This window comes from Amblyomma mixtum, chromosome 1 (genome assembly GCF_055824585.1).
Source record: "Amblyomma mixtum isolate Tamu chromosome 1, ASM5582458v1, whole genome shotgun sequence".
Lineage (NCBI taxonomy): Eukaryota > Metazoa > Arthropoda > Arachnida > Ixodida > Ixodidae > Amblyomma > Amblyomma mixtum.
Window position 1 is genome coordinate 75,015,344 of NC_143012.1, and position 72,089 is coordinate 75,087,432.

At 46.2% G+C, this 72,089-nt stretch overlaps 1 long non-coding RNA gene across 2 annotated transcripts; it reads left to right on the plus strand.

Moving 5' to 3' along the window:
- Positions 1–36,303: 36,303 nt before the first annotated feature.
- On the plus strand, positions 36,304–49,006 carry LOC149366797 (uncharacterized). Of its 2 annotated transcripts, none has more exons than XR_016284116.1 (4): positions 36,304–38,540; positions 38,928–39,021; positions 39,565–39,640; positions 48,701–49,006. It is a non-coding gene; the product is annotated as an uncharacterized LOC149366797 (long non-coding RNA). The 2 variants fall into 2 exon arrangements; XR_016284117.1 differs by having other exon boundaries at positions 36,304–37,897.
- The last annotated feature ends 23,083 nt before the right edge of the window (positions 49,007–72,089 follow it).

A 72,089-nucleotide genomic window follows, 5' to 3' on the forward strand; every position in this document is an offset into this window, starting at 1 on the left:
AGAGCGAATTGATCAGTAACTCGAAGTGGGAAGAGTGTTGGTCAAATGTTTTAGGGGAATCCCCCAAGGTGGAGTAGATTTGTAATAAGGGAGTAATTACTCATTGGCATCCACCCAAGCGCAGCCATACGGCTACAAAGGAAAGCTATACAGCTTTCTCAGAAACTTCGTAGTTAAAGAAAAATTCGTCCTGGTCCGGGGTTCGAACCCGGAACCACCGCCACACCGGAGCAGTCGCTCTACCAATTGAGCTAACCGGGACGGCAAGCTTATGGTAGGGCGAGAGCGAATTGATCAGTAACTCGAAGTGGGAAGAGTGTTGGTCAAATGTTTTAGGGGAATCCCCCAAGGTGGAGTAGATTTGTAATAAGGGAGTAATTACTCATTGGCATCCACCCAAGCGCAGCCATACGGCTACAAAGGAAAGCTATACAGCTTTCTCAGAAACTTCGTAGTTAAAGAAAAATTCGTCCTGGTCCGGGGTTCGAACCCGGAACCACCGCCACACCGGAGCAGTCGCTCTACCAATTGAGCTAACCGGGACGGCAAGCTTATGGTAGGGCGAGAGCGAATTGATCAGTAACTCGAAGTGGGAAGAGTGTTGGTCAAATGTTTTAGGGGAATCCCCCAAGGTGGAGTAGATTTGTAATAAGGGAGTAATTACTCATTGGCATCCACCCAAGCGCAGCCATACGGCTACAAAGGAAAGCTATACAGCTTTCTCAGAAACTTCGTAGTTAAAGAAAAATTCGTCCTGGTCCGGGGTTCGAACCCGGAACCACCGCCACACCGGAGCAGTCGCTCTACCAATTGAGCTAACCGGGACGGCAAGCTTATGGTAGGGCGAGAGCGAATTGATCAGTAACTCGAAGTGGGAAGAGTGTTGGTCAAATGTTTTAGGGGAATCCCCCAAGGTGGAGTAGATTTGTAATAAGGGAGTAATTACTCATTGGCATCCACCCAAGCGCAGCCATACGGCTACAAAGGAAAGCTATACAGCTTTCTCAGAAACTTCGTAGTTAAAGAAAAATTCGTCCTGGTCCGGGGTTCGAACCCGGAACCACCGCCACACCGGAGCAGTCGCTCTACCAATTGAGCTAACCGGGACGGCAAGCTTATGGTAGGGCGAGAGCGAATTGATCAGTAACTCGAAGTGGGAAGAGTGTTGGTAAATGTTTTAGGGGAATCCCCCAAGGTGGAGTAGATTTGTAATAAGGGAGTAATTACTCATTGGCATCCACCCAAGCGCAGCCATACGGCTACAAAGGAAAGCTATACAGCTTTCTCAGAAACTTCGTAGTTAAAGAAAAATTCGTCCTGGTCCGGGGTTCGAACCCGGAACCACCGCCACACCGGAGCAGTCGCTCTACCAATTGAGCTAACCGGGACGGCAAGCTTATGGTAGGGCGAGAGCGAATTGATCAGTAACTCGAAGTGGGAAGAGTGTTGGTCAAATGTTTTAGGGGAATCCCCCAAGGTGGAGTAGATTTGTAATAAGGGAGTAATTACTCATTGGCATCCACCCAAGCGCAGCCATACGGCTACAAAGGAAAGCTATACAGCTTTCTCAGAAACTTCGTAGTTAAAGAAAAATTCGACCTGGTCCGGGGTTCGAACCCAAAACCACCGCCACACCGGAGCAGTCGCTCTACCAATTGAGCTAACCGGGACGGCAAGCTTATGGTAGGGCGAGAGCGAATTGATCAGTAACTCGAAGTGGGAAGAGTGTTGGTCAAATGTTTTAGGGGAATCCCCCAAGGTGGAGTAGATTTGTAATAAGGGAGTAATTACTCATTGGCATCCACCCAAGCGCAGCCATACGGCTACAAATTTTTCTTTAACTACGAAGTTTCTGAGAAAGCTGTATAGCTTTCCTTTGTAGCCGTATGGCTGCGCTTGGGTGGATGCCAATGAGTAATTACTCCCTTATTACAAATCTACTCCACCTTGGGGGATTCCCCTAAAACATTTGACCAACACTCTTCCCACTTCGAGTTACTGATCAATTCGCTCTCGCCCTACCATAAGCTTGCCGTCCCGGTTAGCTCAATTGGTAGAGCGACTGCTCCGGTGTGGCGGTGGTTCCGGGTTCGAACCCCGGACCAGGACGAATTTTTCTTTAACTACGAAGTTTCTGAGAAAGCTGTATAGCTTTCCTTTGTAGCCGTATGGCTGCGCTTGGGTGGATGCCAATGAGTAATTACTCCCTTATTACAAATCTACTCCACCTTGGGGGATTCCCCTAAAACATTTGACCAACACTCTTCCCACTTCGAGTTACTGATCAATTCGCTCTCGCCCTACCATAAGCTTGCCGTCCCGGTTAGCTCAATTGGTAGAGCGACTGCTCCGGTGTGGCGGTGGTTCCGGGTTCGAACCCCGGACCAGGACGAATTTTTCTTTAACTACGAAGTTTCTGAGAAAGCTGTATAGCTTTCCTTTGTAGCCGTATGGCTGCGCTTGGGTGGATGCCAATGAGTAATTACTCCCTTATTACAAATCTACTCCACCTTGGGGGATTCCCCTAAAACATTTGACCAACACTCTTCCCACTTCGAGTTACTGATCAATTCGCTCTCGCCCTACCATAAGCTTGCCGTCCCGGTTAGCTCAATTGGTAGAGCGACTGCTCCGGTGTGGCGGTGGTTCCGGGTTCGAACCCCGGACCAGGACGAATTTTTCTTTAACTACGAAGTTTCTGAGAAAGCTGTATAGCTTTCCTTTGTAGCCGTATGGCTGCGCTTGGGTGGATGCCAATGAGTAATTACTCCCTTATTACAAATCTACTCCACCTTGGGGGATTCCCCTAAAACATTTGACCAACACTCTTCCCACTTCGAGTTACTGATCAATTCGCTCTCGCCCTACCATAAGCTTGCCGTCCCGGTTAGCTCAATTGGTAGAGCGACTGCTCCGGTGTGGCGGTGGTTCCGGGTTCGAACCCCGGACCAGGACGAATTTTTCTTTAACTACGAAGTTTCTGAGAAAGCTGTATAGCTTTCCTTTGTAGCCGTATGGCTGCGCTTGGGTGGATGCCAATGAGTAATTACTCCCTTATTACAAATCTACTCCACCTTGGGGGATTCCCCTAAAACATTTGACCAACACTCTTCCCACTTCGAGTTACTGATCAATTCGCTCTCGCCCTACCATAAGCTTGCCGTCCCGGTTAGCTCAATTGGTAGAGCGACTGCTCCGGTGTGGCGGTGGTTCCGGGTTCGAACCCCGGACCAGGACGAATTTTTCTTTAACTACGAAGTTTCTGAGAAAGCTGTATAGCTTTCCTTTGTAGCCGTATGGCTGCGCTTGGGTGGATGCCAATGAGTAATTACTCCCTTATTACAAATCTACTCCACCTTGGGGGATTCCCCTAAAACATTTGACCAACACTCTTCCCACTTCGAGTTACTGATCAATTCGCTCTCGCCCTACCATAAGCTTGCCGTCCCGGTTAGCTCAATTGGTAGAGCGACTGCTCCGGTGTGGCGGTGGTTCCGGGTTCGAACCCCGCACCAGGACGAATTTTTCTTTAACTACGAAGTTTCTGAGAAAGCTGTATAGCTTTCCTTTGTAGCCGTATGGCTGCGCTTGGGTGGATGCCAATGAGTAATTACTCCCTTATTACAAATCTACTCCACCTTGGGGGATTCCCCTAAAACATTTGACCAACACTCTTCCCACTTCGAGTTACTGATCAATTCGCTCTCGCCCTACCATAAGCTTGCCGTCCCGGTTAGCTCAATTGGTAGAGCGACTGCTCCGGTGTGGCGGTGGTTCCGGGTTCGAACCCCGGACCAGGACGAATTTTTCTTTAACTACGAAGTTTCTGAGAAAGCTGTATAGCTTTCCTTTGTAGCCGTATGGCTGCGCTTGGGTGGATGCCAATGAGTAATTACTCCCTTATTACAAATCTACTCCACCTTGGGGGATTCCCCTAAAACATTTGACCAACACTCTTCCCACTTCGAGTTACTGATCAATTCGCTCTCGCCCTACCATAAGCTTGCCGTCCCGGTTAGCTCAATTGGTAGAGCGACTGCTCCGGTGTGGCGGTGGTTCCGGGTTCGAACCCCGGACCAGGACGAATTTTTCTTTAACTACGAAGTTTCTGAGAAAGCTGTATAGCTTTCCTTTGTAGCCGTATGGCTGCGCTTGGGTGGATGCCAATGAGTAATTACTCCCTTATTACAAATCTACTCCACCTTGGGGGATTCCCGTAAAACATTTACCCAACACTCTTCCCACTTCGAGTTACTGATCAATTCGCTCTCGCCCTACCATAAGCTTGCCGTCCCGGTTAGCTCAATTGGTAGAGCGACTGCTCCGGTGTGGCGGTGGTTCCGGGTTCGAACCCCGGACCAGGACGAATTTTTCTTTAACTACGAAGTTTCTGAGAAAGCTGTATAGCTTTCCTTTGTAGCCGTATGGCTGCGCTTGGGTGGATGCCAATGAGTAATTACTCCCTTATTACAAATCTACTCCACCTTGGGGGATTCCCCTAAAACATTTGACCAACACTCTTCCCACTTCGAGTTACTGATCAATTCGCTCTCGCCCTACCATAAGCTTGCCGTCCCGGTTAGCTCAATTGGTAGAGCGACTGCTCCGGTGTGGCGGTGGTTCCGGGTTCGAACCCCGGACCAGGACGAATTTTTCTTTAACTACGAAGTTTCTGAGAAAGCTGTATAGCTTTCCTTTGTAGCCGTATGGCTGCGCTTGGGTGGATGCCAATGAGTAATTACTCCCTTATTACAAATCTACTCCACCTTGGGGGATTCCCCTAAAACATTTGACCAACACTCTTCCCACTTCGAGTTACTGATCAATTCGCTCTCGCCCTACCATAAGCTTGCCGTCCCGGTTAGCTCAATTGGTAGAGCGACTGCTCCGGTGTGGCGGTGGTTCCGGGTTCGAACCCCGGACCAGGACGAATTTTTCTTTAACTACGAAGTTTCTGAGAAAGCTGTATAGCTTTCCTTTGTAGCCGTATGGCTGCGCTTGGGTGGATGCCAATGAGTAATTACTCCCTTATTACAAATCTACTCCACCTTGGGGGATTCCCCTAAAACATTTGACCAACACTCTTCCCACTTCGAGTTACTGATCAATTCGCTCTCGCCCTACCATAAGCTTGCCGTCCCGGTTAGCTCAATTGGTAGAGCGACTGCTCCGGTGTGGCGGTGGTTCCGGGTTCGAACCCCGGACCAGGACGAATTTTTCTTTAACTACGAAGTTTCTGAGAAAGCTGTATAGCTTTCCTTTGTAGCCGTATGGCTGCGCTTGGGTGGATGCCAATGAGTAATTACTCCCTTATTACAAATCTACTCCACCTTGGGGGATTCCCCTAAAACATTTGACCAACACTCTTCCCACTTCGAGTTACTGATCAATTCGCTCTCGCCCTACCATAAGCTTGCCGTCCCGGTTAGCTCAATTGGTAGAGCGACTGCTCCGGTGTGGCGGTGGTTCCGGGTTCGAACCCCGGACCAGGACGAATTTTTCTTTAACTACGAAGTTTCTGAGAAAGCTGTATAGCTTTCCTTTGTAGCCGTATGGCTGCGCTTGGGTGGATGCCAATGAGTAATTACTCCCTTATTACAAATCTACTCCACCTTGGGGGATTCCCGTAAAACATTTGCCCAACACTCTTCCCACTTCGAGTTACTGATCAATTCGCTCTCGCCCTACCATAAGCTTGCCGTCCCGGTTAGCTCAATTGGTAGAGCGACTGCTCCGGTGTGGCGGTGGTTCCGGGTTCGAACCCCGGACCAGGACGAATTTTTCTTTAACTACGAAGTTTCTGAGAAAGCTGTATAGCTTTCCTTTGTAGCCGTATGGCTGCGCTTGGGTGGATGCCAATGAGTAATTACTCCCTTATTACAAATCTACTCCACCTTGGGGGATTCCCCTAAAACATTTGACCAACACTCTTCCCACTTCGAGTTACTGATCAATTCGCTCTCGCCCTACCATAAGCTTGCCGTCCCGGTTAGCTCAATTGGTAGAGCGACTGCTCCGGTGTGGCGGTGGTTCCGGGTTCGAACCCCGGACCAGGACGAATTTTTCTTTAACTACGAAGTTTCTGAGAAAGCTGTATAGCTTTCCTTTGTAGCCGTATGGCTGCGCTTGGGTGGATGCCAATGAGTAATTACTCCCTTATTACAAATCTACTCCACCTTGGGGGATTCCCATAAAACATTTGACCAACACTCTTCCCACTTCGAGTTACTGATCAATTCGCTCTCGCCCTACCATAAGCTTGCCGTCGCGGTTAGCTCAATTGGTAGAGCGACTGCTCCGGTGTGGCGGTGGTTCCGGGTTCGAACCCCGGACCAGGACGAATTTTTCTTTAACTACGAAGTTTCTGAGAAAGCTGTATAGCTTTCCTTTGTAGCCGTATGGCTGCGCTTGGGTGGATGCCAATGAGTAATTACTCCCTTATTACAAATCTACTCCACCTTGGGGGATTCCCCTAAAACATTTGACCAACACTCTTCCCACTTCGAGTTACTGATCAATTCGCTCTCGCCCTACCATAAGCTTGCCGTCCCGGTTAGCTCAATTGGTAGAGCGACTGCTCCGGTGTGGCGGTGGTTCCGGGTTCGAACCCCGGACCAGGACGAATTTTTCTTTAACTACGAAGTTTCTGAGAAAGCTGTATAGCTTTCCTTTGTAGCCGTATGGCTGCGCTTGGGTGGATGCCAATGAGTAATTACTCCCTTATTACAAATCTACTCCACCTTGGGGGATTCCCCTAAAACATTTGACCAACACTCTTCCCACTTCGAGTTACTGATCAATTCGCTCTCGCCCTACCATAAGCTTGCCGTCCCGGTTAGCTCAATTGGTAGAGCGACTGCTCCGGTGTGGCGGTGGTTCCGGGTTCGAACCCCGGACCAGGACGAATTTTTCTTTAACTACGAAGTTTCTGAGAAAGCTGTATAGCTTTCCTTTGTAGCCGTATGGCTGCGCTTGGGTGGATGCCAATGAGTAATTACTCCCTTATTACAAATCTACTCCACCTTGGGGGATTCCCGTAAAACATTTGCCCAACACTCTTCCCACTTCGAGTTACTGATCAATTCGCTCTCGCCCTACCATAAGCTTGCCGTCCCGGTTAGCTCAATTGGTAGAGCGACTGCTCCGGTGTGGCGGTGGTTCCGGGTTCGAACCCCGGACCAGGACGAATTTTTCTTTAACTACGAAGTTTCTGAGAAAGCTGTATAGCTTTCCTTTGTAGCCGTATGGCTGCGCTTGGGTGGATGCCAATGAGTAATTACTCCCTTATTACAAATCTACTCCACCTTGGGGGATTCCCCTAAAACATTTGACCAACACTCTTCCCACTTCGAGTTACTGATCAATTCGCTCTCGCCCTACCATAAGCTTGCCGTCCCGGTTAGCTCAATTGGTAGAGCGACTGCTCCGGTGTGGCGGTGGTTCCGGGTTCGAACCCCGGACCAGGACGAATTTTTCTTTAACTACGAAGTTTCTGAGAAAGCTGTATAGCTTTCCTTTGTAGCCGTATGGCTGCGCTTGGGTGGATGCCAATGAGTAATTACTCCCTTATTACAAATCTACTCCACCTTGGGGGATTCCCATAAAACATTTGACCAACACTCTTCCCACTTCGAGTTACTGATCAATTCGCTCTCGCCCTACCATAAGCTTGCCGTCGCGGTTAGCTCAATTGGTAGAGCGACTGCTCCGGTGTGGCGGTGGTTCCGGGTTCGAACCCCGGACCAGGACGAATTTTTCTTTAACTACGAAGTTTCTGAGAAAGCTGTATAGCTTTCCTTTGTAGCCGTATGGCTGCGCTTGGGTGGATGCCAATGAGTAATTACTCCCTTATTACAAATCTACTCCACCTTGGGGGATTCCCCTAAAACATTTGACCAACACTCTTCCCACTTCGAGTTACTGATCAATTCGCTCTCGCCCTACCATAAGCTTGCCGTCCCGGTTAGCTCAATTGGTAGAGCGACTGCTCCGGTGTGGCGGTGGTTCCGGGTTCGAACCCCGGACCAGGACGAATTTTTCTTTAACTACGAAGTTTCTGAGAAAGCTGTATAGCTTTCCTTTGTAGCCGTATGGCTGCGCTTGGGTGGATGCCAATGAGTAATTACTCCCTTATTACAAATCTACTCCACCTTGGGGGATTCCCCTAAAACATTTGACCAACACTCTTCCCACTTCGAGTTACTGATCAATTCGCTCTCGCCCTACCATAAGCTTGCCGTCCCGGTTAGCTCAATTGGTAGAGCGACTGCTCCGGTGTGGCGGTGGTTCCGGGTTCGAACCCCGGACCAGGACGAATTTTTCTTTAACTACGAAGTTTCTGAGAAAGCTGTATAGCTTTCCTTTGTAGCCGTATGGCTGCGCTTGGGTGGATGCCAATGAGTAATTACTCCCTTATTACAAATCTACTCCACCTTGGGGGATTCCCCTAAAACATTTGACCAACACTCTTCCCACTTAGAGTTACTGATCAATTCGCTCTCGCCCTACCATAAGCTTGCCGTCCCGGTTAGCTCAATTGGTAGAGCGACTGCTCCGGTGTGGCGGTGGTTCCGGGTTCGAACCCCGGACCAGGACGAATTTTTCTTTAACTACGAAGTTTCTGAGAAAGCTGTATAGCTTTCCTTTGTAGCCGTATGGCTGCGCTTGGGTGGATGCCAATGAGTAATTACTCCCTTATTACAAATCTACTCCACCTTGGGGGATTCCCCTAAAACATTTGACCAACACTCTTCCCACTTCGAGTTACTGATCAATTCGCTCTCGCCCTACCATAAGCTTGCCGTCCCGGTTAGCTCAATTGGTAGAGCGACTGCTCCGGTGTGGCGGTGGTTCCGGGTTCGAACCCCGGACCAGGACGAATTTTTCTTTAACTACGAAGTTTCTGAGAAAGCTGTATAGCTTTCCTTTGTAGCCGTATGGCTGCGCTTGGGTGGATGCCAATGAGTAATTACTCCCTTATTACAAATCTACTCCACCTTGGGGGATTCCCCTAAAACATTTGACCAACACTCTTCCCACTTCGAGTTACTGATCAATTCGCTCTCGCCCTACCATAAGCTTGCCGTCCCGGTTAGCTCAATTGGTAGAGCGACTGCTCCGGTGTGGCGGTGGTTCCGGGTTCGAACCCCGGACCAGGACGAATTTTTCTTTAACTACGAAGTTTCTGAGAAAGCTGTATAGCTTTCCTTTGTAGCCGTATGGCTGCGCTTGGGTGGATGCCAATGAGTAATTACTCCCTTATTACAAATCTACTCCACCTTGGGGGATTCCCCTAAAACATTTGACCAACACTCTTCCCACTTCGAGTTACTGATCAATTCGCTCTCGCCCTACCATAAGCTTGCCGTCCCGGTTAGCTCAATTGGTAGAGCGACTGCTCCGGTGTGGCGGTGGTTCCGGGTTCGAACCCCGGACCAGGACGAATTTTTCTTTAACTACGAAGTTTCTGAGAAAGCTGTATAGCTTTCCTTTGTAGCCGTATGGCTGCGCTTGGGTGGATGCCAATGAGTAATTACTCCCTTATTACAAATCTACTCCACCTTGGGGGATTCCCCTAAAACATTTGACCAACACTCTTCCCACTTCGAGTTACTGATCAATTCGCTCTCGCCCTACCATAAGCTTGCCGTCCCGGTTAGCTCAATTGGTAGAGCGACTGCTCCGGTGTGGCGGTGGTTCCGGGTTCGAACCCCGGACCAGGACGAATTTTTCTTTAACTACGAAGTTTCTGAGAAAGCTGTATAGCTTTCCTTTGTAGCCGTATGGCTGCGCTTGGGTGGATGCCAATGAGTAATTACTCCCTTATTACAAATCTACTCCACCTTGGGGGATTCCCCTAAAACATTTGACCAACACTCTTCCCACTTCGAGTTACTGATCAATTCGCTCTCGCCCTACCATAAGCTTGCCGTCCCGGTTAGCTCAATTGGTAGAGCGACTGCTCCGGTGTGGCGGTGGTTCCGGGTTCGAACCCCGGACCAGGACGAATTTTTCTTTAACTACGAAGTTTCTGAGAAAGCTGTATAGCTTTCCTTTGTAGCCGTATGGCTGCGCTTGGGTGGATGCCAATGAGTAATTACTCCCTTATTACAAATCTACTCCACCTTGGGGGATTCCCCTAAAACATTTGACCAACACTCTTCCCACTTTGAGTTACTGATCAATTCGCTCTCGCCCTACCATAAGCTTGCCGTCCCGGTTAGCTCAATTGGTTGAGCGACTGCTCCGGTGTGGCGGTGGTTCCGGGTTCGAACCCCGGACCAGGACGAATTTTTCTTTAACTACGAAGTTTCTGAGAAAGCTGTATAGCTTTCCTTTGTAGCCGTATGGCTGCGCTTGGGTGGATGCCAATGAGTAATTACTCCCTTATTACAAATCTACTCCACCTTGGGGGATTCCCCTAAAACATTTGACCAACACTCTTCCCACTTCGAGTTACTGATCAATTCGCTCTCGCCCTACCATAAGCTTGCCGTCCCGGTTAGCTCAATTGGTAGAGCGACTGCTCCGGTGTGGCGGTGGTTCCGGGTTCGAACCCCGGACCAGGACGAATTTTTCTTTAACTACGAAGTTTCTGAGAAAGCTGTATAGCTTTCCTTTGTAGCCGTATGGCTGCGCTTGGGTGGATGCCAATGAGTAATTACTCCCTTATTACAAATCTACTCCACCTTGGGGGATTCCCCTAAAACATTTGACCAACACTCTTCCCACTTCGAGTTACTGATCAATTCGCTCTCGCCCTACCATAAGCTTGCCGTCCCGGTTAGCTCAATTGGTAGAGCGACTGCTCCGGTGTGGCGGTGGTTCCGGGTTCGAACCCCGGACCAGGACGAATTTTTCTTTAACTACGAAGTTTCTGAGAAAGCTGTATAGCTTTCCTTTGTAGCCCTATGGCTGCGCTTGGGTGGATGCCAATGAGTAATTACTCCCTTATTACAAATCTACTCCACCTTGGGGGATTCCCCTAAAACATTTGACCAACACTCTTCCCACTTCGAGTTACTGATCAATTCGCTCTCGCCCTACCATAAGCTTGCCGTCCCGGTTAGCTCAATTGGTAGAGCGACTGCTCCGGTGTGGCGGTGGTTCCGGGTTCGAACCCCGGACCAGGACGAATTTTTCTTTAACTACGAAGTTTCTGAGAAAGCTGTATAGCTTTCCTTTGTAGCCGTATGGCTGCGCTTGGGTGGATGCCAATGAGTAATTACTCCCTTATTGAAATAATGTAATGCATGGCGCCAACGCCGGAAAAATTTTTTCCGACATGTGGAACTAACGCTTTCCTTTTGAAAGAAACCGGCTCACTTTCATTTTATTCATTTCATTTCATTGTAATACCTTGAAGAACCACTGGGGGTATTGCATAAGGGGTGGGTACAAACAGTCAATTGAACAAGTGTTATGTTGAAAAATGGTTGGTAACAGCTTCGGCGAATGCGGATGGGCATGAGATGGTAGCGATGTCACTTTAGAGGTCGTTCCTGCCTACAGAAACACGGTGAAAAAAAGAAGCGGCACAGGTAACCGTACGGGCACGTGGGCGAAACACTTGGAAAGGATGACGAATGTGGTGCCATATGCCGGCTGGCGGGGCAATGTAAGGAGCGCAGCGCAGCGAACTATGGAAAAATTTGTGGTATAGACACAGGCTACAAATACGACGACGAAGTGAAAGGGGTACTTAACTGGATTCCGCGTCTAAAGATGTCCCACTGATGCCGTACGAATAGGAGGAATGAATGAATCTGGCTGCTCTGTTTTGAAGTGACTCGAGCGCATTGGTAAGGTAAACTTGATGAGGGTTCCAAACTGGCGATGCCTAATCTAACTTTGACCTGACAAGAGATTTATATGCTAGTAGTTTTACCTGTTGTGGGGCGTGGCGAAGGTGACGTTGTAAGATTCTGAGAGTTTTATTAGCCGAGGAAATGATGTTAGTAACGTGTGTAGCCCATGATAAGTTGTTACATAGCGTGACGCCTAAGTATTTGTATGATGAAACGGACTCCGGGTGAACGTTAGCGACTACATATGGGAAAGAAAATAGGTTACGGCGGCGGTGGAAGGACAAACGCTTACATTTATGAGGGTTCAGTTCCATTAGCCAACGGTCGCACCATTCCTGTATGTGGTTTAGGTCATCTTGAAGGTATGTTGGGTCGGCGGCGTTAGTAAATGTGCGATAAACAACGCAATCGTCAGCAAACATGCGAATATTAGAGCACACATTGGTCGGTAAGTAATTAATATAAATTAGGAATAGAAGCGGGCCTAGTACAGAACCTTGAGGGACTCACTTCAATAAACTACCGAGTTTTGTACTAGAAAAACCCGTGACCTGTTCTTTTTCGCAGCTTTCGTTCGTTTTTTGCGTCGTTCACCACGCAGGGCAGCCTTGAAAACTTCAGCTGCGCCCAGGCAACGAATCTTTGTTAACATTAGCGTTCAACCTTCTGAAAACATATAGGTTAGTCTGTGCACAAATGGCACCTACACTAGTCTCGCCTCTGACTCGACGTTGATTCCGCTCGGAGCTTTTGAACTTGTGTCTAACCCCTTTTTACTAGGCGCTCAGCAACACATGCCACTGTGCTAATGAAGTCGCGTGAATCATTGAATCATTGAATTGAATCATTGAAGTGAATCACTGAAGTCGCAAAACCACTTGTCGCGCCATGCAGGTCATCGTAGACGACAGGAGATGCAACAGGAAGCTCTTAGCATCTCCGCAGCTTTCCATGTGTACTATGTTGAAAATAGAACTGAATACGAATGCAAATACTATGACGAAAGTTTGAAGTGCGGCGGAAAAGATGCATCAGGGCATGTGAACGGCTGGTAAACCCAAAGTAATATGGATGTACTGTGTATCTCGAGATATTTATCTAGGACTTATTGACCGACCGGCAGCACAAAAGTTCCTTTTTAAAGCACTAAAACTCTGTTCACTAGTCGTCGACTTCCTTAGATACCACTCGTTAAAAGAAAGGAGGAAAGCCCTAAAAAGTAGCTGGAAGTCTTATCGACAAAGGCATCGTCAAAACGCGAAGATTTTCTTGCACAATAAGAAGCGAAATGCTTGTAATCCAATGAATAATGATGCCGAACTTTGTTTAAGGCCAAAATATAGGGTGTTTCAACTAAGATTTTATACCATTTTCACAAAAAGGGCTTTTTGAATTGCATAGCATTTTCAGCGCTGCAGTACATCAGAATTCCACTAAGAGTTGCTAACTAGCAGGTTGGTCAATTAATATCGGGTACTTAACTTTTGTAGTATTATTGTTACGCTCCTCCATTATTGAGAGACCTGTAGCCTGCCGTGGGTAATACAAGTCACAATTTTTTTAAATTTCGAAAACGAAGCAACCCCCGGCGCTGTGGCCCAACTTATTTCGGCTATTTCGACAAGGTACGTGCACTGGGGACATTGCTTTGCCTGCAAGCTTCTCGAAAGCGCATGTCTTTAGGTGCTATTGAGCCCCAGTTTGTTGGGCCACAGCGCCGAGGGTGACCATGTCTCGGAAATTCAAAAAATAGATATGGATACCATTTACCATTGGCTACACGCGTCTCAATATTTGAATAGGATAGCAGTAATAGTTCAAAAGTGAACTATTCTGTATAGTTAACCATCCTGCTAGTTAGCACTTCTTAGCTGTATTCTGATCGACTACACCACTGACAATACTATGCCGAAAAAAGCGCTCTTCTTACTGAAAAGGCCTATTTTTAAAAAATGTGTATAGTATTCGTTGAGACACACTGTATATGTGACGAATACATGCGTCATTTATTGTGCCTACTCTGGGACTAAATAAGTGACACCAAAGTGGAAAAAAAATTTGCCTTTTGTAGGTTTCGGAAGAATAAACATTTTTTCTGTGCTCGCATGGTGTCACTGAAGAATATTTATTTTCTTTGGCATGGTTTTCTTTTATTTTGCTCAAAAGTCTTATTCTAGTTTCCGGCTGACCTTGTAGTTATCGCTCGATTGAGCGAAGACTAGAAAAAGAATGTTGCATTTCACGTTACCTATGTTCTTCGCACCGGAGCACAGATCTTGTCGGGAAAGAGTTTTTCCCAGCTTTTTCTAATCGAATATATTGCGCTTCTATTCTTGACAATGCGCTGTGATATCAGAACAGGGAGGCCTCACGGCATCAGAGGTATTTTCCTTCATGGGGAGGGATGGAAGTACTACATGATTAGACGTCGATTTTTTTAGGAGTGTGTTGTGAATTTCCTTCAAGACGTATCACCATTCGAAGTATCGTGCAATTTATTTCTGTTTCGAAGGTACACATCAAGCTTAAAATCGAAAAAAAAAATACCACCGCTGGTTTGAAAATAGTCGCGGACGATGTGCTACCACGCTTACTGTTTCAAGAAATAATATTTACTGCCTTTAGAAGATGACATACAAAACAGCTTTTTTGCGTGATGAAGGATACGAAACTCACCTCAAACAAAGAAATCACTGCAATTTGCAGAACACTTTAAGAATAACCTGCAAGTTCGCTGTGTTCACAACGGTGTACATAACGTGTTGAACGGCTGACAGAACATGAAATTCATCTTAAGTCCAGGATACCAACGCAAGAAACAAAAACACAGATGCCAGGGGCGACAAACAAATAATATAGCTTTTTTTACCCTAGGTAGAGCGCTTCGGCTTTAAGCTCACGAGTTCAAGATTGAGCACTGCTGTCAAAATAACCTGAAAGATTTAATGGTGCTGACCCGTATTTCCGGTAGTCCGAGCAATAAAATGTGCAAGTACAAAGAAAAATTACTTATTTTTGAAGCAACTGGTGTCACAAGTGCTGAAACAGAAGCGAGGAACATTGCACTGAAGGAACGCTCTGACGCATGTCCCGACAGGGAGCTGCAGTGCAGTCGTTCTAATACATTATGCAGGCGATACAGAACCAGTTGCTCTGACGAATCATCCTGACTCGCCAGAGCTACTTTGAAATCGCTTCCAGTGTTCCGTCTTAATTTCTTTCGTGACTCCAGTGTTGCGTCATCTTGGTTTGGTTTATTGGGGTTGAACAACCCAAAAGGCGACTCAGGCTATGTGGGACGCCTTAGTGCAGGGCTCCGGAAATTTCGACCACCTGGGTTTCCTTAACGTGCACTGACATCGCACAGTACACGGGCCTCTAGAATTTCGCCTCCATCGAAATTCGGCCCCCATGGCCGGGATCAAACCCGCGTCTTTTGGGTCACCAGCCTTGCGATGTAACCACTGAGCCACCGCACGGGGCCACAATTTACACTGGCTGTTTTTATCTCTTCAGTGAAGCAGTTTACGGCGCTCGCGCTAGAACATCACGCGAGAACGGCTATAAAAAGTGAAGGCACAGGATACTACCACTTGCTTTCACGCCATCAGTCGGCCTTAAACACTCACTCGCAAACCCATAATCTACGCTGCGGTGCATGAATTCGTTGTGTTGGTATAATTTCAGCCCTGAGCTTTCGATACTTGCACGCTTTAAGGTATCAGGAGTGTAGATGTGGCTACTGGATTCCAAGCACTGATGCATGCGGCAACTCTTCGCTTGCCGCCTAGAAAAAAACTAAGCAATTTCCCCTCTCCTTAGTTGTCTCCTTCCTCCATGTCGTGAATCATTGTAGATTACGCATAGGAGAACGTGCAGCTAATTCGAGACCTATGTCTATGTGAGGCGACATGTCCTTCCATTGGTTCCCTAATGTCATTGGGGCACCGTCAAGTTATTCTTGTTAGTTTGGCATTTTTTCTCCATAAATTTCAATAAAAAGGTGTCAATTTAACAGCGCAATGGTTGCGTCAACTCGCGTGCCCCTGAAAAATGCACTCTCAGCTGTATAGTGCAGCTGAAAGGAGAGATGGCGCCACATTTTCGGTAAAGTGCAGAGACACCTTGGCGGCTGCACGCGAGAAATGATTCGGGTCCGCATACAAATTTCCTGCCATGTGAACGCATTCCATGGGACCTTGACAATGTGCAGTGTTGATGTACCCGATTTTTTATATTATATTTCCATGAGGTGACGACGATAGCGCAGCAAGCAGGAAGACACCGAAAAGTTACAACATGAAACTATTTTGGTTACTCTTTCGTACATACGACTGAATAACTCAGCTGCCCATTTCAACCCGTTTCGTTTTACCATTACCTCGTTTTTGTACTAAGCGTGAGACACCCCTGCAAAACCTTACGAGACTGAATGTTCACACGGGCGACGTCTCATGCATCGTGTGCTCTGAGGCCTCACGAACTGAGCCACTATTAGCGTCACGGTCGCTTCGGGCGTATACAAAAAAAGGCAGCTGTACAAACCACTCCAATATAACAGTATAACTCCAGTCTCAAAACACCTTTTTTACTGGAGGGACGTAATTAATGGCCGCTTTTTTAACTCTCTTTCTCCTCAGATATTTTTCTTTCTGGGCAAACCACGAAGAATCTGGTGAAAATAAAGCACATATAGATAAATGCAGGTTTTAATGGGACTCGTAAGCAAGGTTATTAGAAACCAGTACGGGTAGTAACAGGCAGTTCTGTGAACAGCTTATGTTACTTTAAAAAAAATGAATAGTAGAGACTGTTTGCCACGTCACACATTACAGAATGAAAAAAAAAAAACAACGTTAAGTTTGCGTTTTTCCTTCTTTAAATCTGGCACGTATATTTTTGCTGTAATATGCATTCGCAAGCGATTGCTTCGTTAAAAGTAATGGAATGCTGTTTCACTACTAGTGGGACATGCACAAATTATTACCAAAAAATAGTCGCTGAATAGCAGATATCACGGAACCTCTCAAATCGTCATGAGCTAAAATTCGCAGCGCGTTGACCCCATCCCCCGTCCGCTGCTAATGCGTAACATCCCCACTGGCTGGTACACCAGCACCATTCATCATACAGAGCGAGAAACTGCGTCCCGCATAGAAGCAGCTTTTTCTTAGCATCACCGCCGAGAGCAGAGCAGAGAATTAAATCTCGAGTCGTCAGAGGAGAATTTAAGCCCGACAAAGACCCCGGTGGTGTTCTTGAAAGTTTCGACGTCAAAAATCTGGTCGGCGCAAAGGCAGCCTTGTTAAACACCCGTACTCTCTGTTTGAACTAGCAGAATACTTCAATCAAAGTTGAGCTCACTGGAGTCCCATTAGAAACTTTACCGCCCATATTGCGCAGTGAAATCCACTGAAGCACCAGTTGCTGTAATTTGGGTAAACGTTGCCTTAATGCTTTCTGGTGGACTTGCACTATTATCTTAAGACATACAGGACGCACTGAGCCAGGGGGACCTGTTTTTGCTTTTTACAGCGTGTTAGCAGAACACTATACCGATGTGTAGTCGACAGACCTCCAAGGTTCGTTCACGATATTGTCACGAACAAGACGAAGCTGGCAGTGGTGCGGGACGGTGCACAGTGGCTACGCCGGCGGCCATTAAAGTCGTTTCTTTCCCATCGTTCATGACGCCTCAATCTACGCCTTTCAGCGACGTAACAATATAAGCTACAAATGAACAGAAAAAGCATACGTCATCGCCCCTGTCCGCGATCAAAAAACTTAGTCCTGAATTTTTGGTGATCAAAGCGGCGTCGAACATAGCCTCGCGAGAGGACAGAGTATTGATATAAGAGACATGTGGTCCGTTCACGGCGCTGGCGACGCTACATATGTCGAGGCAAGAGTTTTCGCTCTCTACCAAACTCCAAGCAGCGTACGTATGCGTGCTAGCCCTTACAAGTACTTTTGAGACAGTCTGTCGACTGTCCATCTCTCCTCTGTCTACAAAGTATATAGACTCGATACACGAATCACACAGACTAGTGTATAGGCAACAGAAGTCCTTTAGACAGGCTAGAGGCAGTCTATAGGCAATACAAATATTTTAGGCAGTCTAGAGACAATCTATAGCCTTGTGGTCATACGCTCTTTGTAGAGGGTTTGGTTCATGGAGTTTAACGCCCCAAAAGACTCAGGTTATTAGATACGCCCTAGTGAAGTGCTCCGGAAACTTTGACCACCTGGGGTTCTTTGATGTGCACTGACATCGCACAATACACGGGCCTCAAAATTTCGCCTCCATCGAAATTCAACCGCCACGGCCGGGATCGAACCCATGTCTTTCGGGTCAGCAGCCGAGCACCGTAACCACTGAGCCGTCGCGGTGGTACGCTCTTTGAAGACTTTCCCTATAAAAATGGTTTATGGACAGTCAGTAGACATCTTCTGGATTCTATTGCTTTAGTATATATAGTTCGTTTTCTCTATTCATAGTTTATACACTGTCTATCGACAAAAGTATAAGCCTTTGTAGACTTTTGTCTATACACAGTTCATTGACTATGAATAGACAAAACGAATTATCTATAAGAAGGGAATAGAGTCTAGAAGAAGTCCACTGACTGTCCATACATCATTTTTATTAGGGAAGGAAGCGTGACGGCCGCTAGAACGACGAACGCTGTCAGTAATCGGCTGCGTGGGTCACAGAAAAAAACGTTTTCTCACTTACCTAGTGTTCGGTGCGAATTTCGGAGCAACTTTTTGGTTACGAAGTATTACAATTCCAGGAGGGCCCGGACAGCTCGCATAAACGTTGAAAGCACAGAAACGTAAACATCACCTATTATTCCTATTATTCTAAAAAATATATGGCAAGGCGTATTAATCCAAGCTCCGAAAGACTGGTCATCGTCCTATCAATGATAATGGAATGGTTTACGGAATATATTTATACGAGAACACTCCTGAAATGTGTAAAAGTGAAATATTTTGTTTTGTCTCGGGATCCAAATGTTTCCATGAAACTATCTTCGTGCAAGGAACTATTCACAGAGCACACTATCAAAAAGGTAGCAAAGTGACATGAGTCACTGAGATATATGAATCATTCTGGACGCTGCGCCATTAAGTCAAACCTCATTTAAGCAGTTGCTTGCAGCACTGCTGCCCTCTCACTAGAATGTGGAGCTATGCAATTTGTCTGAAATGTTTTTTAACGAACTTTATATAGCTTATCTTCCTGTTAACCACTAGGGGGAGGAAAAGGTCATGTTGACGGCTGCCGTGCAATACTAATTTAAAACATTTACAAAAGAAAACTGCTCATAACGAAGCAGCTAAAGCAAATTCATGGTATCTCCCAGCAGTGGTAGTACCAACAAAGTAGAAGTCATAGCCGGGACATCAATATTATGAACAACGACCCCATTGTATCCGTTCGACAGACATCCACATTGGTCCCTAAAAAGCATTCGTTCACGCTGGCTTTTTGGCTTTTCGTCAGATAAGGTGTCCTATTAGGAATAAATTCCAGTAGTAAATCTGTGCCATTTCTCATCATTCAATTTTTTCTGGTCAAGAAGGGCCACCACTATCAGATCAAGATTATTTTATTCCGCAAAAAGGGAAAATGTTTGCTAGTTCAACACTGTGCCCATCGTGAGGTGAACAACTTTCAGGTGCTCGCAAATCTTTCACAAAGTCTACGAGGGTTTCCAGGCCTGCGGTTAGTTGCGTCACCACTCTAGAGCCTCACCTGGCGGATGAGAGGAGTGATCAGCTCTACCACAAATGCGCAAGAAGCTATGCCACAGCCGACCACATAGGCGTACATGTAATCATAAAACGGCATGTCAACCGACAACAGAAGACTTGTCCGGGCCCACCGGAGCTCGGCTTGCAGCTTTCGCAGCGGTGATACCATGCTCTTCCAAGGCCAAAATCAGCCGGCGGTGCTGGTTTCTGCATGAGAACGCAATAAGTTCAGCCCAACAAACTCTGCCCTAAGTTGTTTAGTGACGGAACATGTGCACGTGTGCGCAAAATATGCCGTGAGGGCCGCTTCATGCAAACTGTACCGACACACCCTTATTGTGACGTTCCGTTAGCGGTGCATACAGAAACATGGGAACGAGTCCGTGTGATACGAGAAGTGTGCAGGAATAGAAATCCGCACAGAAAATCAGGTATGATTGGCCATTTGACGCGGTGGAATTAGAATACCGGGTATAATGAGAAACATGGAGGATAACAAAAACGGCTCAGCTTAAGCTAAGAATCACGCAGCGAGCTATGGTTTGGCTTATTGTTTATGAGGGTTTAACTTTCTAAAGCAACCCAGGCTGTGATGAACGCCGTAGTGAAAGAGTCTAGAAATTTCGACTGCCTGGGGTTCTGTAACGTGCACTGACATCTCACAGTGCATGGGCCTCCGGAATTTCGCCTCCATCAAAATTCGACCGCTGGGGCCGGGGTCGAAATAGCGTCTTTCGATTTAGGAGCCGAGCGCCAGAAGCGCTTAACCTGCACTGCGGCTCCGTCGAAGTATAGAGAGGAAAATGATAGGTGCAAGGGTATGAGACCGGAAGCGGAGAGAGGGGGGTGAGAGACAAAACGCGCGTTAATGATATACTAGGCGAAATCAAAAGGAAGAAATGGGCTTGGGCAGGGCAGGTGATGCGAAAGCAAGATAAGCGCTGGAACTTGAACACTATGTAATTTATTCCAACGCAAGGCAATTGTATCAGGGCGTGACAGAAAGTTAGAAGGGCGTAAGAGATAAGAAGTTTGCGGCGATACGGTGGCGCTACTGGCACAGGACAGGGTTAATCGTAAGGACTTGGGAGAGGCCTTTGCCCTTAAGTGGGCGCAGTCAGGCTGATGATGATGACGAATAACTAAAAATAAAACCTGTAAAGACAGAAGAAGTTGAGGACAAAGGCCGAAGTCGTCATCTGCCACTCCATAAACTTTTGGTCACTCATTCTCTTTGTCGGCTGACCCTTAAGTTCAATTTTAATCTTGTCCGTAAGTTTCGGAATAGTTTCCTTATGTTTCCTTCGGCCTTCGGCATCAACTTGATATGTTGAGCGTGGATGCATACAGACAAAATCATTTTTACGAATTTTCGTATCTTTTTTATGCTCAGCCCGTAAGACTCATCGTTTTCCGGGGGCTTCCGATGTGAGATGATCATGAACACCAAAAATATTCTTAATCATCTTTGCCAAAGTATCGTTCTGGTCGGTAGTAGTCGTTAAGCGTTCCATTTACGGTTCCCTATATTCTGAGTGTCGATTTCACTGTTTTAACCAGCGGCCGTCGGCAAGGGAGCTCTGAAATGGCAATGTTGGAAGGAAAAATATCGAGCTGCTTCAGCAACACGTCCGGTTGTACCGTTCGGCCTCTTGGGCGTACGGACGGGATAATGCCCAGTGTTCAGACTTAGGTAAAGGAGTTGTCACCTGCTTAGACGGAATATTGCTGGGAAGAAACAGGTGGATACACCACCGCGGTGGATATTTTTTGGCTCCTTAAGATGAACCGCACTTGCGCGACATTTCGGAGAAGCGTTGACGAAATATGCTGCAATTGTGCTGTTGCAATGTATAAATATTGCACCGTAATAAAATTCAGTGAGCTTGAAAAACATCACGAGGGCTTGTAACTTCTCTTCATTAGGCCCCTATCTTGGTTGGCCTGTGACTAAACAAATTTTATTTTAATAATTTTTCTTTTCTCGATGCGAATGCTCACTAGAATCAAGTTATTCAAACGTTACGTCGGGTCTATATTGTACTGAAATTCCTATCCTTATCACGACGCTACCAGTACCTATAACAGCAACACGAAAAAGGAAAAAAAAATTTATGCCTATGTTGAACCAGCTTGGAAAGGGAAGCAGTAAAAGATATTGAAAACAGGAGGTTTCTGCAATTCTTTCCTTCACTTCAGCGATTAACAGTGCATAATGTGCTCAAAAATAAATCATGTCTTGGTTTTTCTTGTTGCTTTACTTTGGGAACAAGTATCCTTTAATAAACTGTGGTTTCGATTATCATTTCAACCTAACGTCAAAAACATATTGTGGAACGTATTCTTACCTAGTGAAAAGCTGGCCATGCGCTTCTGACCAGGGTAGATCGGGAATAAATATCTCTTCCCCAACCACAAATCGGCTCCTCAGTGCGAGGGCTCTCAGCCGCTTGTTGCACAAGATGAGACCCGCATGAGTTCCTGACTGAATTCTCGGAAGACACTCATGCCACACATCCTCAGTAGTGCAGTTTCGGCCACAGCGGTTTAGTGATCTAGTGATATAGTTCACATATAGTGATATAGGTCATATACAGTGATATAGGTCACATTCCAGGGCTTTTTGTGAATGTAATTGGCAAAGAAGGTATGGACGCATGGCCTTATCTTCTCAGCGTCGAACAACATTGCCAGCTCGTTGATGTCTCTAACCTTGCCCGAGTACTCTGGAACACTTCACGAAGCAGTGATGACAGTTTCGGTGAAATTCAAAAGAAAGGAAACACCGATCATCCACACAATCATCAAGACTCTCGTGAAAGTAGTCCGTGAATTCAGGCACGGAGGAGGACTGCGACCGAGGTATGAGCTCGCCAAAAACAAAACGGCAGCGGATAAACTTAAAGGCTCGTTCGGATGAAACCGCTGTTGAAGGCTCATTAATAGTAGGAAGAGAACAGCAAACGGCGCCACCAAGGCTGAGAGCTGGAAAAATGAGCTCCAATTACGCACGAACGAAGGGCGTAAGGGGCCGCCACGACTCACCATCATACAGAGGGAGACTGGTGGGTAGGTAGCGTAGGCGTATTGAAAACAGTGATATGGACAGCTCGGACCACGTCCGAAAAGGATAAAATCGACGCGCCTGTCCAAAAGCAGAGAATGACTGTCCAACTTAAAGTTGCATCGCTCAACCAGCGTGTTGTTTAAAGTTTCATAGGCGTCTTTAGCAGATAACTCTTTGTCTCCTTGTAATTTTATGCATGATTCGACAGGCCTGTCAAACACTGCGTACTCAAATTTTCTGTGCTTGGGATATATGCCAGCAGGCAATCGTGGTTTGTAAAAGGCTTCTTTCGGACTGAAAATTATTTTGCGCAATTCGCAAGACTTGTGCCCTTCGGAGGGCGCGTTGATCTCTCCGTCGGTGACCGTAATTACCTGGCATGAATGACCAGAAACTTTCTCTAGCACGTCCGTGTGGTTCTCAACGGAAAATACCCAGTGAACATTCGAGTGGTACTTTTTGAATCGCGCAATCTCATGATATATACGAGTCGGAAGTTCCCTGTTCCAAAGTATGAACACTAAGCCTGGCCTCGGAAACTGGACAGGCTGAGTTACGTATTCAGAAAACTCTTCGTAGCACTTGCCGCCTTCCATGCATGTCCACAGCGTGACTGGTACGGGGATGACTGAAATGTGCTTCCTGATGCGCTGAGTATCTTCGCGACCACTCAGTAAAGCCACACGGTATGATGGCGAGCTCACAGTCTTCATAACGTCCAGCATCAATGGACCAATCTCTGACTTTATCACGACCGCCGAAAGGCAGAGGAAAAAGGCAACCTTGCCATAAACGTGCAATACGGATGCCATTCATGCGGTTGCGGCTCACGACGTGCCCAGAGGGACTGAAAACGTCGATCGTATCCAGAAGCAAAAGATAGCAGCGTTTGCTACCATGAACTTCCTTCAAAAACCGGATCATAAAGCACTGCTAGAAAACTAAAACCGCCTAACAGGATCCATGCTATGTGAGGTAGCGCAAAATGGGACAAGGGACAAAGCAACAGGAGACAGCAAAGCCTACCAGGAAAGGCAGATCGGTACTGACGGCTACCTCATGGAAAGATGCATGCCGCAGAGGAGGGTCTGTGGCGTCTGAACAAGGACCAGTCTCATGGATGTTAACAATACCCTCGCATTGTGTCTTATCGCGTTTAACGGACCGTAGATCACTTTCTGTATGCTTTCGTCACAGTTAGGCTCTTTCCAGCTCCCCTAAGCACGGAGTTGTCAATAACGGCTTCGCTTACGAAACTATTACCGAGACAAAACCATCTTTTCGATCCACCACTGAAGGTGTTCGCGTGTCATATTTCTTGAGGCTGCCAGCAGTCCAAGAAATCAATTGCGCAATCTGGCTATCGTTGAAAGAGAGCAAAAAATGCAAACGGTTCTGTTTCGCTGTTCAAACAAAGATAACGTTAGCAGAAAAACGTGTACTCGAACATGTGGTGCTAAGACGATTCTCATTTCTCTAAGTGGAGCGAAGAAACTTCAAAAGCCAGTCTCGATCAGCGCGTTGAGTAGTTTCAGGGCAAGCATCTATTTTTTGTCCTCTAAATAAAATAGCATAAAACTCTTGATGTCCCCTTAAGTAGGCACAAGTCGCCAAGGGTGGAGACGGTACTCGCTATGATTAACCACATAATTATGTCCTTTTCCTGCGTGCCGGACAGAAATGCGAAAATGGCGCTGCTGAGGAGCCACTTCTTCAGTTCATTCTATTACTAAAACACGTCAGCTGTAGCCCTTCAGGTTGCGGCTATACGTGCTTCTCATTCGAAAGAAAAAAGAGCGAAATAATGTAATGAACGGCGCCAACGCCGGCATCGGAAACATTTTTTTCTACATGTGGAACTAATGCTTTCCATTTAAATGAAAACGAATCACATCTTAAAACACATCGTGTTTTGTACTAGAAAAACCTGTGACGTGTTGTTTTTCGCAGCTTTCATTTGTTCTTTGCGCCGTTCACCACGTAGTGCGGCCTTGACATCATCAGCTGAGCCCAGAAAACGACACTAAGGTCACATTTGCGTGTAATCTTCTGAACACATATGGGCTACTCTGTGCTCAAATGGCACCCACACTAGTCTCGCCTCTGACCCTACGTGGATTCTGCTCGGAACTTTGAATTTGTGTATAAGCCCTTTTTACCAGGCGCTCAGGAAGACATGCCACTTTGCTAATTAGCTGGCTGATAATATCAATTCGGAGAACCATCAGACGTGTACCATCGAAGTCATATTAGTTAGCAACTGTCTCTATAAGACACATTTAGCATATGCAGAGCTTCCTATGTGTACTATGTTGGAAGTAGAACTAAATACGAATGCAAATAGTAGAGAGAGAGAGAGAGAGACTCTTTAATGAAGAGCAGAGAATTTAGCCGGCGCTTAAAAATCGCTGGCATGCTACTCTGCGTAGGGAGGGGAATTTGGGAGATAAAGACAGAAGGAGAGCAGAGCAGAAGAGGTAAAAAAAAAACGAAGATAAAATGCGGCCATGAAATGGGTACTAAGGATGCAATGGCGAGAATTGATGTAACCTATGGAATGATGGAGTGCATAGTCCGTCAAATGGGCTGACGAAGTTCACTGCATGAAGAATGCATGAAGGTGACGTGCAAGTGAGTTTAAAGCTTATCAAGATGTCCAATGTCTTTTAAATATGTGAATAGAAAAGTCATTGCAAGTCTCTATTGCCTAAGGCAGGCTAAGGGACCTAAAACTTTGTCCATTGTAAGGGGCACTGAGCAGAGCTTCTGCATGCAATGTTCATAGTACGCACGCTCGTTGGCATATGCAGGGCACTCAAGCAAGATATGCTCCACAGTTTCTATCGCGGCACAGTTGTCACAGTGCGGACTGTCCATTTGTCTAAAACGGTATCGTAAGCCGTTTGTATATGCAGCATTAAGACGAAGTCGATGATAAAGTGTTTCCAGATGTCGAGGAATTCTGGGTGAGAGTCTTGATCTAAGATGTGGGTCGATTGAGTGAAGAAATTGGTACTGATATGTCGGCAAACTCCAAAGCCGATACATTTCTTCGGAAGCAAAACTTTTGGCCACCTGGGACGCATCAGATTTCGTAAAAAAAGTTCTAATGTATCTCAGATGTTGGTGGCCCTTACGGGCCGCTTCATCTGCTTTTTCATTAGCCTGAATGCCACAGTGAGCAGGTACCCGCTGAAATGTTACGCAGTGACCTGCGGCAATAGCTAAATGATGTAGATATCCGATGTCCAGGGAAACTGGCTGGTGATTCGTTTTCTTCAGCAGGTTGGCCAGGATCTGAAGAGATGCTTTCGAATCGGTGAAGATAACCCAACGGTCGGCGGTTCGGCGCAGGATGTAAGAAACAGCTTCCTTAATGCCGTGAAGCTCAGCTGTCGTAGAGGATGTCCTCCGCTGCAGCCGGTAAGAAAGGGCATGGCCTATTGAGGGCACATAAAGGCCACATGAAGAGGTTTCTTTAGTAGTTGAACCATCGGTGAAGATACGGGTGTGCTGCCTATATTCCTCTGTTAAGTAGGCGAGAGTAGTTTGCAGAAGAGCTGCCTGTGGCATGCGGCTCTTTGCATTCACACCTGGAACAAACTTCTTCACCTTTAGAGGAGAGAGTGTCCATGGAGGAAAGGTCAGAGGTAGTAGTTTCTGTGGCTGATTAATAGTAGGGATGGGCAGGAGCTGCACTGCCTGGCCAAAGCTAGAGGTGCTGTGAGTTAGGTGGACACGGTGCAGGAAGTGCTTCTTCCCTTGAAGAACATGGCGGAGATGGGTACGCATAGTTTCCTGGGCGGCAATCACCTCTAGTGGGAGACATCCTGCCTCCGCTACTGTTCCTGATGCAGAGGAACCCTTTGGGAGGCCAAGGCATATTCGCAGGCAGTTGTTCCGTGCGGCAACGAGAGACTTATTGCTTGATGTAGATAATCTTTGAAACACTGGTAGACAGTAGCGCAAGGTTCCTTCAACGTAGGCTTTTTCAAGCAGAAGCATTGATCGGCAGTTGCTACCCCACCTTGTTCCCGCCATGAACCTAAACACTTGCGATGCTGCAGTGATCCTCTCGCGGAGTTTTTTGATCTGAGGTGTCCATGACAGATTATAGTCGATTACAACACCCAGGAATCGCTGAGATTGTACATATGGTAGCGATCGTCCGCCTAGGAGCAGCGGATATCGGGTCATCGTTTTTCTTGTAAACGCCATTGCAACACTCTTTTCTGGCGAGAGACGAAGACCTCTGGAAGCCAGGTACTACGAAATGTGCAATAGCGCTCTCTTTAGACGTTGCTGGGTGATATAGCGCGAACGTGATGCGGTCCAGATGCAGATATCATCAGCATAAATTGTTATACCGACCCCTCGCGGAAGGTTTCTTCTTATGTGTATAAGGGCAATATTGAACAGGAGAGGGCTGAGCACCGCTCCCTGTGGTACGCCCCTCTCTACTGCGTGAAAGCGTGTTGGACCGTTTGGAGTGGTCATAAAAATTTGCCGTTCTTTCAAATAATGCCCAATCCATTTGTATAGCTTTCCTCCAAGGCCAAGACTGGCAAAGGCGGCGAGTATTGCATGGTGAAAGACAGAGTCAAAGGCGGCCTTGATGTCTAGGAAAACGGCTGTCGGGATGTACCCAGCATGAAGGTACTCCTCAATTGATGAGACGAGGGAGATGATATTGTCAGTCGCAGACCTGTTTTGACGGAACCCGTTCATTTCTTGGGGGAACTCATTTCGGCTTTCTAGGAACCAAGTTATGCGTTTGCAGATCATGCGCTCCATGAGCTTACCTACGCAGCTCAGTAGGGCAATGGGCCGGAATGATGCGTAGCTTGTTGGCTGCTTACAGGGTTTCAAAACAGGCACAATTTTCGCCAGCTTCCATTCCGTGGGGACCTCACCAGTCATCCAGGAAGAATTGTAATACTCCAGGAGTCGAAGACGGGAGGTGTGGGGTAGCTTTGAAATGGCTTCATAGGTCACTTCATCATGACCCGGAGATGTGTGTCTATTTGTCTCCGCGATAGCTGTGGATAGTTCTTCCATGGTGAAAGGCAGGTCTAACGCTGGCACTGCCGCCTTTGGGATGCATGATTGACCATTTGCGGAGAGTGTCGAATGCCCTGACCCTGCCGACAGTAGCCTGCAGTATTATTCTGAGACTTCTTTTATAGATTTTTGTTCGTGAAGGGAGAGTGCAGCGAAGGGGTGGAGTTGTTGAGGTGGCGTGCGCATACCTCTAACTATCCGCCAAATATTGGTTACTGGTTGGCGCACATCCAGCGTTGAACAAATGTCACGCCACTTTTGCCGACTGAGTTTATCCATATAGCGTCGAATGTGACGTTGTGCCCGTCGGCATGCACGTAGGTCATCGAGGCTTTTTGTGCGCAGAGCTTTCCTTTCAGCTCGCCGGCGTATAGCGCAGAGCCTTTGAAATGTGTCATCATTTGAAGGTAGGCTATCATTTTTAGTTGTAATTTGTGTACTCGCTCTCAGGCAATACGCCATTGTTGATGCTAATTCCTCATTGCGAGTTGCCGCAGTAATTCATCTGCTTACAGCGCCCTTGTATGCGTCCCAGTCTGTAGATTTTGTAAGGAATTTCTTTGGGTTCCTCTGCGCATGGAAAGCCGATATGAGGATTGGGTAATGGTCGCTTCCGCGTGTCTCCAAATCAGTGCACCAGCCAAAGTTGTGGGCGAATGAACTTGTGACAAATGTCAAGTCGATGCTGCTGGTAGTCGTCGGGCCTCGGAGGTAGGTGATGCTGCCATCATTTAATGGCTGAACCGAATGCTTGGAGAGAAGTTTTGCAAGCTTGGCACCTCGGGCACATGTATGTGAGCTGCCCCAAATTTCATTATGAGCATTGAAGTCCCCGCAAATAATATGCGGTGAGGGCGCCCTTGCTATCAAGTTATCAAGTCTCATAGCATCAAATGGCGTGCCTGGCTCAAGATATACTCCAATCAGAGTGTACTGTTGTCCGGCAATAACTGTGACAGCGCACACGTATTCATTGTCGCTGTGAGGCGGGACATCAACCGATGAGGCCGGGATATCCTTGCGAAAGCCTATCAGCAATCTGCTGACGTTATCTGGTCGTTGTGAATGATGGAAATAGTATCCGTCGAGTCGGAAAGTTTCCTCGACGCGTGATTCACAGATGACTATGAAGGGGAAGCGGTGCGCTCGCACGAGCTGTCGGAAATCTGAGAGTTTAGAGCGTAGCCCGCGAGCGTTCCACTGGAAAATGGTGCATGTACGAAAGATGTTGTGGATTGTCAGCTGCGGCGAAGTTCTCGCTGTAGAAGCCATAATTACTGAAGTGTGGTATTACGCCCCTGCGGAGCGTAGGAGAGCGACACCAACGGCTCCATTGCAAGGACAGCTTCTACTTCTGGGAGTCCTCCTGACGAGGGGTTTGCACGGATAAGAGCCTTGATGGCTGCAAACAGCATCGGAATGAGTAGGCTTGTGATATCTTGTTCAGAGTTTCCGGTTTGCTGCTTGTCGCTGATCTTCCTGTCATGTTGTGGCGCCTTAGGCTCAGAGCGAGCGACGCTGTTTGTCGGGTCTTGTGCAGTGCGCTGCAGCAGCTTTGATGAAGGAGAAGAACCAACGGACTTCCCACGCTTCTTTTTTACTACATCAGCGTAGGTCTTGTCAGGTGCTTTCCCACGCTGTGTTGACTGATTCTCGGAAAGAGCTGCCGTAGTCGTGAAAACCACGTCGGGGTTAGGTGGTGGTTCATGGCGCTTAGGGGGTTTCCCTTGTGTTTGCTCTGCCGTGCGAGCAACTGTGGCTGCTTTCTTTTTATAACACCCTCCGTAGGAAGCAGGGTGAGGGCCACCGCAGTTAGCGCATTTAGGTTGTGCTCTCGAAGTGCATTCTTTGTGCGAGTGGGGGCCAGCACACACTTTGCAGCGCACGGGGCCGTTACAATGTCTTGATATGTGGCCATGCCTCTGACATTTATAGCACTGAGTTGCTGCTCCGACGTATTCAGTTATAGGGTAACTACAGAACCCAAGCGTTACTCTTTTTGGTAGCGGCGCATCTTTTGCGAATTCCAGTACAACTGCGCGACGGCGTACCTCTTTGATCTTTCCACCATCCTCAGGAGTGTAGGCGGTGAGCCTCCTTGCTGAAAGGACACCTTGGTCACGTAGATATTCCTTCAGATCTTCGTCTGTGTAGGTGACAGGTACATCTTGTATTTTGCCATAGCTTGCCATGTAAGAGTATGGGACTCGGGCCTCTACGACCACTCCAGCCAGCTTAGTTACCGTGAGCAGACGGTTGGCGGCGGGAAGCGTCGATACTGTAACCATCAGGCTTCCATCCTTGTGAATGCGATGGCCGAGGACTTTTTCTTGTGCCGATGCTACAACCGCCGAAGCCACAGTGTTGGGGTTGGCTTTCCATAGGCTTCCTCCTTCCTCGGTGGGCCTGAAGACTACAGGAACACCGGTAGCTCTCTTTTTCTTGTACGAGACAACTGTGAACGATGCTTGGTTCATGTCCTCTGGATGATCGGTCAGAGGCTCGTTGCTTGCTTGGTCGTCACGCAGCCTCTTGTTTGCCGGGCCCTGGTCTGTAGCCGCAACTACAGGGGCCGCTGGACCCGCCGCTGCCGCTGCTGCCATCAGTGCAGCATGGAGTTCAGCTGGTGGTGATGTTCCGTGTCGGCGTTGATACGGCGCACAGCGCCGAGGAGGCCGCTTGACGTGCTTTTGCCGGCGGCCAGGGACCCCCAGGTCGTCGCACGTCGAGAACACACGCCACAAAAAAGTGAAAAACCTCTGAAGTGAGAAAATAAAGCCGAAAATTACGGACCGGTGTCAGACAGCCGGCCCACTAATCATCGTCTTCGTCGTCTAGAGCTGCTTTATTTTATAGGATCGACTCTGTTCACGTAAAGATATGCATCCGGGTATATGAACGGTTGGTAAACGAAAGGTAATCTTGATGTACTGTGTATGACGAGACACGCATCTAAGGCTTTTTATCTTTTCATATCGCCTTTTCAAAACTCTAGAACTCTGTTCACTAGCCGTCGATTGTCTTAGACACCGCTCCTGAAAAGGAAGGAAAACAGCCCTAAAAAAAAGCCGGAAGTCTTATCGACGAATTCTTCCTCATAGCGCAAAAAATTTCGTTTGCCTTTAGAAAGTAAATGCTTCCAATCAGATGAATAATGATGTCGAATTTTGTTGAAGGGCAATATACCAGGCGCTTCACCTAAGACTTTACACTACTTAGACAAATAGGTTTTTCGAGTTACAGGACCGATTTCTCCGACACAGTTTGTTCAGCGAAGTAGTACATAAGGATACAGCTAAGACGTGCAAACTTGTAGGCTGGTGAACTTCGACAGCATGCTCAACTTTCCAAGTCTTACCGTTAGAATCCTTATTATTCAGAGGTGTGTAGCCCATTCTAAATGATATAAATATATATTTTATTATTTAGAAAAGGCGGTTACCTTCCGCGCTGTGGCCCATCAAATAATGCCTATTTCGTGCCGAAATATGTGCGCTTTCAGAAGCCTGCAGGGAAAAAATTCCTCTAGTGGAGGTGACTCGCCGAAATAGCCAAATGTAGGGCAGTGAACAGTGGCTTCAAGTATTTGCCACGTGTCCTCTACCCAGCTCAGGTATCTCTAGTGTGTCGAATGGCATTGCTGGGTCTTCTAGAATATGTCATGTTTGTTGGATCACGCAGCCGACCGTAACCGCGTTTTCACAATTCCAAAAAGTGATTTGGATATTATTTTTGGTGCGCTAGATGCCTCTAAGCAATTATGATGTTTAAAATACTTAAAAAGTTAGCTTTTCAATATTGATTAACCAGACTGCTAGTAAGCGGAACACTGCCTCGATGGAATTCCAGAGTTCGCTTAAGTTATTCTCACGAAGAAGACGAAGTTAGCAGTGGTGCGGGAAGGAGCGCTCGAGATAAGCCGGTGGTTACTAAAATCATCTCTGTCATTGTTCGTCACACCTCGTTCTTCGATTGGTGGCGATGTAACAATATAAACCCTAAGAAAACAAATAAGTATAGCTCATTCCGGCTGCCCTCAAATCAAGAAAATGAGCGCTGAACTGCTTCAATACATAAGAAGCAACAGGCTGTGCAACAAGTTTGAAAGGCCTCTATTTATTGCAAAGCTCAATGTCCGAAAGGCACTGATGCACACTACGGATCCTGCGCTAAATGTTGTACGCTGATCGAAGTGGCATCGAACATAGCTTAGCGAGAGGGGGAAGAAGTTTTCATATAACAGACCTGTGGTCCGTTCCCGACGCTAGTGACGCAGCATAAGTCGAGGCAAGAGCGCCCGCCCTCTCCCAAACTCCAAGCAGCGCCCGCAAGTGAGGTAAGATAGCGTGGCGGCCGCTAGGACGATGAACGTTATCAGTAATTGGATGCGTGGGTCGGAGATCAAGACGTTATCTCACTTACCTAGTGTTAGGCGTGAATGTCGGCGGAAGTTCTTGGTTACGATGTGGTACAATTGCAGGAGCACGCCGCCACGGTGGCTTAGTGGTTACGGCGCTCGGCTGCTGCCCGAAAATCTCGGCTTCGATCCCGGCCACGGCGGCCGAATTTCGATGGAGGCGAAATTCTAGAGGCCCGTGTACTATGCGATGTCAGTGCACGTTAAAGAACCCCTGGTGATTGAAATTTCCGGAGGCCTTCACTACGATGTCCCTCATAGCCTGAGTTGCTTTGGGACGGTAAACACCAATGAACCAACAAATTGCAGGAGCGCCAGGACATCTCAGATTCCCGTGAAAAGCAGAGAAACATATATCAATTCAATTTACATACATATGACGCGAGGTATTTATTGCAGCTCCGAAAGAGAACTGCACATCGCCCAAACAATGATATTAGGACGGTTCCGGCAACATATTTGTACTGGAACACTTCTGGCACGTGGAAAACTGCAACATTTTAGTTTACCACGGTATCCAACAGTTTTCATTAAACTACCTGCGTGCCGGAAATTATGTTATCAAAGCGAAAGTGCAGTAACATATCAGTCACTCAGCTATGCGAATGATTCCACGCATGGTGCGCCGCGCATCGCCGAGGGGAGCTTCGCTGCCGATGAACTAATCGGGCATCAACGGAGAGTGCGCCGAAAGCACGCCGAAAGGAACTTCGGGACCGCCTGCTGCCTACATATACTACGAGAGCTGCAGGATTTCCACAGTCCGGCAGCAGTGCACAGAGCGACAGGAAGCCTAAACTGAGCCTGAAATTTTCGCAGGAGCCCGTCTGTATTATCGGCGCTGGAATATCGCCGCTATCAGAGGCTGCTTCCACGCATGGTGCGCCGCGCATCGCCGAGGGGAGCTTCGCTGCCGATGAACTAATCGGGCATCAACGGAGAGTGCGCCGAAAGCACGCCGAAAGGAACTTCGGGACCGCCTGCTGCCTACATATACTACGAGAGCTGCAGGATTTCCACAGTCCGGCAGCAGTGCACAGAGCGACAGGAAGCCTAAACTGAGCCTGAAATTTTCGCAGGAGCCCGTCTGTATTATCGGCGCTGGAATATCGCCGCTATCAGAGGCTGCTTCCACGCATGGTGCGCCGCGCATCGCCGAGGGGAGCTTCGCTGCCGATGAACTAATCGGGCATCAACGGAGAGTGCGCCGAAAGCACGCCGAAAGGAACTTCGGGACCGCCTGCTGCCTACATATACTACGAGAGCTGCAGGATTTCCACAGTCCGGCAGCAGTGCACAGAGCGACAGGAAGCCTAAACTGAGCCTGAAATTTTCGCAGGAGCCCGTCTGTATTATCGGCGCTGGAATATCGCCGCTATCAGAGGCTGCTTCCACGCATGGTGCGCCGCGCATCGCCGAGGGGAGCTTCGCTGCCGATGAACTAATCGGGCATCAACGGAGAGTGCGCCGAAAGCACGCCGAAAGGAACTTCGGGACCGCCTGCTGCCTACATATACTACGAGAGCTGCAGGATTTCCACAGTCCGGCAGCAGTGCACAGAGCGACAGGAAGCCTAAACTGAGCCTGAAATTTTCGCAGGTAAGGGGGTCAACCCGTTACCCTGTGCCTGTTTTCTCGTTCTGCATTGCTGCCGGACAGTGTACTTGACAGTGTACTTGACAGTGTACTTGACAGTGTACTTGACAGTGTACTTGAGAGTGTACTTGAGAGTGTGCTATCATTGTGGCATTACGTTTAAAATCAAAGTATCATCATGAACAAGGAAGAAAAAAAAGAGCTAACTACGATGGTCGCGGACTTCCGCAGAGAAGTGCGGGCTGAACTGAGAGCCCTTGAAAAGAGCATAAGTTATTGTAGTGACACTTGTGACGAGGTTAAAGAAATAGGAAAGGACATTAAAGCACTCAGGGCTGAAATACAAGCGCTAAGAGAAGAAAACAAAGACCTGAAAGCTGAAAATCAGCGACTGGAAGGAAGAATTGAAGAACTCGAACAATACCAAAGAGGCAACAACTTGGAAATCAAGGGCGTGCCCGAAGAGCTTGACTCGCTAGTGGTTGTCAAAAAGATAGGGGAAGCTGTGGGTGAGGAGGTTGCTGATTCCGATATCGACATCTGCCACAGGGTGAAAACTTTGCGAGAGAAGGAACAGAACATCATCGTTCGATTTGTGTCACGCGCAAAGCGAAACGCCTTGCTCATGAAAGCTAAAAAAAAGAAGATCGATACCACTGAGCTTGGCCACGAAGGAACAGGTAGCACAGTCTACGTCAATGAACACCTGACTCGACGAAACAAACAGCTTCTTGGGGCAGCCGTGGCAAAGAAGAAAGCTGCAAAATGGAAGTTTGTGTGGGTGAACTCTGGAAAAAGTTTTGCCAGGAAAGATGAAACATCGGACGTCATCAAAATCATGAGCACTGCAGACGTAGCGCTTATCTCTTAACTTAGGTAAACCAAGATTGCTGTATCAGAGCATAATCCACCTACTGAAGCAATGTCGACACATACGCATGCCATAGTTAACCATTCCTTGCAGTCCCACTTCGTAGCACTGCACCAAAATATACGGAGCATAAGAAACAAACACGAAGAATTAGATTCTTACTTAAAGTCGTGTCAAATAAAATTTGACGCACTCTTATTCAGCGAAACCTGGCTCACGGCAAAAGACTTGTCTCCTCAGTTCCACAGCTATACGCCAATTCGCCTCGACCGGGCAGGCAGAGGCAGAGGTGGGGGTGTGGCTGTTTATCTCCGACGTCATTACTCTTTTCAAGTAGTTGATGCTGTCACTAGCAGCGATGCCGACATAGAATGCTTAGCTGTAGAAACTGACTCTTTTCTTCTTGCTGTAATTTATAGGCCCCCGACAGGACTTAAGCGACACTTCCTATCGCGTTTAGAACAATTGCTTGGGCATTTTAATGTCATAAAGAAACCATATTTTGTAATGGGGGACGTGAACATTGATCTGCTGAAGGACGATTTACCCGCACGGGACCTGAAAAACCTTATCATGTCCTATGGCTGTGAGAATGCCATTTCCAGCCCTACCCGTATTACTTGGAACTATTCCACAAGTATAGATGTCGCAATAACTAACCTTAACGACTCGGGATATACAGCAGGGGTTTTGACATGTGATCTTAGTGATCATCAGCCGATTTATATCGCCACCCAATGTTTGTTCAGAAAAGATAAGGATAGAACTCGTAATTTTGAGCACAGGATCATATGCAACAACTCACTGACTAAGTTTAGAGTATTGATCGAGCAAGCAGATTGGACTGAAGTGTATTTGGAAGAAAATCCAGACAAAGCATACGAGCTATTTCTGGATACCTTTCTATACTGCTACAATGATGCTTTTCCGTTACAAAGTGCAAAAGTGCAGAAACGTAAAATTAGGAAGCCTTGGATTAGTGCAGGGCTTTATAAAAGAATAAAACAAAAGAACACAATGTTTCATAAATTTCTTGCCAGTAAGGATTATGGCTTATTTCTTGAGTTTAGGCGCTTTCGGAACAAATTAAATAGCGACGTAAAGAAAGCAAAAAAAGACTACACTCTAAGAACTGCTACTCCTGCATTAAGAGTAAAAGAGCCTCGCTACTCCTGCAGGTCTCAATCTACTCTCTCTACAAACGAGAAAGAGTGAAAGGTCCTGTTCACTCCTCTTGACAAAAGAGTAAAATGGCATTTCCACTCCTGCATACCCCAAGGGAGTTCAGTGCTTGTTTTACTCCTCCGCCCTTACGGCCATACAATCGTAAGGGCGCGCTAGCTTCTCGGGGCCGGCCTGCCAGCCTGGATGCCGGCGTCAGAAAAATGCACTGGTATTGTTTGTTCACGACCAAAGCTCTGGGATAGAGTATCATTAGCCAATGTCGAGTTGTTGGTAGAAGCGATAACAGCCATACAAATTTCCTCCCATAGCCGCTTTGCTGCTGCTCTGGAGTTCGCCTGGCCTCTGCTATAGCTCCGCTCCTGAAGGGGTCGCGAAAACCGAGCATATATTTATTTCCCTATGACGCGGGGTTCAGAGTAAAACGGTGCCAAGGGTAGCACCTAAGTGCTGGCCAGTTTCGAAGCGCATTCAGCTACAGCATCTATGTGAAATCGGCTAGGTTTAGCGACGACAAGGGCAGCCAGAGAGCAGCGCACAGTTCGTCGCCCGGCGCGATCGCGGGCGCCGTCGTTGCCGAAAGCTCGGCTCGCTCAATGATTCGCTCCGTAGCTTGCGAATCGCGCACGCAAGGCTGGAAAATCGAGCAGCGACTGGCCTGCGATTGAGCGAGCCTTTATGCCCACGTTTGCAGCACAGGTGAACAAATTTAGCACACATGTATGCATGGAATATCGGCGGCGTTGCGGCGATTCTTAAGCTCGTCCTCGACGCCATCATCACCGTTCGGGTGGACCCGAACATATCTTTATTTCACTACGAGACATAGTTCACAATAAAACGTACTTACAATGCAAAGAGTAGCACCTCAGCGCTAGCCAGTTTCAAAGCGCTCTCAGCTCTGGCATCGAAGTGAAACCTCCTAGGCTTAGCTACGAATACGGCAGCCAGGGAGCAGGCCGAAGCTCGTCGCGCGGCGCGCTCGCGAGCAGCGTCATAGCTGAAAGCTCGGCTCGCTCAAAGATTGGCTCAGAAACTTGCGAATTGTACTCGCAAGGCTGGCAAATCGAGCAGCTAGCGGCTGGCCTGCGACTGAGCGCACGTTCGCAGTACAGGTGAACAACAATTAGCGCACGAATGCTTGGGATACCGGCTGCGTTGCGGCCACGTTAAGGCGATTCTTAAGCTCGTCCTCGACGCCATCGTCACCATACGTGACACACAGGCTGAGAACTTGAATTCGAGTACGTGCTAAAGTAAGCTGCTCGTATTATTCGGAACAATCTGAACTCGAAAAGACAGTTGCTTCTGTCGGCTTCCATGCATGTGGGCTCTTGCTAGTGAAAGTACACTCGAACAGGATGCGGCGAGTGCGGGCCGCTGTTGCATACAAGCTAAAGTGTGAAGCAAGTATCGTCGTAGTTCCGTAACGCAGTTGATATCACAGTAATCCGCTTGTACGGGTCACATTTAAGCTCTGTTTCATGTAGATCTCCGTCGACCATGCCAGTGTCGCGTAGAGTAATGCATCGCAGCTGCTCTTTGTCCTACCGCTCGCGTCGAACATATCCTTGATATGGACCAGTTTGCGATACGGTGCGTTTCTTTGCCTTTTTTGTCGCATTTAAGGGATTTTCGCTGCCGTCAATCGAAATTGCATTCCGTCAACAGCGTCGTCTGCGCCGTCGTCTGCTAGGACACCCGGGGATGGGATCACAGGATCGCAGCTTCTACAAACGACATGTCAGCAAAAGTATCTAAAAGCGCTTTGGTATTCGCATTTAATAAAGAAATAAAATGAAAAAATATAATTTGTTTTTGTTGCGAACACAATTCAAATATTAGTAATAAAAAAAGCGCATTTGTAGGTTTTTTCAACGAAGCAAAACTGCAGCCGTCGTCACGTTTTGTGTTATTTGGGTTTTCGTAGCATTGTTTGAGTGCTCGTGCGGTGGACGTGTATGAAGAACACAAGTGTGTTTTGGAAACCAACGACGAGAATTACGCCCTATCAACACTGGTGATTTTGAACGGGTAAAGCCCTGAAGAAAGGTAGCGCTACGAATTCTTGTCATCTGGAGAGGCAACGAAGAAGAATGTGCGGTTTTGCTAAGCCTTGATGAGCCGTCTGAACGGTGAGTCCCGTGTACGTTTCTTTACTTCTGATCTCTATTCGCACGCGTTATTAGTGTGCGCCTATATAGGGATGGCAGTGCAGGCAGTCTGCGTGCGGTTGCCTCAGCTATAATGCGTTAACGCCGATTCACACGACGGTCCGTTCGCCCGCGGCCCGCGCACTACGTATTCATGCGTCACCACATTGAGAGGCGCGCTGTCGGCCGCGGCAGCGGGCGAACGGAAAATCGTGTGAATCGGCCTTTACCAGAAAAGAACGGGCGTATAGGCCGCATGGCAACTGTTGCTCCATAGTCTCTATCTGCGTTTAGTACTCGGGTGCCGCGGTAAATAAAAATGCCACCAGTTATCACAACAGAGTTATGCGGTCGCTTGCTAGCGCTGCGAAAAACAACAAAGTTTACTACATTCCAATAGCATAGATTTGTGCTACGTAGGAGAGGATGATGAGCGTGCAGTGCCACGTTAGAGAGCGCTCTTGCTAGGCCAGCTGCGGACAGACAAGGGAACTGACAACGGTCGAGTTGCCTCGCGGCTGGTGCCCGTCGGATTGATTTGTGCTACTTAGAAGATGACGATGAGCGGCAGTGCCGCGCGACAGAGCACTCGCGCTAGGCCAGCTGCCAACAGACAGTGCTCAGTGTGTGTACTCGTGGGATTAGTGCTTACGCCTTAATATTTGTCATACAATTTTTTCGGGGACAATGATCGCGTGTAAAAGGCTGGGGCATATCCCTTGCCTAGTCATTTGTAAATTTTTATCTGTGCTTCCCCATGGAACAGAATTTGACACAGTATTATGTCAAAGTTAAATCGTTCTTGCGTCTGCCCTGAGGTGTAGGTGTCGATGCTTCCTCGCCTTCAGATTTTGAGAACTGTTTGGGATGCAACTGCGCACTTATTTAGGATTTCAAGCTTTTTGCTATATCCCTCGTTTGTGCGGCCCGCTTTCAAGTCGTTCGCTATATCGGTGATGGTTTGTTATTGATTTTCACTTTCTCTTATTTATTCTTGGTTGACTGCCACCAGCTGTGCTGCCGGCGATTCTCCGCGCTCGGAACTATTCCCAGGCACGAGACCCTACCCACAGACCTCCCTGCACCACACTCACCAGTTTTCTTCGGTATTTTTTTCCCTTGCTCTTACTTGCATTGCCACTAGGCAGTTTTTATTTCTGTGCAGATTTGTTAAATGCAATACCAATTTTAGTTTCATGCTGTGATGTGAGATATCGTGCTTCTTGCTAATGAATGCATGCCTTTTCCATCCTCTCATCATTTGTGCAAAGCATACGGGTCTACTGGTCGCTACGTTCAATTTAAAAATACCTTCGGTGCTGCTGCAAAGCACCCTAGTAGTAATAAAATCCTGTGCATGCTATATTCGAATAGTTACGCTCTTTTCATCATGCATAAAAATAGTGGTATTCCAGCCTGCTCATCTTTCTATGCGGGTGTGACAGTCATGTAAATCTACTGAAAAAATGTATATCGGTGCATCACATACAATCTGTTCATTTCTTTTGTCATGGGCCCTCTCATTGCTTTTTGTGTTCCTATGTTACTACCTTATTCTAATTTATGAAGCAGTAGACAATTTCTTCTCTTGTCATTCATGACATTGTTACGGCCACTGACAACAGTTGCTCTGACATATTTATTTGCAGTTGCCAGCTGCCAGTATCTACTGGGCCATTCGTGCTTCCAGCTTTTGGCTGTGCTATCTCTCCTCAGCTGTTTGTGGTAGGTATTGTTTTCCAGTGATGCAACCTTACCTGCCTATTTAGAAAAATTTCGTAGACATAGGCTCACAGCCGGGTTTAGAAATGCATGCAGAGCTCTACGTGCACTTAGCAGCAGTACCTCCCTGTATAATCACATGAATCTGATCCTGAATTACATGAATGTAATTACATGATCTGTATGAAATAGTCGCTCATGAAGCTTTTGACTGCTGCTGTTAACATAATGGAATTTACACTGCTTCAGGTGCAGAGACTATTTCACACATGTTGCCTCTTATGCATATGTGCCCTCTGAAAGGACGAACATATTCCTTTATCCCTTTAAAAAACATTGTGTTCTATCATGATGCTTTACCGGTATTTCTGGTGTATAGACCAAAATGTCACTCAGTATTGTAACATGAAGCGGGAACTCAAGTTTGTCCAATGTTTTAGAGGTAACATGAAGCGGGAACTGAGTTTGTCCAATGTTTTAGGGGTCCTAAAACATTGGACCAACACAGTTCCCACTCGAGTTATTGATCACTTCGCTCTCGCCCTACCATAAGCTTGCCGTCCAGGTTGGACAAATTGATAGAGCGACTGCTCCTGTGAAGTGGTGGTTCTGAGTTCGAACACCGGACCAGGACGAATCTTTCTTTAACTACGAAGTTTCTGTGAAAGCTGTATAGCTTTCCTTTGTAGCCATTTGGCTGTGCTCGAGTGGATGTCAATGAGTAATTACTCCTTATTACAGATCTTTTGTCAACACCAAACTGATTCAGTAGCAACAAATAGTAGAAGGGTAAAAGCATGCTGCTCCCAAAAATTCGTTAAGCATGATATAAAATGTATGCTGTATTGTTTTAACTGCTGCAAAGAAATAACGGTGATGTTAGATGCCCAGCCCCTATTAGGTAAACATAGCTCGCAATTAACACAGTGGATGGAAAAGAAATATGGTCTTCAACCCTCACGACGACCCTCACCCCAGTAAAACAAAAAGTGCCAGTGTTGCCATACTTGAGAGCTTTGCTCTTTAAAATTGCAGTAGACTGCTACTCAAAGTTGACAAAAAAATGCGTCGTTTTCTGCATGTGCATTCCACAGTGCTGGTGCCATTTTCACTGGCCATTGACATTCAGTCGCATGATGTGCACCCCGCTCCTCGAGTTGATTTTGTTTGTCTTGTGAACCTGCCGTCAAAATCAGTGCAGGATAATGCTTCCCCAGTTGATCTGCAGTTAACCTTGTCCTTTGCCAGCTGCTGTCACCCTTTCTCCACAGAGAAGGGCGGTGGGAGTCCAAGCCAGGTGGAGTTGAAATATTTGACTAGTAGTGGACAGGGATCCTGCGGTTTGTTGAGTACACAGGCAAATTGGAGACTTATGGAAGAATTTTTTTACCAGCCAAAAAAGACGCATACACAAGACAGAACCGCACAGGACAAGGGCTGGTAAAAGCCGTAGTCCTCTGTGGCTCTCTCTTGTGTATGCGTGTTCCTTGGCGGGTAAAAAAATTCCTCCGTAAGTCTCCAATTTGCCGGTGTCCTCCACAGATTGGAGGATCCCTGTCTGTTACTAGTCAAATTTCATTACTCCACCTGGATTGGACTCCCACTGCCCTTCTCAAACTTTTGAAATCCTGTTGCCCTAGCAGATCATCAGCTGTCGGTTGTATTACTTTCGCTTCAGTGAAATTTGACGTGTAGCGGACAGGGATCCTAGAATTTGTGGAGTACACAGGCAAACTGGAGACTTATAGAATTTTTTTACCAGCCAAGGAAGACGCATACACAAGATTCGTTGTCTGTGTTTCACAACTGAAAGTTCTAAATGCGTGCAAAAGTGTATCGTGCATTCGCACATATTTTGAAAACTCAATTTCTGCAGCATTAGGTTTTCGGAATTGGAGCTGTAGCATTGCCGGCACAGAATCCCGCTCGTTAACAAAGCGCACACTTATTTGCTAGGTATATATTCGGTATACCGCAACCAGTACACGTCACTGTTTGGAAGGTTCTGTCGTGAAATTTCTGATTGTGCAAGGTAGCTTTTCTTTTAAATTCAAGCGCTCTCTATTTGCTTTTTCCTGTGCATATTCATCGGTCGTTTCAATTCGGAAGCGTTGGTGCTGCAAGACGTGCATACGGAAGCTACGTTTGTGCACAAAGCTCCTGAATTTTTGAAAGCGCAGCTCTGACAGTTCTCGTTGTCATAAATAAGTACAAAGCAGCCTAATCTTTTTGGACACACCATTTCATGCTCTTAGCTGTTTCTGAGAAACAGGCTGCCTTTTTTTCTGTTTTTGGTGTGAAACATTCCTAACAACTTCTTTCTTTCTCGATGCACAGATAGCCTATGCATACACGGGCAGCTTGATTGCAATATTTAGGGCAATATTTATAACAGGTGCAGTGAGCCTTGGTGCATGTGGACAGAAATTAAGCTAGGGTGGGGTGGGGTATTTTCGCACAGGGTAATATTATGCGGAGGGTTTGGCGTATTGAAACCGAGTCTTTCTGAGCTCTTATTAGACGTCCCAGCACCAGGACAGTAGTTGAGGCTTTTCTTCTTTGTTGTCTAGTCAATGGTTTCCATCACATAAAATAGCCTTAATTCTAGCTATCCCGTGGCCGTCTAACAGAACGATGCAGATATACTGAAGTGATCAGTGTTGCATAAAAGTAGTGAGAACATTGCAAATGCAAGGCAACTTCATTGGTTTGCAGTGCACTAACGTGGCAGTCAGAGAGAATTACACATTACATTTGCAAATCTAAATTGTGCATAATAGTATGGACTGGCACGTAATGTGCGAAGTAATCACAGTTATCTCGTTCATGCCAAATGCTAGTGTCAAACATTGTCAGTATTGCATATTTATAAAGAGCAGGCATGCTGCGCCTAACTTGTCGTTGGATAGATTTTATTACTATGAAAGCAAAAACTTTACACATGGCTGTCGTGTTCTTGCGTGGGAAGTAGTATTACCTTAAATGAGTATAAACACCAAATTTTTGGTTATGTGTGTTCTTTGTAGTGACGTGCTGGGCATTCGTATACATAGAATTGTTGCATAGTATTCGTCTCCAATCGCTAAATAATTACAACCAGGAGAGCAGCTTGGGCATGTTGGTTATTCATTCTTGATGGAACAGCGCAAAACATCGGGACAAGAGACAAGCGCTGACTTACAACTGGTTTTTATTTCGAAGAAACATTGCTTCCTATACCTTCTTCACCCTCTCAAAAAACACATGCGTCGCAACCATATCGTTCAAGCGTCCACAAAAAAGCATAAGACAAATAATCACAGATATTTATAATCACATATTTAACATGTCAAATTCTTTCTTAGTCAAAGCAACAGACGGCGTGCTGACACAATCGTCGCGCAGACTCGCTATCGAAGCTGCCTCGATTATTTCCCGGACTAACTGGTCTTTGTGATTAGCCAAAGCTTTGCATTTTTGGAAAACCGGTGCACAACTAGTTGAAGGGCAATCTCTGCAATGGATTCCCAGGTTCCTGCAAGCTTGCTCGAAATTAGTTTTGTGTTCTAGCAGCCTTTCATTCATGCACCTGCCAGTCTGCCCAATGTACTGTTTACCGCAAGTCACTGGCAACGAATAAACAAGGCCTTCGGTGCACTCCACAAAGGGATGCTTTATCGTGCATCCCTGCTTCTTTTTGGTCGGATCGGAGTTGACTCGTCTGCACAGACTTTTGAGTTTATTAGGAGCAGTCATCACTACATTCACGCCAGCTTTTCGACCTATGCCTTTCAGGCGATGGGAAATATTGTGAAGATACGGAATTGCTACCACCGGCCTCCTTTCTTTCTGTTTCTGTGCATCATCTTGCTGCTCGGGCCTAGCCTGCATCAGGTGCTTTTTCATCTGCTTGGCAACAGATACCAACAGGTGCGAGGGGTAACCCGAGTTGCCAAGCCGTTCCGCCTGGCGAAGAAAGCTCACATTCATTTTGTGAACACAGGATTTCCTCAAGGCATTCGTGAAGCACAAGTTCACAATAGCCCTCTTGGTCAGCTTAGAGTGAGCTGATTGGAAGGGCATTGGCGCTTTCTCCGCTCTGGGCTCATAGGCCCAGCAGGCGTGCCCTCTAGTGAACTCAAGTCTCAGGTCTAAAAACCTGAGTGACCCTTGAGCAGGAAGCTCGTGCGTGATAATAAGTGGCTGCAAAGCCTGCGCAAAGCGACCCACCTCCTCCATTACTGCTTCTAGCGTATTCGCCCTTTGGCCATCACAAAGAACTAGGTAGTCATCAACGTACCTAAATACCTTTTTAACACTAGTACCTGCAAGGGTTACGTTCAGGAACCTGTCTTTTCGCGCCAAGTACAAATCACTGAGTAGAGGCGCGATACATGAACCAATGCAAACACCGCGTTTCTGGAGATACACTTTTTCCTCCCAACAGACGTAAGTTGACCTGAGGTACACTGCTAATAGCTCCAGGAACCCTCTAATAGACATTCCGCAGGCGTTTTGAAATGTAACAGCACCATGCGTGTCTATGCATTCTTCTACAGACACCATCAGCTCGTCATGCGGTATGGAATAATACAAATCTTTTACATCAACTGAGCATGCGACAAAGGCACTGCTAGAATTTTCAGTTAAAAATCTAGCTATATCGTCCGAAGATTTCACCTGAAATGGGTCGTCAATTGTTAGTAGTTTTAATTTTGCTTGCAAGAAGACACCAAGAATCTTTTGCCACGTCCCTCCCTCAGAAATTATTACCCTCAAGGGCCAGTCTGGTTTGTGAGTTTTTACAGTGAAAAACGCGTCCAAGTTAGACTTCTTGCAAGTTTTTATGCCTCGAAGGAGGTAGTCAAGTTTAAGTTCTTTGCATAGCTTCATAGCATTGCTTTCCTAACAGCTGATGTCTTGTGCTCGTCAAAAACAGAGCTGATGGTTTCTAACGCCTTAGTTTTGTACAAGTCCTTGGAAATCACAGCAAAGCCCCCCTCTTTGTCAGAGGTCAGCAACGCAAGGGAATTGTCTTTCAAGTACCTTACAGTACGTCCCACTGGGAGATTCCTCTCGCAGAGCTGGTAGCGGCCAACGACGTCGGCTCCGTCTGAAATACACCTTGCACTTTCCTTGCACCTTGCTGCGCGCTGACTACAATGAAAGGAGAAGAGGCATGACCGAACAAAGCCAAGAAAACAAGATCCACACGCTTGGTGTGGATGTTCTGCCACAACCGGTCCGCGAGGTGCTTAGCCTTGGGCCTAAGTTTGCCATCCAACCGAAGAAGACAACACCGGAGCTTCTTGCCATGGTGCGGCGCGTTGCCAAGGCAAGCCCCGAGTCGGAAAGTGCGAGGTGTATTTCAGACGGAGCCGACGTCGTTGGCCGCTACCAGCTCTGCGAGAGGAATCTCCCAGTGGGACGTACTGTAAGGTACTTCCCTTGCGTTGCTGACCTCTGACAAAGAGGGGGGCTTTGCTGTGATTTCCAAGGACTTGTACAAAACTAAGGCGTTAGAAACCATCAGCTCTGTTTTTGACGAGCACAAGACATCAGCTGTTAGGAAAGCAATGCTATGAAGCTATGCAAAGAACTTAAACTTGACTACCTCCTTCGAGGCATAAAAACTTGCAAGAAGTCTAACTTGGACGCGTTTTTCACTGTAAAAACTCACAAACCAGACTGGCCCTTGAGGGTAATAATTTCTGAGGGAGGGACGTGGCAAAAGATTCTTGGTGTCTTCTTGCAAGCAAAATTAAAACTACTAACAATTGACGACCCATTTCAGGTGAAATCTTCGGACGATATAGCTAGATTTTTAACTGACAATTCTAGCAGTGCCTTTGCCGCATGCTCAGTTGATGTAAAAGATTTGTATTATTCCATACCGCATGACGAGCTGATGGTGTCTGTAGAAGAATGCATAGATACGCATGGTGCTGTTGCATTTCAAAACGCCTGCGGAATGTCTATTAGAGGGTTCCTGGAGCTATTAGCAGTGTACCTCAGGTCAACTTACGTCTGTTGGGAGGAAAAAGTGTATCTCCAGAAACGCGGTGTTTGCATTGGTTCATGTATCGCGCCTCTACTCAGTGATTTGTACTTGGCGCGAAAAGACAGGTTCCTGAACGTAACCCTTGCAGGTACTAGTGTTAAAAAGGTATTTAGGTACGTTGATGACTACCTAGTTCTTTGTGATGGCCAAAGGGCGAATACGCTAGAAGCAGTAATGGAGGAGGTGGGTCGCTTTGCGCAGGCTTTGCAGCCACTTATTATCACGCACGAGCTTCCTGCTCAAGGGTCACTCAGGTTTTTAGACCTGAGACTTGAGTTCACTAGAGGGCACGCCTGCTGGGCCTATGAGCCCAGAGCGGAGAAAGCGCCAATGCCCTTCCAATCAGCTCACTCTAAGCTGACCAAGAGGGCTATTGTGAACTTGTGCTTCACGAATGCCTTGAGGAAATCCTGTGTTCACAAAATGAATGTGAGCTTTCTTCGCCAGGCGGAACGGCTTGGCAACTCGGGTTACCCCTCGCACCTGTTGGTATCTGTTGCCAAGCAGATGAAAAAGCACCTGATGCAGGCTAGGCCCGAGCAGCAAGATGATGCACAGAAACAGAAAGAAAGGAGGCCGGTAGTAGCAATTCCGTATCTTCACAATATTTCCCATCGCCTGAAAGGCATAGGTCGAAAAGCTGGCGTGAATGTAGTGATGACTGCTCCTAATAAACTCAAAAGTCTGTGCAGACGAGTCAACTCCGATCCGACCAAAAAGAAGCAGGGATGCACGATAAAGCATCGAACCCCCTTTGTGGAGTGCACCGAAGGCCTTGTTTATTCGTTGCCAGTGACTTGCGGTAAACAGTACATTGGGCAGACTGGCAGGTGCATGAATGAAAGGCTGCTAGAACACAAAACTAATTTCGAGCAAGCTTGCAGGAACCTGGGAATCCATTGCAGAGATTGCCCTTCAACTAGTTGTGCACCGGTTTTCCAAAAATGCAAAGCTTTGGCTAATCACAAAGACCAGTTAGTCCGGGAAATAATCGAGGCAGCTTCGATAGCGAGTCTGCGCGACGATTGTGTCAGCACGCCGTCTGTTGCTTTGACTAAGAAAGAATTTGACATGTTAAAAATGTGATTATAAATATCTGTGATTATTTGTCTTATGTTTTTTTGTGGACGCTTGAACGATATGGTTGCGACGCATGTGTTTTTTGAGAGGGTGAAGAAGGTACAGGAAGCAATGTTTCTTCGAAATAAAAACCAGTTGTAAGTCAGCGCTTGTCTCTTGTCCCGATGTTTTGCGCTGTTCCATCAAGAATTACAACCAGATTTCTTTTCTTCCCTGTTTCAATAGCATAGCAATTGCTATGACATCAATGTTCAGTATAGGTTATGGAAGGCACAAAAAAGCTACTATATCGCTACTTCATCGTTTTAATTAGTTACAATGCTAAAGCCAGCCTGCCTTAAGAGTCGGAATCACAATGAATGACGAAGCCGCAATTATATTGCAGTTTTCCTCATGCCTCCCCTGGCTTATACTGACCTTTGATGCCATTGCCATTGCTCAGTTTTTAAAAGTGAAGCAGGAGAGAGAAGATATTTAATTACAAATTATTTAGCAGTCATAGGCGAATACTGTGTGGTTATCCGTGCATAGTAATGCCTTATGCATCATTAAAAACAAAAAAAAATGTGCAACTGAAATTTGCTCGGCTGCTGACCCAAAAGACGCGGGTTCGATCCCGGCCGCGGCGGCTGGAATTTCTTTGGAGGAGAAATTCTAGAGGCCCGTGTACTGTGCGATGTCAGTGCACGTTAAAGAACCCCAGGTGGTCGAAATTTCCGGAGCCCTTCACTACGGCGTCTCTCATACCCTGGGTCGCTTTGGGACGTTAAACCCCATAAACCAACCCAAACCAAACTGAAATTTGTTGTCTGCCTCTTTGAGATGAAAAATTTTGAATTTTTCCTTCACTATTTTAGAGCATGAAATTCAGTTAATGGTATCTGAGAAACAGGAATTGCAACAGCCATTTCTCTTCAGCAAGAAAACTGTCATTGGTTTAAGTGTTTTCCCGATTCAAGGTTACCCTATATTTTAAACTGCACAATGTATTATGTGACAAGAACCGTCAAGCACAATAGGTGTGGTTTTAGAAATGACTGGAAGTGATAAGGGAATACATTTACTTAGAGCAGGTAGTGACCGCTGATCCGGATCATGAAGAGTAATAACTAGAGGAATATGAATGGGGTGGAGTGCATATGGCAGGTTCTCTCAGATCATGAATGGCAGTTTTTCAATACCCCTCAAGAGAAAAGTATACAACAGCTGTATCCTACCGGTATTCACCTATGGGGCAGAAACGTGGAGGCTAACGAAGAGGGTTCAGCTTAAGTTAAGGACAACGCAACGAGCTATGGAAATAGAAATGATAGGCATAACGTTAAGAGATCGGAAGCGGGCGGAGTGGGTGAGGGAACAAACGCGGGTTGAAGACATCCTAGTCGAAATCAAGAGAAAGAAGGGTGCTTGGGCAGGGCATGTAAGACGAAGGCAAGATAATCGCTGGTCCTTAAGGGTAACGGAGTGGATTCCAAGAGAAGGCAGGCGTAGCAGGAAGCAGCAAAATGTTCCATGGGCGAAGGTTTGCAGGAACACGGTGGACATAGCTGGCGAAGGACAGGGTTAATTGGAGAATATGGGAGAGGCCTTTGCCTTGCAGTGGGCGTAGTCAGGCTGATCATGATACTTGCAGAAGATCTTGCTCATGTTAAAATTTTCATTTGGTAAATATGTGCTTGTTTTACATGCACACAGCTTTCGAAAGGACTAGCATAGTGATAATTGTATTGGGCTTCATAAAATTGTAGCTCTGAATGAAGGTTTGCAATGAAAGGTGTCTGCACTTGGTCACAATATAGGTACACACTAGTGGCGACATGACACACACGATCAGTACATTCTAGTTGTATTCTTTCTTTTTTTTCATGGGGTTATATGCAGGATAGTATGAAAAGGGCATTGGAATTGACTCTTACTTGCATTATTTTCATTCATATTTGCAGGCACCCGGTGAAATGCACTCATAGCCAAAGCTCCTTCACTCAGCCGAGCAAGCTACGGCATCATCCAGCATCTTAGTTTCTTTTGAGCGCTTACAGCTCACTGCGGTGGATTTGGTAGATGGGTTTACTTTGCTTTTGGCAGTGTTCTTGGCATTTAATGTCAAGTACACCCCAAAAACAAAGCGGGCTTGTCTGCTGCTTGAGACACTAATGGGGCTTGATCCTAGCGAGCGCCTCCCGAGCGTGTTTTGGGCAGCCACAGCAATCACAGCAATGACTTGAGAAATAAAAGTTATCAGTGTTGTACATTTGTGTCATTATTTCTTGAACCATTGTTATTCCCAACGCAGACAGAGCACCATACTAATGTGCAAACTGTAGTGTAGCCATAAAGTAGTTGTATGAGCAAAAATTATTCTACTCAAAGATTATGATCCCTTTTGCTCATTACTCTTTTGTAGATATAGCGCAGGTGGATCCTGCAAAACATATGACCAACTTGCTCTGAAGAATATGTGAAATAAGAAAATTAGTACGATACATTGAAAACACGTGAAACTCCTTTGGAAGGAGTAATATAAGATCTGGGCTGATACTCCTTGAAGGAGTATAGTCACTCTAACAAACGGAGTCCTGGAACTCTACCTGAAAGAGTAGTAGGATGCTGTTTCAATGTGGTAGCTTTACTCCCTCGGAGGAGTGCCTGTACTCTATTGCAGGAGTAGTACAGTACTCCTTGAGTAGGTGTTGGATCACTCTTTGTCCAGAGGGAGTAATTTTATTCTGGAAAAAGGAGTGGAATATGGGACAAGCGAATACTCCTTCAAAGTGTGTTCTGGGCACTCCTCTGCACTCCTTTAGTTCTAAGAGTGTACTATGAGTCACTATTCTCCCGAATAAGATCGGACCCAAGAAAAATATGGAAAGAAGTTAATTTCTCAACAGGGAAAAATCAAGCTAGCAGTGCACCTCAACAAATGAAAATTAATAACATCGTTTTCGAAGGTCAACCCTTAGCGGGCGTGATAAATGAATACTTTGTGCATGCAGCAATGCCTACAACAGGCCAGTTTGAAAATGACTGTAACTATGATGAAACTAGTCAAATTAATTCTCTTGTGCTGTTTGATGTTACTCCAGCTGAGGTCGCCAGATTTATAAAGGAATTAAAAGGCACTGCTTCGAGTGGATATGACGAAATTAAGGTAGCGCCAATAAAGGAAGTCTCGTCTGTAATTAGTCCAATACTTGCGTTCCTAATAAACCTATCGTTTCTGACTGGAATCTTCCCACAGAAACTGAAGGTGGCGAAAGTAGTCCCCGTTCATAAGGGTGGTTCTACAAATGATATCTCAAATTACCGACCAATTTCAGTCCTGCCCGCATTTTCGAAAATTTATGAAAAGTGCATTCACAAGCGCCTTACAACTTACCTTAACAAATACAATATACTTTCGCCATCCCAATATGGTTTTCAAAAAAACAAGACGACAGAAGAAGCCCTCGTAAAAGTTAAAACTCATATTATTAACAATCTTGACAGGAGGCTGTATACCCTAGGTATCTTCCTCGATTTACGGAAAGCCTTTGATTCGGCGAATCACGATATTATGCTTAGTAAATTGAACAGATGTGGCATTAGAGGCATTACCTTAAATCTTTTCCAGAGTTTCTTGTCAATGAGGCAACAGTACGTTACCTTGAACAACGTATGTTCCCAGAAACTACTTATAAAAGCAGGTGTCCCACAAGGTTCGATACTAGGGCCAGTACTATTTCTGTTATACATTAATGATATCACTGAGCTAAAACACACACCTGAAATCACATTGTTTGCTGATGACACAAGTATATTTTTTACAGGCACAACCATCCAAGAAATAAGAAATGAAGCTAATGATTATCTGCTAGAACTGTCCCGTTGGCTAGAAAAAAATAAGTTGCAGCTCAATGCGCAAAAAACTAAATACATAGTATTCAGACCCATCAATAAGAATGCATGTGATAATATCAATATTAAGTTTGAAGACCATTACTTGGAGAAAGTGCAGACGCAAAAGTTTCTTGGAATATGGTTTCACGAACATTTGTCATGGACTTATCATGTACATCATTTAATTTCGGAACTCGCGCGTTCTGTAGGATGTTTAAGTAAAGTGGCCCATATCTTACCTCTTTGGCTGAAGAGATCAATGTACTACACTTTATTCTATTCCAAACTGCTCTATGGTATGCTAGTATGGGGTATGACCACCAAAGGGAATTATGAGAGAATATTAGTTCTGCAGAAGCGCGTACTTCGGATATTAAAGAATTACAAAGGTCAAGTAAGAAACTTGCCTACGCAACCACTTTTCTTCAAACATAATATCCTTCCAGTTAAAAAAGTGTACAATTTCCGGATAATGCAACTAATATACAAAAAACAGCTATATGCCGATAACGTCCAGCATGCCTCCATGAGATATGCAATCAGGAATCGTAAGAGAAAGGTACAAAAATTCAGAACGAACTATGGCAAACAGGCTATGGACTATCAAATAGTTAGACTGCTTAACATACACGAATCTTATGTTGACTTCAGCCAACCATTCAGAGCCTTCAAACGAAATTATCGAGCATTCCTATTTTCCTCAAATATAATTTTAGAACCATAAACGCATTGCAACTACAGTAAACATCTTCTACATGGTTATCATGCATTTGCAACTATTATTCTAAGTTTGTTCTTTTGTTTCCCTTTCGTACTGCTCTTTGTTAGACTGTGATATACGCTAATACTCACTTCTGTTCAATTGTGTTATTAGAAACTTGCAGTTTGTACGCAACGTACGCAAGTTATGGCTTAGTTTCTTTTCATTTGTACATGAATGCCTATGTACCTTCATTCTTGCTCAAAACTTTTGAACTGCACTTTAGTTATATTGCTGCATTGTACTGTGTATTTCTCGTATTCATTGTGTTGTAATTGAAAAGCGTGAACATGTTATCCTATTGCAACCGCGTACATGCTTAAATTCAGAAAATGTGTGTCTGCTGCTGCTGCAGGCTGTAACTGATGTGAGGGGGCTAAGGCCTCGTCAGGCTTCCAAGCCTTTAGCCTTACGCCACCCGCAGGGATTCATCTGTATTGTTTCCTGCAAATAAAAAGCCAATTCAATTCAAGCCAATTGTCGCCGCTGCACCCTTAAGCCATACCTCGTTAAAGCGGTTGCTTGCAAAAATACTGCCCTCTCACTCACATGTGGAGCTATACGATTTGTCTCGAATGCTTTATAGACGAACTTTAACCCGATTGTGTAGCTGTTATGCACAAGGGGGCGGAAAGAGTAATGGAGATAGCTCCGTCCAGTACCACTTTAACGCCTCCACAAAAGGAAACTGCTCATAATGAACCAACTAAAAAAAAATTTGTGGTCTTTCGCAAGCAGTATCAACAATGTAGAAGTTATAGGTAGAATGATAATTTCATACAACATGACCCCATGCTTGCGCTACATTGACATCGAAAAGCCTCTACAAAACAGTTGTTCATGCTCTCTAATTGCCTTTTCTTCCCATAAGGTGTCCGATTAAGAATAGACTCATGTACTAAATATGTGCCATTACCATCATTCAAATTTGTCCTGCTCAAGAAGGGATACTTCAGTCAGATCAAGATTATTTTATTCAGAAAAAAGTGACAATATTTGCGACTTCAACACTGTGCCCATTGTGAGGTGAAAAAACTTTAGGTGCTCGGGAATCAATCTCAAAGCCTACGAGTGTTTCCGGGGCTGCGGTTAGTTGCATCCGCACTTTACCGCCGCACCTTGCTGCAGGGGCGGCTAATCAGCTCTGCTACAAACGCGCATGAAGCTATGCCACAACCGATCACATAGGCGTACATGTAATCATAAAACGGCATGTCAAACGACACCAGAAGACTCTTGTCCGGGGCCACCCCTGTTAGCCTTGCAGCTTTCGCAGCGGTGATTCCGTGCTCTTCCAAGGCCAAAATCAGCCGCCGGTGCTGGTGTCTGCATGAGAATGCAATAAATTCAACTAAGCAAAGTCTGCCTTAAGTCCTTTAGTGAAGGAACACATGGAGGTGTGTGGAAAATTCGTCGTGAGTGCCGCCCAATGCAAACTGTACCGACATACACTTATTGTGACGTTCCGTTCGAGGGGTACATACATAAATATGGGAATAACCAGTTCGTGCGGTACGAGGGATGTGCTGACATCATAATCCCCACAGAAATTCACAAATGTTTGGACACTTGATACGCGATGGAACTAGAATACCGGTCATAGTAAAAAACACGGAGGATAACGAGCAGGGCTCAGCTTAAGTTAAGTATAACGCAACGAACTATTGTTTGGTTTTTGATTTATGAGGGTTTAACGTAACAAAACGATTCAGGCTGTCAAGAACGCCATAGTGAATGACTCTAGAAATTTCGACAACCGGGGTTCTATAACCTGCACTGACATCGCAGAGTACATGGCCCTCTAGAATTCCGCCTCCATGGAAATTTGACCGGCAGGGCCGGAATCGAAGCCACGTCTTTCGGGTTAGCAGCCGAGCGCCATACCATGCAGCCGCCATGCGGCTGCAGCGAGCTATGGAAAGTAAATTGATAGGTGAAAATTTAAGAGATTGGAAGTGAGGGAGTGGGTGAGGGAACAAACGCGTGTTAATGATATTCTACTGGAAATCAAACGGAATAAATCATCTTGGGCAGGGTATGTAATGCGAAGGCAAGGTAACCGTTGGACCTTCAGGGTAACAATATGTATTTCAAGGGAAGGCAATCGTCTCTTCTTTAAGGCGAGGGCAGCAGAAAGTTAGCCGGGCGGATGACATTAAGAAGTTTGCGGGGATACGATGGTCGCAACCGGCGCAGGACATGGTTAATCGCAAAAAAATAGGAGAGACTTTTGCCCTTCAGTGGGCGTATTCAGCCTGATGATGATGATGAATAACCCAAAAAAAGCCTGTAAACAGAAAAAAAGGTTAGGACGAAGGCCGAAGCCATCATCTGGCCCTTCATATATGTTTGGCTCACCCATACTGTTTGTCGATGACCCTTGAGTTCAATCCTGACGTTGCCCGTAAAGTTTTTGAATAGTTATCTTGTGTTACCTTCTGCCTTCCGAATAATCTTCGCATGCTGAGCATCGATACATACAGAGAAAATCACTTTTACGAATTTCTGCATCATTTTTATGCCCAGGCTGTGAGACCCCTCTTTTTCCGGGAGCTTTCAATGTGAGATGATCAGGAAAACAAATTATTCTTAATCATCTTTGCCAAAATCTCTGTCTGGTCGGTCGTATTGGCTATACGTTCATTTACGCTACCTTATACTCTGAGTGTCGATTTCACTTTTTTATCCAGCGGTCGTCGGCAAGGGAGCTTGGAACTGGTAGTGTTGAAGTGAAAAATATTGACCTGCTTCAGGAACACGGCCGGTAATACTATTCAACAACTTGGGCGTACGGACGGGATAATGCCCAGTGTTCTACCTTAGATAAAGGAGTTCTCAGAAAAGGAGACTTCTGAGGTGGACTTAGGACCCTGAACAATTTATAACTTAGTCTGCCAGTCAAGTGAGGAAAGAAGGCATTACGTAATAGGTCGCTATTTTCTGCATTTTATTGTTGCACTGAACTACTGTTAAAGATTGGAGGGTTATGTCCCAAAGCAACTCAGTCGATGAGATGATGATGATGATGATAACCATTAAAGAATATTTAGAGACAGGTTGACAGGCAAGCAGCCTCTAGTAGGCAGCTCCAATACTAGGTGGAGTCCCTTATTCAGGGATCCTATTCTTCTGGAACGCCACACGAGCTCGCTGAACCAGGGCTAGTGGGCCGTTAGGTCCAGGCAGCAGAGCAGGGCCGCGCCCCAGTCCTCTCTTGTAGTTGAATAGGTTAGGGGTGGAACAGAAGGATTTCACTGGCATGCCCAGACCACGTGGAAGGTCTCAGCCACTTCCCCACAGAAAGAGCAGAAGACACAGAAGGAAGGATCGAAATGTTTGAGTACTGCCCGGAGCAGTAGAGTGTGAGTATGACGGACGCCGCAGTGAAAGGCGCCGTACATTTCCACGACCTGGGGTTCTTTAATGTGAACTGACATCGTACAGTGCAAGAGCCTCTAGAGTTTTGTCTCCATCGAAATTCGACCACCGCGGCCGTCACCGAACCTGCGTGTTTTGGTTCAGCAGCTGAGTGCTATAACCACTTAGCCACCAGGACGGCTTGCATTGATCTAGTGATCCCAATTATAAGCCACGGCGTACAAAAGTAAGCGCAGCTATACAAAGTCTCCTTACCGAGATCAATCTTTTCACTCTGTTTTTCAACTGCAACTGTGAATAAATGGTTACGTATCTGATTTAGTTTTTGTTCTAGTGATACAAAACTGGCAGATGGTTGGTTTGATTTAGCGTACATTTGCGTCACTGGCCGGTCGTCCTCACATGCATAGACGGAATAATGTTCTAGGTGAAACATGTGGATACACTACCATGGTGGATATATCTTCGCTTTTAAGATGATCCGCATTTGGGCGACATTTCGGAGAAGCTGTTTTATAAGGCGTTGCAATTTTGTTTGGTCAATGTATACATTTTGCACGGTAACAAAATTCACTGTGGCTGGAAAACATCGCTAGGCTTCTAGCGTCTCTATATTAGGCCCCAGTATTTGTTGGGCTGTGACGAAACGAATTGTATTTTAATGATTTTTCTTATTCAAACGTACGTAGGGTGAATATTGTTCTGAAATTCCCGGCTTTATCACTCCGCCACCAGTACGTATAACTGCAACTCCAAAAAGGAAATAACACCATCTGTCGGGCTAGTTGGTTGCGATCCATATGTACAAGCAGCGCGAACACCACACAGGAAGAAGAAGGAGAAGAAGGTAAAGAGCGCTGAACTTCCAACTTTTATTTGAGCAAAAAACTGAACCCGCACTTTTATACACATAACAGGTAAAATCCCACCAGGGGGGGGGGGGGGGGGTAATCAAGGCGCGCAATCGAATTGGGACCAACACAATGTCCAGGGCATCAATATGATAACTACTATAGCACTAACAAATACTTCCATGAAATGAAGCACGAATGACATGCGGAAAAACAAGACAATGTAAAAACAGGGTTGAGTGTGCGCAAATGGAAAAATGGAAAAACAGATTTGAGGGCGCGAAATCTTGCGTTCGGAATGGCAGCACCAGGCGAGTCTCCACAGAGAACACCTGCGGTTAATGGTGTTCACATCGACGCCAATGCCAGCAGCAGCAAGGAAATGGCGTGAAGTTGCGACACAAGTCAGCCGAACGACAGCGTGCCTCTGGCAGCATGCACTTCCGTGCTTGCGTGCTCTCGTGCCTCCAAAGCAGAAAAAGACTGGAAACCCCGTCCACCTCGTGGGAGGTGCCAGGAGCATCCCAGAGGAGGTCCAGCGTTTCCTTGGTCACGGACCCAAGTTCGCGGTGGGACCGAGGAGGACAGCGCCGGAAATGTTGACCATGGTCAGGCAAGTTTCTAGCCTCGCCCCAGCGGCGTAGGCGGATCGATGTACCGCGGACACAGTGGACCTGGTCACGCGTTGTAGCGCCGAAAGGCACAGGTTCCCAATCAAGAAGACTGTCTCATTTTTAATGAAGGAAAATTTGTCATTGTTAACCGCCGACAAGGAGGGAGGTTTTGCCGTCCTTCCGAAACGCGTGCTCATGTCAAAGGCAGCGGAAGCAGTTCAAGCAGATTTTGTAAAATGCACAACATCCGAATCAAAACTAAGATGCAATGCGAAGAAGCTGTGCCAACCACTGAATTTAGAAAACATTTCACGCACAATACAAAGAAAAAAGACTGGCTGTCTAGAAATGTTTTTTACCGCGAAGACGCATAAGACTGGATGCCCTTTGCGTGTGATTGTGTCTGAGAAGTTAACCTGGAAAAAAGAAGTCGCCAAGTTTCTCCAAAGCAACCTCAAGCGGCTTCCAGTCAATGACCCCTTTCTTGCAAAAAACACCAAAGAAGTTGTCAGATTCTTGCACGAAAACAGAACAAAGTTGTTCAATGGCTTCTCCATTGATATAAAGGACCTCTTTAATTCCATTCCTCAGGATGCCCTCATAGAATGTGTTCGTGACGCCATCGATAGACACGGTGTGGTGGCCTTCCAAAATGAGTGAGGCGTTTCTGCGGATGGCTTCATTGAATTGCTATGCGCTTACCTAAAATCAACAGTGACAGAGTGGAACGGTTCGAGATTCATACAAAAGCAAGGCATATGTATAGGCTCATGCATTTCCCCCATTTTGAGCGACCTTTTCCTGGCTATGCATGACAGATCCTTGAAGGACAAGCTCGAGTCTTCAAGCGTTCTAAAAATTTTCTGGTACGTCAATGACTTCCTGGTCCTCTTAGATTGCGACACTGAAGCCTTTAAAACAGAAGCAACTCAAGTCCTCCACACTTTTTCTAATACTATATCACCTCTTGAAGTTACTCATGAATTCCCAGAACAAAACGTCATGCGCTTTCTAGAGTTAAAGTTGTTTTTCGGAGAGGACCATGTGTGCTGGTTATTTGAACCAAGAGCCAATAAGCCCATCCTTCCCTACGATTCAGCCCATTCAAAACTTGTTAAAAGGAACATCGTGAAGTCAACTTTTAAGAACGCACTCACCAAATCTTGTGAACACAGGTTGCAAGACAGTTTTTCGAGCCAAGTGCTGAGGCTGACGCAATCAGGATACCCGCAATCTCTCCTTTCGTCTGTAGCTAAAAAAGTCCTGATAAGTATAAAGCATGAATGTGAAGCCCCGGATGATACGCGACAGCGGAACAAAAGGGTCGCCGTTCTGCCATACCTGCACCAAATCTCGGATGATCTCAAGAAATTTGGCAGAAAAGCATGCGTAGACGTAGTCTTTTCAGCCCCTCTGTGCCTGTCAAGCCTGTGCAACAAAGTTAATAAAAAGAAAAAGAACAGTAGCTGTACAACCAGGCACCGAGATCCTTTTGTGCCTTGTGCGGAGGGTGTTGTATACTCTATACCATTAGCTTGCGGTAAGGCTTACATAGGCCAAACAGGAAGATGCTTAAACGAAAGGTTAATGGAACATAGGAACGATCTAATTGGGGCGCCGTTGAGGAACCTGCCCGCCCATTGCAGCGCATGTGATGGCCAAAAGAAGTGCATTCCTCATTTTAAGAAAGCAACCGTCTTAAAGAAACATAGAAACCAACTAACACGCGAAATCATTGAAGCTACCTACATCTCAGGGCTCAAGGAAGGTTGCGTAAGCACCCCTTCCATCTCATTATCTGAAAAAGAAATCACCTTTCTCTCTGGTTTTACCTGATTTTACCTGGTTTTAGGGGCACACTGCATTTTCGTTCTAGCCGTGTTAATTGTTGGCGCTCATCCCTTCGCATCGCTTACGTTTTTACCGTGTCTCGCCTTCTCATGTTTTTTTTTTCCTTTTAGCAAAATTCGCGCCCTCAAATCTGTTTTTCCATTTTTCCATTTGCGCACACTCAACCCTGTTTTTACATTGTCTTGTTTTTCCGCATGTCATTCGTGCTTCATTTCATGGAAGTCTTTGTTAGTGCTATAGTAGTTATCATATTGATGCCCTGGACATTGTGTTGGTCCCAATTCGATTGCACGCCTTGATTACCCCCCCTGGTGGGATTTTACCTGGTATGTGTATCAAAGTGCGGGTTCAGTTTTTTGCTCAAATAAAAGTTGGAAGTTCAGCGCTCTTTACCTTCTTCTCCTTCTTCTTCCTGTGTGGTGTTCGCGCTGCTGATACATACAAAAAGGAAATATTCTTTACATGCCTATGTTGAACAAGCTTGGAGAAGGAAGCAGTAAAAGATAATGAAAACGGGAGGCTTTTAATTTTTTCCTTTACCTTGAGCAATTAACAATGCATAATTTGCTCAAAAATTAAATGATGCCTCGGTTTTTCTTGTTGCTTGACTTCGGGAACAAGTAGTCTTTAATAAACTGTTGTTTCGATTATAATTTCAAACTAACGTCAAGTAGATAATGCGGAACGTATTCATACCTTGTGAGAAGTTGGCCATGCGCTGCTGACCAGGATGCAATGGGCATGAATGTCTCTTCCCCAACCACAAGTCGCCTCCTCACTGCGAGGGCTCTCTGCTGCTTCTTGCACAGAATGACACCTGCATGCGTTCCTGACTGAATTCTCGTAACACACTCGTGCCACACATGGTCAGTCACGCAGTTTGGGCCACAGCGGTTGAGTGATCTGCGAAGCGCTTCTATATAGGTCACATTCCAGGGCGCTTTCTGAATGCGATTCGCAAGGAAGGCGTTGAGGCATGGCCTCATCTTCTCCGCATCGAGCAACGCTGCCAGCTCGTTGATGTCTCTAACCTTGCCCGAGTACTCTGGAACACTTCGCGAAGCAGTGATGACAGTTTGCGTGAAATTCAAAAGAAAGAAAATGCCGATAATCCACACAATCATCAAGACCCTCATGGATGTAGTACGTGAATTCAGGCACGGAGGAGGACTGCGACCAAGGTATGAGCTCGTCAGAAAAATAACGGCAGCGGATAGATTCGAAGTCTCGTTCGGATTAAACCGCTGTTGGAGACGTGTTAACAGAAGGAACAGAATAGCAAATGGTGCCAGCAAGGCTGAGAGCTGGAAAAATGAGCGCCAGTTGCTCACAAATGAAGGGCGTAAGGGGCCGCTACGACTCACCATCATACAGAGGGAGACTGGTGGGTATGTAGCGTAGGCGTACTGAAAACAGTGCGAACAACAGTTCGGTCCACGTCCGCCAAGAACAAAATCGACGCGCCTATCCATGAGCAGAGAATCACTGTCCGACTTATTGTTGCATCGTTCAACCAGCGTGTTGTTTAATGATTCATAGGCCTCTTTAGCAGAAAGCACAATTTGATCGGTAAATTTTAAGCATAACCCGACAGGCTTGTCAAGCACTGTATAGTCAAATTTTCTGTGCTTGGGATATGTGCCAGCAGGAATTCGCGGATTGGAAAAAGCTTCTTTCGGACTCAAAAATACTTTCCGCATTTCGCAAGTCTTGTGCCCTTCGGATGGCGCATTGATCTCTCTTTCGGTGACCGTAATTACCTGGCACGAATGACCAGCAACTTTCCCTAGCACGTCCTTGTGGTTCTCAACTGAAAAGACCCAGTAAACATTCGAGTGGTACTTTTTGAATCGCGCAATCTCTTGATATATACGAGTCGGAAGACCCCTCCTCCAAGGTTATGAAAACTAAGCCTGGTTTTTAGGAAACTGGCCGTGCTGAGTTACGTATTCAGATAACTGTTCGTAGCACTTGCCGCCTTCCATGCATGTCCAAAGCGTGACAGAGACTGGGATGACTGAAATAAGCTTCCCGATGCGCTGAGTATCTTCACGACCGCACAGTAAAGCCACACGGTATGATGGCGAGCTCATAGTCTTCATAACGTCCATCATCAATGGACCAACCTCTGACTTTATTACGATCGCCGAAAGGCACAGAAAAAAGGCAACCTTGCCATAAACGTGCAATACGGACGCCATTAGTGCGGTTGTATCTCAGGACGTGCCCAGGACTAAGAATGTCGATCGTATGCAGAAGCAAAAGATGGAAACCTTTACTCTACAAAATTTGCTTCAAACAGCAGATCATAAAGTGCTGCTAGTAAACAGAAATAGCCTAACACGATGCATGGCATGTGAGGTAGCGCAAAATGGGACAAGGGACGGAGCAACAGGAAACAGGAAAGCCTACCACGAAAGGTAGGTAGGCACTGACGACGACCTCACGGAAAGATGCATGCCACAGTGAAGGGTGTGTGACGTGTGAACGAGGACCCGCCTCATGGATGATAAGAATGCCATCGCCTTGTGTCTTATCGCGCTCAGCACACCGTCTATCCCTTTCTGTATGCTTCTGTCACGTGAAGGCGGTTTTCAGCTCCCCTTAGCGCTCAGTTGTCAATAACAGCTTCGGTTACGAACCCATTACCGAGACAAATACTACCTCTTCGACCCACCGCTAAGCTGTTTGCGTGTCATATTTCTTGAGGCTATAAGCCGTCCAAGAAAGCAATTGATCAAAGAGCCTATCCTCAAAAAGTTAGAAAGAGTCAAACGGAGCTGTTTGTCAGTTCAAATAACGACAACGCTGGCACAAAAACATATACTCGAACGTTTGCCATCAACACGATTCTCCATTCTCTAATACGTGGAGCGAAGAAACATCGAAAGCCCGTCTAGATCAGCATGTCGAGCTGTTCTCGAGGCAAACTCCTGGTTTGATTCTCCAAATAAAATAGTATAAAACTCCGTCTTTCCCTTTAATTAGGCACAAGTCGCCAAGGGTGGAGACGGTACTCGCTATGATTGAGCACATAATTATGTCTTTAACTCTGCGAACCGGGCGGAAATGCGAAAATGGCGTTGCTGAGGCGGAACTTCTGCAGTTCATTACGTTAATAAAATGCATGAGCCGAAGCCCTTAAGGTTTTGGCTATACATGCTTCTTTTTTCAAAGAAAAAAAGATCGAAATAATCTAATGCATGTCGTCCACGCCGGCGCTGGAAAAAAATTTTCGACGTGGGGTACTAAGTTAAAATAAAACTTCTCACATCAGTAAACTAGTGTCTTAGGCTGAAAAAACCTCTGACCGGTTTTTTTCGCAGCCTTATTTGATCATTATGTCGTTCACCACGTAGTGCATTTTTGAAAACTTTAGCTGCGCCCAGAAAACGGCACGAGTGTCCCATTTTTGTGTCACCTTCTGTAGACATAGAGGTTAATCTCTGCAGAAATGACACCTACACTAGTCTCGCCTGTGACCCTACGAGGAGTCGGGCCGGAGCCTTGCATTTATGTTTAACCCATTTCTACCAGGCGCTCAACTAAACATGCCGCTGTAGAACATATTAATGACAAGTCCGGATAAAAGGAACTTTCTAGCTGGCTTCCGAGGTGGCTTTCTAGGTCTCTCTGGCCGCGTGAGATTCTTGAGACAGTCCAGAAATAAGGTAGGATCTCTGGAAAGCACGGGCTTCTTTTCCGCGTCAAGTTACACTCTTCCATCGAGCTCCGCGTAATATTCCCGGGATATCGCGTCCTCTGCAAAATGCTTCGCGCAGACATCGTCAGTGGGCAATAATGTCCGGTCTGCCCTAGGAATCGCACGGCGCCAATTCTCCGAACGAACATTGTCGGAAGGAGCTTTGAATAATGGCACACTCTCCGCACAAGTCGGGTAGCCTGAACTGCAGTTCGGCACGAAGTACTTTCTACCCATCGCGCTGCACTCACACAGCTGTGGGCTACTCTGCCGACGATAGCCAAACGCATGGTCTTGTTGGAAATTAAAAGAACGTGTTTAAAACAGCAAAGAACTGCAGCCGCACATCAGAAATTTGGCAAAAACACATGCGCAGTGCCCTGCCTTGAAACCGAGCCGCCAAGCGTGGACGGACGGACGGACGGACGGACGGACGGACGTCGGACGGATGGACAGATGGATAGATGGATGGATGGATGGACGGACGGACGGACGGACGGACGGACGGATAGATGGACGGACGGACGGACGGACGGACGGACGGACGGACGGACGGACGGACGGACGGACGGGCGGACGGACGGACGGGCGGGCGGGCGGGCGGGCGGGCGGGCGGGCGGGCGGGCGGACGGACGGACGGACGGACGGACGGACGGACGGATGGATGGATGGATGGATGGATGGATGGATGGATGGATGGATGGATGGATGGATGGGTGGGTGGGTGGGTGGGTGGGTGGGTGGGTGGGTGGGTGGGTGGGTGATGGATGGATGGATGGATGGATGGATGGATGGATATGAGCGCCCCCTTTGAAACGGGGTGGTGGCAATTGCCACCATGCTGAACTTTTCTTTCTTTATTTTTGTTCAACTGAGTTGCCAATTCTCATCGGCGGCTACCACGATGAACACTATCATTAATCGGATGTTTGGGTCACGGATCAAAACTTTATCTCACTTGCTTAGTGTTCGGCGTGAGCTCTTTAGCAGAAAGCACAATTTGATCTGTAAATTTTATGCGTATCCTGACAGGATTGTCAAATACTGTGTATTCAAACTTTCTGTGCTTGGTATATGTGCCAGCAGGAATTCACGGTTTGGAAACGGCTTCTTTAGGACTCAAAAACACTTTCCGCATTTCTCATGTGGTGTGCCCTTCGGATGGCGCATTGATCTCTCCTTTGGTGACCGTAATTACCTGGCACGAATGACCAGGAACTTTCTGTCGCACGTCCTTATGGTTCTCAACTGAAAAGACCCAGTGAACATACGAATGGTACTTTTTGAACCGCGCAATCTTATGACATATACGAGTCGGAAGTCCCCTGTGCCAAGGTATGTAAACCAAGCCTGGTCTCGGAAAGTGGACGGGCTGAGTTACGTATTCAGAAAACTGTTTGAAGGTTTGAAGGTTTATTTCCGCAACTAGGTGTTGCGAGGACAGCCAGGGAAAAAGCTGTATAGACAGCTTGAGAGGTCCTGGCTTCCTCTTACAGTGCAGCATTGACGGCGGCGGAATAGGACATCAAACAAATAGTAAGAAAAAACTCGTATGTTCTGTACATAGAATGACACATGTACGTTCAGTAAGCAGTACATTCTGCTTGTAAAAGAAAAAAGAACTATATTAGGTCAAAGAGACTATAAAGGCAAACACAGGGAGGAGAAAATAAAGGACAGCAGAACTGACAGGTGCACTCAAAATGGTAATAGCAAGAAAAAAAAGAACTACACGAATATTTGGGGCAATTCTTTCAGAGAAATATTGGAGACATCAAGATTCTTGTGGCAGTACAACTGGTTCAGAAGTGTCGGTAAGGTATGCTGCAACATTTGTTTGCCATAGTTTGTACGGCATTTCTTAACATTCCAAGGCTCTGCTGCGCGGGTATCATACACAGTTCTGCTTTGCTCTAACCCAGCAAGTGTAAGTAAGAAGTCATCATTTTTCATTATGGCGAGTTTATATTTATAGCACAGCCTATAGTTATACATGGATTTCATTGGAATAACGTTGTGTCGGTGGAAAAGGCTCGCAGTGTGGGAGAAATACGGCACTTTACATGCAATGCGTATAATACGTTTTTGTAAGACAGTGAGTTTGTTAATATTTTCAGCTGTTGTTGTTGCCCACACCATACATCCGTAGCTGGCTATGGAAGAGAACAAAGAGTGATAAAGTAACATGTTGACTGACGTAGGAAAATTAAAGCAATGGCGGCGCATGATACCAACTGTTCTGGAAAGTTTCTGAACGACGTAATTAATATGGTCATTCCACGACATATCTGCTGCAAAGTAAACGCCCAGAGTTTTCACAGACTGCACAAATTCTATTCTGGTATTGTTTAATTCAATTAGAGGAAGTTCAAAGTGTTTGTGACGTGGGTGGAACATGACGGCTGCAGTTTTACTAACGTTAATTCTTAAGTGATTATCAGCAGTCCAAGTATTTATTTCTTTTAAGGTTTTATTAGCTCGATTTGCGAGATCAGCCGTTGAAGTACCCGAAAAAAACAGACTAGTGTCATCTGCATAAATTATGTACTTAGCAGTGCTATCGATGCGAACAATATCATTAATATAAAGAACAGAAAGAAACGGACCCAAAATGCTCCCTTGCGGAACGCCAGAAGCTACCGCTTTCAAGTGGGAGCATTCACCGGCAATACTAACAAACTGAGATCTATGTCGCAAGTATGAGGAAATCAGCATATGGGCTATGCCTCTAATACCGTAGTGGTCTAATTTTTTAAGCAGCACAGAGTGATTAACAAGGTCAAACGCCTTTGAAAAATCTAAAAATAAACCAAGTACCATGTTTTTGGATTCAAAATGTTTTAGTATGAATTCTTTCTGAGCAAGGAGAGCTAACTCAGTCGATCTATTTTTACGAAACCCATATTGAGCGGTAGTGATAATGTTACATCTTTCAGTGAAGGAGGATAGCCGTTTAAGAATAACTTTTTCGAGGCCTTTGGAAAACACAGGTAAGATTGATATCGGGCGATAGTTTCCCATTTCATTTTTGTTTCCTTTTTTATACACTACTGTGACTTTTGCCCTTTGCATAAGACGCGGAAAAACACCGGAAACTAAGGATAGGTTGAAGATATGGGCGAGGGAAGGTGCAAGAATGTCGATAGTAAATTTTATGGGCTGTATCTGAAAACCTGACGCATCTGTAGCTTTACTATTATTAAGCGCTGTTCGTAGCACTTGCCGCCTTCCATGCATGTCCAAAGCGTGACAGAGACGGGGATGACTGAAATAAGCGTCCCGATGCGCTGAGTATCTTCACGACCGCACAGTAAAGCCACACGGTATGATGGCGAGCTCATAGTCTTCATAACGTCCATCATCAATGGACCAACCTCTGACTTTATTGCGATCGCCAAAAGGCACAGAAAAAAGGCAACCTTGCCATAAACGTGCAATACGGACGCCATTCGTGCGGTTGTGGCTCAGGACGTGCCCAGTGGGACAAAAAAGGTCGATAGTATCCAGAAGCGAAAGATAGAAACGTTTCCTACACAAAACGTCCTTCAAAAGCCACATCTTTAAGTGCTGCTAGTAACCTGAAACAGCCTTACAGGATCCAAGGTATGTGAGCTAGCGCAAAATGGAACAAAGGACAGAGGAACAGGAAACATTAAATCCTCACAGGAAAGGCAGATAGGTACTGACGACTGCCTCGTGGAAAGATGCATGCCGGACAGAAGGGTCTGTGGCGTGTGAATAAGACCCCGCCTCATGTATGATAAGGATGCCATAGCGTTCTCTCTTATCGCGTTGAACAAACCGTCGATCGCTTTATGTATGCTTCCGTCACATCAAGGCGGTTTTCAGGTTCTCTTAGCGCTGAATTGTCAATAAGGGCTTCGCTTACGAATCCATTAAGGATACAGTTACGACCTTTTCGATCCACCACTCAAGGTGTTCGCGTGTCATATTTCTGGAGGCTGCAAGCAGTCCAAGAAAGCATTTGCGGAAACAGCCCAACCTGAAAACAGTTCGAAGAATGCAAACGGAGCTGTTTGTCGATTCAAACAACGATACCCCGAGAACGAAAGCAAATACTCGAACGTGTGCCGTAAAGACGATTCTCCTTTCTCTAAGTGCAGCGAAGAAACATCAATAGCCCGTCTCGATCAGCACGCTGAGTCATTTCAGGACAAACTGCTGTTTTGATTCTGCAAAAAAAAAAAAGCATAAAAGTCCTTGTGTCCGTTTAAGTAGGCACGAGTCCTAGAGTGGAAATGGCGGTCACCATGACTGACCGGATAATTACGGCTGTAATTCTGCGAGTCAGCTGCAAATGCGAAAATTGCGCTGCTAAGGCTTGACTAATTTATTTCATTATATTACTAAAATGATTTATTCGTCGCCCTTAAGTTTGCGGGTATATATGGTTCTCATTTGAAAGGAGAAAAATGCGATGAAATGCCGTGTCTCTGACTAGAAAACCTGCGACGTGTTGTTTTTCGAACGCTTTCCAATATGTGCCTTGGGGACAGGTTGCCAAACTGAGTGCATAAATTGCAGCTGAGAGTGCATAAATGCACTCTCAGCTGTAGAGTAGAGGTCCAATGGGAGATGGCACCACATTTTCAGTAAAGCGCAAAGAATCCTTGGCGGGATTACGGGGGCAATGATTCAGGTCCGCATCCAAATTTCCTCCAATGGGAACGCATTATATGGGACCTTGAGAATGTTCCGTGCTGAAGTACCTGATTTTTTACATTATATTTCCAAATTTCCTCCAATGGGAACGAATTATATAGGACCTTGAGAATGTTCCGTGCTGAAGTACCTGATTTTTTACATTATATTTTTGATAAGGTGGCAGTGATAGTGCGTCAAGCATGAAGGCATCAAAAGCTTACCAAATGGTGGTATCTGTCATGCAGTATTGCATAGTGGTGTGGGTCCCAACTGGCGTGACAAACTTGCAGAAACTACATTTGCTACAAAAAAGAGCTGTGCGTTACATAGCTGATGTCCGTTATACATACTCCACATAACCACTTTTTCCATAATATGAAATTCTTCCTGTGTTTTGTTTTTATAATTACAGGTTGATGTTGTGCTACAAAGGTTTTGTAAAGTTTGGCATTGATTATATAATTCATCTGGCAAAACTCCAAGAAAACACAAATATTCTTCAGACCCGACATAAAGAAATGTGGTTTGTACACACCCCGAGAACCTCCTATGATGAACAATCTCTATCTTACACATTACCTTCAGTGTTAGACATACTATACCGACAAAATTTTGATCGCTCCAGAAACCGAAACTGTCGCATTAAACGTTTTTGTCAACTTATTCATTTGCAAGGCTAAACCATGCCTTCCTATTCGCCTAATTTTGTTCACCACTGTTGCTTATGTGTGTTGATTTATGTGTATTACCTTTTGTTGTTTCTCCGATTGATTGCCGTCTTGTTTCATTCTTTATTACCCGTTGTTTTGTGATATTTTTTTTATTTTTGTGTAAGACTGGCCGTCATCCTGCTGTCATGCCAACTAACAAGGGGTCGGGACCTCGTCAAGCTGTTCGAGCTTTTAGTCCCGTACTCCTCCTTTTCTAAGGAAATAAAATGAATGACTAACTGATTGATTGATTGATTGATTGATTGATTGATTGATTGATTGATTGATTGATTGATTGATTGATTGATTGATTGATTGAACTCTCTGTTGTGATTACTTTTCCCTACAAAGAACTGAACAAACCAGCTTCCCATTTCAACCCATTACGTTTAACCGTTCCTTCGTTTTTGTGCTAAGCGTGAGACACTCCTGTAACACCTGAGGACATTGAACGTTCCCATGGCCGTCATCTCACGCGTCTTGTACTCTGGAGCCTCCGAACTGACCGACGACTAGCGTCACGATCCCTACGAGCGTATACAAAAAAGCCAGCAGTACAATCCGCTCTAAGGTTAGATTATATTGCAGTCTCATGATACCTTTTTTATGGCAGGGAAGCAGTTAACAGCTTCATTTTCAGTTCTCCTTGTCATCAGATTTTTTTAGTACTGTGCATGCCACGAAGAATCTCGTGAAAATAAAAAAGCATGCGGATAGATGTACGTTTGAGTGAAACTCTCAGGTAGAAGCCAGTATGGGTAGTAAGCAGCAGTTCTGCGAATAGCTTACATTACTTGATTATAAAATGGACACTACAGACTGTTTGCCATGCCACACATCAAACAATGCAGTGAAAGCACGTTAATATGGGTTTTTTCCTTGTTTCAATCTGACATGTATATTTTTTTTCCGATAAGCTTTCCTAAGCAACTTCTTCCCTCTATTGAAAGTGATGGAAAGCTGCTTTACTACTCATGCGGCTTGCATAAATTATTTATTACCTAAAAGTACTGGCTGAATAGCACAGCTTAATGAGCTAAAACTTGTAGCGTGTTGACCGCATCCCCCGTCGGCTGCTAACGCGCAACATTCTCATTGCTTGGAACACCAACACCATTTATCATCCTTCGGAGCAAAAGCGCGAACAGGACTGTGTGTGTCTACTCGTTTTTTTGTCCCTTGTCCTGTTTGCGCTTTTGCTCCGAAGTATGAACCAACAAGCCCGAATTACAACCATTTATCATATTGAGCGAGTAACTTCGACCCGCATGAAGCAGCGCTTCCTTTGCATCTCCGTCTGTTGTTTACAAGGATAGTCTCTGCTTGCAAAGGTCACGTTGTCGTCAGCGTCAATAAAGAACACGTGACTGTAACGAGTTAGTGGACCGAGCAATGCCGAGAGGCGGACCGGCTCGGCGGTCGCCGTCAACGGCTAGGCTCGAAGAAACGGACCATGATGCACCGCGCTCCACTGCGCAACGAACAACTGCTCCTAGAGCTTTGTCCTTTTTATTGCCTTGCTGCCTCGCAAGTTCTATCCCGTCGGCACCGGGTGGCGCCACAAAACAAACATGAAACCGAAACTGTAACAGTCCTCCCCCATTAGTTTGTTCAAGAAGAGAAGAGCATTATGGAGAGTAGCGCTGCACTGGCTTGCGGCTTCTGATGCTTCTTCGCAACTGAGGCGTGCTGCACGCTGACTTGGGAGAGTTCATAGCAGTCTCTTCTATACCACCAGTCACGTTCACAGTTGTCTCTTCTGTGCCACTAGTAGCACTCGCGGTGAGGTCAGAGTCCACAGAAACAGCCAAGCTGGTGTCACACTCAGTTGATGGGTGGCTGGAAACGCCCTGTGTTCCAGTAGGTCCAGGCCTCCATAGTCCAGTGGTTGGCTCAACGATTTCTTCGACTTGAGGGCGTAGGCGGTCACCGTGCCTATGCCAGAGAGTACCGTCACTGAGACAGACTGTAGCTGCTGACTGACCTGTGGTGCTCGTGACACGTGCGGGTACCCACGGTGGCCCTCGACGAAAGTTCTTTGCGAGTACGTTGTCTTCCACATTCGGCAATGGAGAAGAACGGCACCCTTTATCGGCCTGTAGTTTCTGCTTCAACTGTCTCAGCAGCACTGAAGTGTGTAGATTTGGGCGAAGAACACCAAAAGGTGTCTTGAACATCCTTCCCATGAGCATTTCACACGGTGCTCTGCCTGTGACTTCATGTGGCGTGGTTCTGTAATGAAATAAGAACCGCGAAATCTGGGTTTGGAAAGATCCAGATCCACTCTTCTTGAACTTGTTCTTGACAGTCTGTAAAACGCGCTCTGCCGTACCATTCTAAGCTGGATGGTAGGGAGGCACAAGCATGCGACGTATTCCATTACGTGCCAAAAATTCCAAGTACTGTTCACTTGCAAAGGCAGGCCCATTGTCGGAAACTATGAGATCCGGCAGTCCATGCTGCGCAAATGTTGTTCGCAAAGCACTGACAACAGCATCCGCTGATGTTGACGCCACTGGAAAAAGTTCGACCCACTTTGAATAGGCGTCAACAATGACCAGGAATGTATGACCCATGAATGGGCCCCCAAAGTCAACGTGAAGCCTTGACCAGGGCCTCTGTGGAAATGGCCATGGCGTGTGCTGAATGCGTTGCGGTGCACGCAGGTAAGCTTGGCAGGTTTCACAGCTCTTTACACTCTTAGCGATGTCTCCAACAATTCCCGGCCACCAGATGTGGCTTCTGGCAATTGTCTTGCTTTTCTCAATGCCAGGATGCCCTGCATGTCATGAAGTATCATTACGATTTTGGCTTGCAAAGATTTTGGGATAACAACTCGGGAACCCGACAGCAAGCAACCTTCGTGGAGGCAGAGTTCGCTGCTCCTTGCTGTGAATGGATTTCCTTCTGGTCCTGCTGGAAGTTTTTCCCCTCGCAGGACAGCAAGAGCTACATGGCTCAGGAATGGATCCTTTTAAAGCGAAAGCTTTACTACTTGAACTTTCAGCCTTTGGCGTGGCGCGGCGGTGCCCCCACCACCGGCGCCTAACGCCTGCGCTCTCCGCTAGGAGCGCAACAGGTGCTTTGTGACGTCACGCCGAATAGAAGGTCGACCGACTCGCGCCGTCGCAGGCCGCGGCGGTGCCACCACGGCGTGGCCTCCGCGATCGAAGCGCGCTTTTAAGGCGGAAGCCTTTAATGCTTCATCGTTGTAAGCAGAAGCTGTTGACAGAAATGTCACGCTTTTCAATTGGTCGAAACGGTCGTGACGTCACAGTGCGCGAATTTCAAACGGGGCCAATTGTACTTTGGCTACTAACCATGCAACCAATTAAAGGGATCGTTTAGTGATGCTCCAAGTAAGTTTGACTGAGTTTAATTAATTCCCTATTTACCCAATTAGTCAAACCTTTCTAGTCAGACCAGATAAATAAATAAAACACAGTAAGAAATTTACTGACCTTGGGAATCGAACCCCGGTCTCCGGAGTGCGAGTCGAGCACGCTACCACTCCACCATGCCAGCTTTTTTTTTCTTTATTGCCTGGCTTTGGCTCATGACATTGCACAACAAAAATACACATAACGCTATATACATACGACACTGTCGTGGTCAGCCAGCACGAGACTGGCTTCGTCAGCTTAAAATTCCCGCAACATACACAACGGCTCTAGTCTTGAGAGACACTCGGGAGGCTCCGCAGCTGCTTTTTGGATTGCAAAAAACCAGTCCATGCTTTCACGAAAATAAATTCGGGCCGGTCGTGCGTCTTTGTCACAATGGTAGCCTGCCATTCTGGAGCGCCATATACAGTGGAGGCCCAAGAGCATCATGAGATCAAAAGGTGCCCCATCCTCATTATCAGTGCTTAAATAGCGAATTCCGTGCGCTTCAAGTGGTAGCTCTTTCTTTATGGTCCTTTGTAACACGTCCCAAAAATAAACCCCTTCCCAGCAATGCAAAAAAACATGGTCTATTGTTTCAGGCTGTTTACAAATTAAGCAGTTCGATCCCCACGGTAAAAAGAAATCCTTTCCCTCTAGAAACTTTTTAACTGGTAACGTCCCGGTGTGTAACTTAAAAAAGAAAGTCTTTACTCCTGGTGGCACCTGCATTTTCTTCACCCTTTTTAAAACATCGCCTCCCGGGCCTCCACTGTACAAGGCCCTGTACATGGGCTCTGGGAAAACAATATCACAAAGATCATAGTACAACTTTTCCCTTTTACTTTTCCACAAATAATCGGTGGAAAAACGTGCCGAAAGAAACCGAACGCTTGCTACAATCTCTTTGTAGAAACCAAAAGTTCCATCTGAGAGCTCTTCTGTGGATACCACAAACTGCGGCAGCAATCGCCGCAGCTTCACTTGGCACACGGTGCGCAAGAACGGGCCTGTGACGTCGCGAAAAAGCAAAAAACGGTTCACCAGCTGCCTTAAAAAGAGGTGCCCTAGCTCTAGCCCCCCGTCTTTTACCCGCCGGAATAGGTTCGTTCTGCTACAACGTTCCCATTCGGACGCCCATATGAAAACTGCAAAAATCCCGTGTAGCTTCTGAACGTTCACACGCGAGCAATGCAAAACCCGCATCACATACCAGAGTTTGCTAATAAAAAAAAGATTGCAGACTGTAGCTCTGGCGAAAGTTGAAAGGCTGGTGCATTTGCAATTCCCAGCTCGGTCACGTGCGTCTTTAGTTTGCTCTTTCCAATACTTCTGGCTATCGCGATAAGCATCGAGCGGAACGCGCAAATACTTGCCCGGGGTCGTCGCCCACGGTACGTTGGCGAAATGGTCCGGGTGGGATGGCCACCATCCATGCCAGAGCCCAAGGCACTTGGACCAGTTAACCCCGCTACCTGTGACCTCGCTGAACGCGCGTACACAGCCGACAGCTTCACTTATGCTCCCCTGATCAACCGTAA